The sequence below is a fragment of the Centruroides sculpturatus genome, unplaced genomic scaffold, assembly GCF_000671375.1.
Source record: "Centruroides sculpturatus isolate CEXI.00-Female unplaced genomic scaffold, Cexi_2.0 scaffold4, whole genome shotgun sequence".
NCBI classification, from domain to species: domain Eukaryota; kingdom Metazoa; phylum Arthropoda; class Arachnida; order Scorpiones; family Buthidae; genus Centruroides; species Centruroides sculpturatus.
Window position 1 is genome coordinate 1,838,021 of NW_019384444.1, and position 56,759 is coordinate 1,894,779.

Below are 56,759 nucleotides of genomic sequence, written 5' to 3' on the forward strand. Positions count from 1 at the left end.
ATTCCGTTTTATATGAATTCCATGTTGTACGAGTCACTTAGATTTTACAAATACGTGTGCCGGGCTGTGAATGGCTCGCGTATTTGTAAAATCTAAGTGACTCGTACAACATGGAATTCATATAAAACGGAATAATCAACAGTGTTATAGGGGGTATACTTGTATTTTGAAATATTTTAATGATTATTAATTATTGGTATAAAACGCAAAATTCTTCATTTAACCAAACATCCTAATTACATTTCATACAAAAGTCAAATTACGCGCTTATACATTATATAATACTGTATAAAGCTAAGAGAAGAAAAGATTTTGAGGTCTGCACACTCATAAATGTATCAATAATTAAGTCATACAGTATATCCCTAAAATCAAGATAAACATAAACTTACTATTTTATTATTATTAATTTGTTTATAAATGATAATAAAAATAAATTTTACAGAATATTGTAGTTTTACAGAATAATGTAGAGACAAGACAATCTGATATTATTTAAATATAGATTATAATATATTTTTAAAATTATGTTATGGTTTTATTTCGTACTTTCATTCAAACCTTCGTGTATCATTATCAATTTAATGAATCTATTTTTCTGTACCATTAAATTGATGAGATCCTTTCGCAGTTTTTTCTGTACTTTCTTCTTTTGCATTTTCTCATACAATAGAAAACTGGAAGCCTGACAATGTAGAGAAACTATATCGTTGACATGTAAAAAGTAAGTTTTTTACATAATTCTTGAACTGCTTTTTGCCAGCCGCTATTATTTTTAAATTTATAATTATTTTATATTGTTATCGGCCAATGGAGCGATGACGTCTATCCGTAAACATCTGTCAAAAAATAGAATGGAGGTCTACCCCCGTCTGTTCCACGTTTTCGCCGTCACAAACCGGCTGTTGCTAGGCAACAATGGAACCGTTTTGCTGGACGAAATCGTATAGTACTTTAATGATAATCTACCGTTCAAATTTCATGTCCGTATGCTATTGTATATTATATAAATTTTGCCCGGTTTATTTTAAAAAATTACTTATAATATAGTATTTAAAGTTTCCAAAAAATGCTGTTATCAAAATTAAATATTTCTAACTGAATTAAGAATCTAAAAAGATTTAATTAGAAATTTTCGACAATATTTAATTATTTTGCAAGAAGATAATCGCTTAATGATATTAAAGCATTGTATTTGTGACTAATCAGTATTTGGTTAGCCATTATAAAATTCAGGGCATTAAAAGTCTTGCGCTGATTATTTTAATAATTTACATTTAATAAAAAATAATTAGTTCTGTTTGATTAATAAATATATGTTATTATTATTGTACAGTACATAATTATTTATGAGTTATTGGAAACTGATGTTTAAACAGAAAGTTAGGCCTTTATTGGCCTGCAAACAAATTTCAACGGTTAATAAATTAACTTGGCAAGACAAACTTATCGTCTTAGTATGAAATATTTGAATTTTAAAATCTAAACATTACATCAATTAATTGCCTGTATTGAATGTTTGAATAGATTTTGTTTTTTTCAGTCACTTTTTACACTTGAATCTGTTTTTATAACTAATTACAGTAATATGTTAACAAATCAGGAAAACAATTATCATTAACAGAACGATTTAAAAAATATTCTAATAGCTTAAAAAAGTAGTTCCTTTTTTACCTTTTCTTGCAAGTTTGAAAAAGATGTCCGAATTACTCGTAATTAATGTATATTAATGAACATCAGCTATTTTAATATACATTAGAATCCAATTATCCGAGCCAGATTAACCGAGATTCTGCATCATCCGAGGCAAACCTACAAGTGAATACATTACTTTTCTTATATTGTAATTCATAAAAATGTTTAAAAGATAACAAGTATTACAAAATTATCTATTTCTGTTACTTTTTATCATTTAACTTCAATATGAGACAAACCATTCATGTTGAAATGCAACTACAATAATACTGTACATATTTTTATTATTTAAACTATTGTACAGTACAGTACATATCAGCTGTATAATAAATTATGTGAAAATTGTTGTTCTTATATATGATTGAATTCACTAAAGTAAATGAGACTTAAAAATGAAATACCATATAAATTACAAAATATAAATCTTTTATATTTTGTAATTTTTAATACAGTAGTTTTATCCTAGGTAGCATCGGCCCACAACCTCTGATAATCGGAATTCTATTGTACCGTACAGTACATAACAATTTCGCTGAAAATTTTACATATTTCTCTGGAAAAGAATAATCTATTCACAAGAATCAATGACTTAATTTGACATAATAATATCACATTCATTTAAATTAAGTCTACACGTCTATGCTTGCACAATTAAGTTAAATTAGCTAATTGCAACTTCACATATCCATTAGATATTTAATAGAACCACATAATTTCGAATCTATTTAAAATATTCAATAATAAATCACTACAATCTAATCATATAAATTATTTAGAATTTTAAAGGAATTATTGTGGTCTACAAACAAAATAGTATTTTGAAAAATTGAAATTGTTACAAGTAACAGGTAGGTCTGAATATCAGATAAACAGTATTAGATAACAAGTAGGCTAAATTGTACAATAATAAAAGATCAGTGGCATTATGATTTCAAAATATAAACAAAATGAACAATTTACATTAAGATAAGGAAAATATCACTGTAGATTAGTATGAAATAAGAGTATAATAATCTTACGAAACATTAAGTATATAGGTCTTAAGTTAGTTTGATTAATAAATAAATGTCTACGATTTATTTACAGAAATTTTTGCGAATACAAATATAAAATAAACACATAAAAGAGGAATAGTTTGCTGGCCATTGCATACTAAAAGCATAAATGAAATCATATATTAAATATAATATATTAATTTCAAATAGTTACAATAGTTATGCTGATGTAATTTACTGTGACAAGTATATTTTCTCTTGCTTTTCTATTTGTGCAGATACTCATTTATCTCTGTCTGTTTATCTATCTTCCCATCTTTTCTCTTATCGTTAAATATGAAATTCCTATGGACAATCTAAATCATTATTAGACTATCTATAACATGTATCAATGCAAATATTTTGAAAATTATTTTTATTAATATTTTAAAAACAGTTCATCTAACTCAAAATCATTTTTAATTTTCATGTTTATACTGTAATGTATAAAACTTAAAGTAATGAAAATAAATTGTCGAGAAAATGTTTATAAAAAGTTTTAATTATTTAATATAAATCTTAATTTTTTATATATGTTAATCAAATATAATTAAAAATTAGAGATTATAAAAATAATATACGTATTGATTAAATTGCAAGTCAATATACAGGCGAAAAATATTGAAATTTAAATAATAATCAAAACCAGAATTTTCGCTGATATGTGAGATTTTATTTAGTGTATAACATCCTATACAATAACAATATAATAACAATATCAACAACAATAAAATAATTTAATAAATTCTATCGATACCAATGACCAAATAATTGGCGAAAACAGTGTTTATATTTTCTTATGACTACAGTATTATAAGAAAGAGATTAGAATAAATATATCATTAGTTACATGTTTTTCTCATTTTCTTTCCTTGTTTCTCTCTATCTCTCTCTCTTTTTTTTCTTATTGTAGCGAATGAAAAAATGCAAATAAAATAAAAAATTTAACAGGAAGTATTTTTGTTTAAAAAAATTAATTTAAAATAAGCATTTATTTCCTGTTAAAATTATTTAAAAACGTTAAATATTTAAAAACGAAAAATAAAAGTACTAAGAGAACTTAAAAATAACAAAATTACTCACACAGATTAATTATGATTGATAATGTTCTCATTACTAAAGTTCTCTAATTTCAAAAAGTCATTTTAAGATTTATTAATTTAATTGTTTCTTATATTAATGCTGCAAGCCTTAAATATGGAACCTCTTACATGGCGTATAGTTTATGAAATTTATTAAAAACTTTATAGTTTTTAATAAATAAAACCTATAAATAGTATTAAAAAACACGTTATAACACAATATAATATTTAAAAAAAATAAATTCTTATCTATACCAATACCAAATAATTACTGAAAACTATACTTATTATTTTCTTACGATAGCCTATAAAAAAACGATTTGAATTTTTAATTAATATATTTATATTAATTAAAAAGTTCAAATTGCGAATGTCAAATTTTAATAATATATATAATTACATAAAATACTGTATTATTGACAGTAAACAAATTATACTCACACAAAATAAAAATAAATTCAATGTGATTTTTGACATTGCCTTCCTTTTATAATATTGTCAATATCTGCATTTATGGTACTAGTTTTAATTCTAGGAGTGTTAGTTAAATGGGAATCACTCAACCTATTTCTTTCAGCGGTTTTGATGTTTTTCATGCACGAAAAGAATTGTTCACAACAGTATGTTTTTCATGTGGGGTAGTACAGTTTTCTAGCATCAATTACATCATTACGAACGACATCAAAGTATATTCAGTAAAAGGAGATTAATTTTTACAACATTCTTTACCAAAATAAATTAAAATGTACCTAAAAATTTCAGGATGCAGTGGGCCTCATAAAAATATTAAGTGGGCCGCAAGTCGGACATCCCTGGTCTAAGCTTTGAACAAGAATGTCGCCAAAAAGCTTTAAATGCTCTTTGCTTTTTTAAAGTTCTATTTTCAAAATGCTACATCTATTTCCGTTTTATAAAAGTCCACTAATTAAAAAAAAATATCCGTAGAAAAGACTATCAGGAACTAATCATCAGGAACAATAGTTTTTCGTTGCAGAGACAACCTTTTATTAGAGGCGTAGCCTCCAACAAAAAGTCGTCTCTACAATGGTTTTGGTCTTTTCTACAGAGTTTTTTTTAATATGTAAATTCATCAGCCATTTAAAAAAACAAAATTATGTAATTTTTAATTGTTGGCTTGTCACATGTGAACTTTTTAGATTTTGTTTTGCATGTTTTTTGTAGAGGCGTAGTCTCTAATAAAAGGTCGTCTCTGCAATGGAAGATTGTTGTAGTGACAGACCGTCGGAGAAAGAGCCTATCAGTGCTAGTATCTCCATATAAACACTAGAAGAAGAAGGAAGATTGTTGTTCCTGGTGATTTGACATGACGAAAATGAAGACAATTTGGTCTTTTTATTAGAATTTTTTTTTATTGTGTAAATTCCTCAGCTTATTTTATTAAAAGCCACTAATTTCTACTTTTGTTTCAGCTTCTACTGTATACATTAATTCTTTACATTTTTAAAAATAAATTATAAAGTTTTGTTTATTAAAAGTCGTGTAATTTTTTGGCTTGAAATTTCATTGCATTTCGAAAATAGATTTATTGTATTTTATCTGTTTTAAAAGTAGTATTTTTTTGCGATTAGCTAATAATCATATTTATTTTTAAATTTACACTTTCCTTTTGTTGACTCTAAAACTGAATTTTTATTATTTTATTTTTAAATAAAATTTAACTGTAAACAATCAAAATATAAAATAAAAATTCCAAGTTAAATTGTAAATTTAAATCCACTCTTTTTCATACTTTTACGTATAACTAAAATTATTTTTTCTGTTAATGAAAAATGATTTTGCCCATTTAATTACTTATATAGAGAGAAAATAGTTAACTTTCTCCCGCCATCAGAACTGGTTTTACCCGAGTTTCAGACCATGACTCCATTTTGAAATCAGTTTTGTAGTTTTTGATTTTAGTTTACAACTATACTGATCACCTTTTATGTGTTAATTGTATGAACAATCATTTAAAATTAAATATACAAATTATAAATTCAACCTATAGAGCAGGGGTAGACTTTTACTGAAACAACTATGGACTCTGCTTAAAAATATCCAACATCTTCTCCGAGTTGTAAATTTTAGCTGAAGAGAATACAATTAGAGCAATACTAAATAAAAATGTAATAAAAAAACAAACACCATCAATTCTTTTAGTAATAATAAGTAATAAGAAAATGAAGCAAACATTTTATTTCTAAGACATCTATCTCTGCCATATGCTGACTTACAGGATTGCCAATTTAGCCGTAAATTGGATAAATCTAGCATTCTAGACCAAATGTTAATATTGTCCAAAAAATTTCGGTTGGTAGGTAAAAAAATTTTGCACTATAGATACTTAAAACGTTGTCTATCCTGCTATAAAAGATAATGAATTTAAGAATATGCTTTAATATTTGTAACATTTTTATAGCTATGCAAATTTTTAAATTATATTCCTGTCACTTAAATAATTGTTGCTATGGAAGGGGGAAAAATGATTAAAATAAAAAAAATGATTTAATTTATTTATATTGGATGTATCAGCTTAATTTTTCTTTTCGTCTTATCACATTAACATTTTAAAAAAAACTTTCAATTATAGATTCATTCGAAAAGCCTTATAATGGAAGTTTAACACGCAAAATAAATCCATTTTAAATATTACTATGATTAAATACTTCAAAATAATTTAAACAAAAATTATAGGGAGAAGGTGGTATTACGGAACCCTGCAGGTATTATGGAACCACTCCATTTCAAACTGATAATAAAGGCGAACTGTATCGGATTGTGGCTGAACTGCACTAGGCAGACATCCATAGCAAGGGGAAAACCCGTTTCACTTCAGTTAAACGATTGTCCGTAGTGAATTAGCATATTTGTGTTTTTTGAAATTCGAAAGTTTTGAATACTAAGTGAATTTAATTATTTCTAAAATATAAATCATGTAGTTGTAGGTTCACTGGCGCATGTATTCCGTTCCAGAGACTTAGGGGTACAGTACATATTAATCTGTGTGATGTTCACGTTTTTTAAAATTTGATCTTAACAGACATAAGTTAATTCAAGATGGCGATGCGTGAAATACGGACCCCATTGGTGCTTTTAATATGGAACCCGTCTAACTTTTGTAAAAGTATGTGGTAGAAGAATGAAANTGGTATAAAACGCAAAATTCTTCATTTAACCAAACATCCTAATTACATTTCATACAAAAGTCAAATTACGCGCTTATACATTATATAATACTGTATAAAGCTAAGAGAAGAAAAGATTTTGAGGTCTGCACACTCATAAATGTATCAATAATTAAGTCATACAGTATATCCCTAAAATCAAGATAAACATAAACTTACTATTTTATTATTATTAATTTGTTTATAAATGATAATAAAAATAAATTTTACAGAATATTGTAGTTTTACAGAATAATGTAGAGACAAGACAATCTGATATTATTTAAATATAGATTATAATATATTTTTAAAATTATGTTATGGTTTTATTTCGTACTTTCATTCAAACCTTCGTGTATCATTATCAATTTAATGAATCTATTTTTCTGTACCATTAAATTGATGATATCCTTTCGCAGTTTTTTCTGTACTTTCTTCTTTTGCATTTTCTCATACAATAGAAAACTGGAAGCCTGACAATGTAGAGAAACTATATCGTTGACATGTAAAAAGTAAGTTTTTTACATAATTCTTGAACTGCTTTTTGCCAGCCGCTATTATTTTTAAATTTATAATTATTTTATATTGTTATCGGCCAATGGAGCGATGACGTCTATCCGTAAACATCTGTCAAAAAATAGAATGGAGGTCTACCCCCGTCTGTTCCACGTTTTCGCCGTCACAAACCGGCTGTTGCTAGGCAACAATGGAACCGTTTTGCTGGACGAAATCGTATAGTACTTTAATGATAATCTACCGTTCAAATTTCATGTCCGTATGCTATTGTATATTATATAAATTTTGCCCGGTTTATTTTAAAAAATTACTTATAATATAGTATTTAAAGTTTCCAAAAAATGCTGTTATCAAAATTAAATATTTCTAACTGAATTAAGAATCTAAAAAGATTTAATTAGAAATTTTCGACAATATTTAATTATTTTGCAAGAAGATAATCGCTTAATGATATTAAAGCATTGTATTTGTGACTAATCAGTATTTGGTTAGCCATTATAAAATTCAGGGCATTAAAAGTCTTGCGCTGATTATTTTAATAATTTAATAATTTTCTGTTAAAATTAGTTAATCATTTAATTATTCTATCATTTTTCAGATGTTTTAAATTATTTCAAAGGTTTGCTTTTTGTGTTGATGTAATTGGTTATTCCATTATATCAACAAAAGAAAGTATTAGATTTTTTGTCTTTTAATCCTGTCCAGTAACGTGACTAGAATGAAATATAATAAAATGGTAATAGTTTTATTTTTATTATAACATTGTTTCAAAAATCAATGAAATTTGAATGAATACAACAGAAATCGTTACCATTTTGATAAATTATTTTTCAGCTCCGTATGTGTAAATAAATCTGAATGCAACAAAACTGTACTTTTATTTACGTATAAAAAATATAAAATCAGATTTTATATCATAGATAACTTCATATTTAAAATTAAGTATAACTTTTTAACGACTATCTTCAGAAGATATGTAATAAATAAGAAAGTTAATATGAAAATATAAACTTTGCTTAAAGGTTCTTTATATGTTTTATTAAACATATAAACATATAAAGATCATTTTATTTAACTATAACATTTAAAAATATGAGCATGAATCAAAATTCTGATATATTTTCACGTAAATGATGCTTACCCGATATATCAAATATTATGAGAAATAAATTATAACAAACGATAAAATCTTAAATGAAAATATACTGTTCAAAACAAGTAAGAGATATCGCAACATCAGTATGTTGCTATAATTTTTATTTTAAGTAATATTAAATCAGACAAATAATAAAGAAACTAAAAAACATTAAACATTAATTCTTAAAAACTTTGTAATGTGGTCTCATGACAAAATAATGTAATGGAGCATGCGACATCCTGTAACCATTAAAATTGTAATTTTATGTGGAAAAGTAATGTTTTCCGAAATTCTTTACAGATCATAGGAAGATCATTTAATACTAAAATTCGGATTTATAGTATCGATGCTATTATAGGTACGGTACTTGATCCAAACTCGAATTCAGATTCTTCCATTTTGAAAAGTTGACGTCTTTAGAGCTTTGGTCATCTGGTTAAAAAAACCCAATGATTTAAGATATTTGTTGAATATTAAATATTAATAGCACATAACTTTCGAATGTACAGTAACATTATAGTGTAACGAACATATCCCTTCTGATTAGTGAATACTCTAATTAATCTTTCAAATATTCAATAGAACTTGAAAAAAGACAATATCTTTCATGATTATCCTATTGATAGTTAATGTTTTATTGAATACAGATTTAATATTTTCTATGTTTAATCGTAAAAGTTATTTGTTGATAATTTATTAATCTTCTTATGGAAATGATTTCATGCCGTAAAAGAGACGATAATTTTTCTTCGAGTGAATTTCAACAGTAAAAAATATTTCTGTAGGCCTACTATATTTAATGTTCTTGTTTGTTATGTAATTTCCATTTTATAAAATTATACTCGCAGTCTTTTCAAGCAAAGTTTCCAATTTTACAGTAATCGGTGCAAGATGATACGGTAACCTATCGTTAGCAATTTTTGCGAGTAAATGGTCTTTTATTTATTTTTTTTATACAGCGCTTGTTTATAAAACTGTAAACAATTTCCGCATTGTATCTAATCTCGGTCAGGTGTATCTCTAAATGAAACTTTAGAAGTGCTAGACAATGAAACTTTTTTTTTTATTACAAGCATAGTTAATTTCAAGTTTTTTCAAAGTTTTAGGCTTTGAATCTTATTTTTTATTTTTTATATGTAATTTTTCTATTTTATAGTCTTTCTAATTTGAATATGTGATTTTTATTTTATATTTTTAAACAAATTTTTCCTTGCTTAAATCTGAAAAAAAATTCTTATTAAAGAGATGAGCCTGTTATTCTGTTAACTATCTATAGATAAGCAAAGTTAATTGTTCAATATGCATCTAGAAAATATACTTTTAATTAATACTAAATAATTTTTATTTTCTGAGTTTTTATTATATTAATTTACATTTTTTTATGGATTTTCTATATGAAAAGTCATACATGTAAGAAAAACATAATAGGCCTTTCATTTACATTGTTCAATATTCAATGTATTATGTAAAATAAATCGGAGTAATGTGGCAAATTAATTTATTTTCATATACCACAGGCTTTTATTTTAATTGATGGAAACGAAATTATGTTGAATATTTATTTTGCCAGTTTTAGAACTATAATCGTCATTTAAAATAATGCTTTGCATAGACATCAGAGAAAGTGCAAAAATAGATTACCTTATGTAATGTTATATTATCCCATATAGGGGTAATGTTATATTACCTATACAGGGTAATATGACATTATATATATTGCATGCCTATCAGATATTTTGAAAATTAAAAAACGCATGTTTCATGGGAAAAAGGTATGTTCAATCAAGATCTTAAGTATTCATAATTTTTAATAATTTTCTACAAATAAAATAAATTCTTTCTTAATGTACGAATATACTAACTAAAAACTAAAACCCCAGGAACGTGTTGAGTAACTTTCCTGGCTAAACTTTAAAATTGCTAATGGCGTCATCTATTATAAGATTTTAATTAAAATACCTTTTATATTGATAATTATTATAAATAACAAAAATCTTAATTTTCAGGTTAGATATGAATTTTATTTTTAAAAATTGTTTATGAGAAATTAACAATTTTTAATTCTAAATGTGAACGAGCAATTATTTATTGTGACTGTCATAATAAATAATTGCTCGTTCACATTTAGAATTACATTAATCATAAAAGTAAGTGTTTCATTTTTCACAATAATCATCAGAAGAGTTGGCTTTGTATCACTGCTGTCGTTAAATAGTAAAATTTCTTCACTTTAGAATGACCTGGAAGTATTTTTTTTCCTTCCTTTTGTTTCTCTAAGTCGATTTTCTCTCTATTCCTTTCTGATTTTATTTACTTCTTCTTCTGACAAGTGACTCGGTATGTTGCTTTTGCTCACGATTTCTTTTTGCATTTGGTCTTGTAATTGAAGAGATTAGAAAGATATCAGAGAAGGAGACGACAGCACTTTACCGCTGGAATCTTCTGAATATAATGATACTGAGTTAGATGAATTAGACTGTACCATTGGTTCTGATTATGACAATACTTAAGAAACTTCTGGTTGGGTACTAAGCTGTAGGAAAGGATGTTCCGGAATTCTTTCGAGTTCTCAAGGATAAGTTCCGCCCGCTTGAAATCAGGAGATGCCATTTTAAATGGCGGCAACTCTAGTCGCTGGTCAAGGAAGACTGAAGCAAGCTGAAAGCACATTGCTCTAAAGCATATTCCCCCACATATACTGCGGTTTATCATCCCATATCGATACTCAATTAAGAAATGTTTAATAACTGTGGTGAAACACAAACATGTCCGCAAGCAATGTCTTATAAACAAACCATCGTACCAAGTATTTCCGATTTAAATATGAACCAATTATTATTTTACGTTGTACACAACGACTAGATAATCTCAAAGCCTCTAAAAATTTGCAGCAGGAAACCAAAACCAAAAACTTACTTTTTATTATACTATTGAGCTAAAACGATCTTCTTTTCTATACATAAAACATTTAACGTACTCCTTCTTTCGACAGAATTAATAAATACACTAACAAATACCATAGTATTTTAAATTTGAAATATTGTAGATGTAAATTTGAATCATATTAAATCGACTCTTTAGAAATATTGTTTCTGTAAATGTGAATAGATAATTATATTAGTAAATATGATTATAAACTTTGAAATCGATCTTTAATTAAAAACTAAAAGTCCTAAGCATATACTTGCGTGTGATATAATCAAAATATTAAACAGAAATTTTAGATCTATAAGATATAAGATATAGCTTGCAGTTTAGAATGTGTATATGTTACAGTCAAAACCCGTTTTTAGTTAGAACGCGTTTTAACTAGTTGAAACTAGTTTATACTGAATGTCTTTGTTAAAACCCGTTTTGTCTAGTTAAAACTAGTTTTAACTCAAATTCATTTTTGACTAGCAGTAAATTCTAGTTTTAACTAGACAAAACCGGTTTTGTCTAGTTAATTTACTGCTGTACATGTTTTGACTTTAGATAAAACTAGTTTTAACTTTTAACATTAGTTAAAACTAATTTTAGCTACATAAATATGTTTGGGGGAAATAAAGTTATGTATAGTGATTCGGCGGAAGATGCCTAACATTTTGCTTATGAAGAAAATTACAGCGCTAATTTGAGTTTAGGAGCCCTCTAATGAAAATATCATATTCTGGAGTATGTCTTTCAAATAAAAGTTTGGAGTTTATTTTAAAAAATTCTATACTGTGTTTGCAATGACGACTTTTTCACTGTCTGGCATTTTAAGCATCTCACCCCAAGTATCTGGGTGAGATGCCAAATGCCATTAGGGTAAGATAACAAATATAATTGCTTAAAATTAATTTTTGAATTTCTTAACCAAATTTAATTTATTGCATATGTAGTACAAAGTACTTCATAGTAAGTATAACAGCACAGTATAAGTATTGTTAAGTTTCCGCCCGTTCTAACGTGTTCTATAGCTAGCTGAAAGCTTTTTTCAGTCCAAAAACTTTTTTGAGAAGTCCTTATATAATTTCTATGCATATCCTGCAATAAAACGAGAAAACAAAAGTTTATTAAAAATAGGCATATTGGAAATCAATTAACAAAAAATAGGCACGTTACCCCAAGAAAAATGTGGCATATTTTCCATTTGTTGGGGTAAGATGCCTAGTAGAGTCACGTGCTCCAGCATGTCCGATCGGGATCGGCGGTAGCTGACAATGGAAACTTTAGAACCTTAACTACATCACACATTAATTGTTTTTAGCAATTTTTAATAAATTCCATTTTAACTTTTAGTTTAAAATTATTCTAGAAACATTTCACAACAAAAACTTCGTTCTTATCTAGCTTTTATTCTTCTCGGATGTAGAAAATGAAGTAACGGTAGCCAACTACAGCTTTCCGCACTCAATATTGGCCCAACGATTCATCATACAAATACATGACAATATGTGACGTCACCGTTTGAAAATATCAAAAATTAGGCATCTTCCCCCGCTAACCATCTTACCCCGAATCACTCTATGCGTTGCAGTCAAACCAGTTTTTAGTTAGGATGCGTTTTAACTAGTAAAAACGAGTTTATACTGGATGTGTTTCTTAAAATTCGTTTTGTCTAGTTAAAACTAGAATTTACTGCTAGTCAAAAACGAATTTGAGTTAAAACTAGCTTTAACTAGACAAAACGGGTTTTAACAAAGACATTCAGTATAAACTAGTTTCAACTAGTTAAAACGCGTTCTAACTAAAAACGGGTTTTGACTGTAACATATATAAGTCTGGATCTAATAGTTCTGTGCAAACAATGTTATCAATATCATCTAAATTACAAATTTTATCAGAATATTTTAAAATCAATGGCGCACGGCCATAAATTAAACGCCTTGAAATTCTGTTATCAATATAGAGAATTTCTACAATTAATTAAAGGAATTTTCGCTACATTTTGTGTGTTATATTTAATAATTAGTTTAAATATTAGGTCACTTATAGAATATTCGTCCAATGTTGCAAGGAAAAAAGTATTATTTTATATAAAAAATAACCAAATTTTTAAATTAGTATACTGTATTTTATAATTGCTATTCTCTGCTTTGAATGCTTTTATTTTCTTTGAAAGCCAAAACAATGTTTTTATCTTTTAGTTAATTGTTAATACATGAAATTAATCGTTACTACAGGAATATCGGTAGAACGAATAGTTAATGGCAATTAGATATTTTATGCTAATAAATTACGCTAAAATATGTCGAAAATGCCATTCCAAATCGGATATTTTGTAGTTAAATACTTATTCACAACATTCTATTTAAACGGCATAATTCTGCATACAACGAAAATAATAGGACGAGCTACTATAATTACCAATATAGTTAGAAAACAATGTTTTTTAATAGTTGTTTTTAGGCCGGATTTACTAAGCTATCGGTGCTTCTAAAGTCCCACACCATACTACATTAGATTTTTAAAAATTTGTTGTAGCTGGTGCAGAGTGTAGTAGCGAGGTAAAGAAAAGAACTGCTTGGTTGAAATAGAGTTTAATGTACAGTAAACACAGTATAGGTACAAAAGGACGTGGGTCTACATAGGACAGGATCTTCTTACATATGGAAAGATTTTAGTCCCACCTGGAATGCTCCTAGAAGAATACCACGATACTCTAGCTAACAAAATTAATTTTGAATTGAAGTGAAAAATTTTTAATTAAAAAGTTGTTATTTTATTTTTATATTAAACAAATTTCAAATGCTCGTTTCATCCACTCCTTTCTTTTTTATTTTATTTCATCAATACACAATTTTAAGAATATACATTTATTGATGTTTAAAAAATTAAACATTTAAAAATAATTGTTACGTTTTGCTTTTAGATACAGAGTATTAAGTCAAAAAGTTATGCAGAGTTATACAGTAGAGCCTCGATTATCCGACCCTCGATTAACCGCCACCTCGGTTAACCGATCGTCCTAGTCGGCAAATTTCAAATGTCCGCTAGTGATGTGGCGCTACAATATTTGGCTATGTCTTGGCTACTTTAATATTATTTTTACGTGTTTTAGCTGACAACACTCATTCGACCATGAAAGGGAGCCAGTATTTAAACGAGGCTTAATTTTCTAATTTTTAACGATACAATAGCGACGATTATTATTTTAAAAAATTTTTGTTAGGCTTAACATCGATGAAAATTCAACGCGAAGTAGGTTAATAGCGATATACTAATATACTAATATACTAATTACATGGGATATAATAATATACTACACTAATAATGGATTTTTCATACTTTTCGGTTATCCGACTTTTCAATTATCCGACCAACCCCAGTCCCCAATTGGGTCGGATAATCGAGGCTCTACTGTAATGGATTTTTTCATACTTTTCGGTTATCCGACTTTTCAATTATCCGACCAACCCCAGTCCCCAATTGGGTCGGATAATCGAGGCTCTACTGTATTAGTTATTCTATTAGATTAAATAATGCAAGTTTCAATTATCGGCTGTGTATAAGCATACCAATGATTTTTGACTTGACATTTTTAGATCGGAAGCTGGGTCACACTTTGACTAAATACATTGTACTCAATCTGACAATATTGAATTACACTAAACAATAAGTTATACGAATTGCTCAAAAAAAACCAAAAAAAAAATTGCATCTCAGCCAATTGTAGCAATGGCAATGACATGCTGAGAATGAGGTGCTTTAAAAACATAAATTATTAACTGAATAACTGAATATTTCAAATACATTGAAAAAATAATTCAAGCTATAATAAAGCGACATGCAGCATTGTAAAGATTTTGTAAATTTCAATATACATGAAACCAGGGACGGAGGAGCACCAAAGCTTACTAGGCCTAGAAGCCTAGAACCCCTAAATTGGGGACTGAAATTACGGTTTTCGTTCTTGCCATTCACGTGGTGTTTTGTTTAAAATCTACTATCTTCTATCTATATAATTTATCAAATGAAATTTTGTATACTTTAGCCTGCTTTAGCAATCAAAACTTGACATCTTTGATTTCAGTCACATGGCGTTGTACAGTTAATGTGATGTGTAGGCTTCTGAGTTATGTGACTAAGCACATACACATTGCTACTTTGTACCTTAAGCTGAGCACAAATCATGCATGGAAAGTTCTCTAGGAAGACAGTCGTATAGTTGATAGCAACTCCATCTAGTAGTTTTCGTGTAGACAAGTCAGTAAGAAGAAGCACGTGGTTCAAAATGCCATTTATTATTGTAATCTCAACGAATTAAAGTAACATTCTAGTTTTTTTATACGACTCTGCATCTATAGTGTGAATTCAGATCATTATATATGCAACTGCAATTTGTTATTTAAAAAAGCAGTGTTTTTACCATAACGTTATCAACTTTCTACCAAATACAACTTTACATTTTTATGTAAAAATTATAATTTATTCTTTTTTTTAGTAAATTTATGTGTTTTATGTCATTGTGATAACTTTAAATTTAAGTGGATTTATTATGTTTATCAAATTTATGAAATTCCGGTACTATTTACAAACTGTATAGCTATGGACTTGAATCCCTTGTCAAGGGCTAGTTTACATAATAGCCGCAAGCGTTAGTTCACTATGCGACCTCGATTAACATAAGAGTTTCCACATTTAGCATGTATACGCTTTGATTTCAAACAAGGAGGATTTCACTTTCAAGGGCGGGTTTCAAGAAAGTAAAATTTACCGAAAGCCTAAAGCGGCAAAAATATCCTAGACAAATCAACATTAATGTATGACTTGTTCTCCTTTAAATATACAGTATAAGCATTTTGGTTTAACGAAGACAGTTCACTGCGATATAAAACGAAATTAAAGCCAAAAGCATGGCCAAAATACAATAAGCACTTTGTATTTATACCGTAATATCAGGAGAGAAGATTAATTAATGGCATTTAAATTACTGTTTCTACATTAATTTTACATAATTAAAAAAATATAAGTGAAGTTCCATGAGCATTGTAATGTGGATCTGATAAACTACATCCTCCAAATAACTATTTAATTGGCGGCTTCAATATTAAGGGCCATCCATCAATTACATGTATAATTTTTGAGTCAGTTTTGATCCTCTCCATCCCTGTTATGTACAACGATGTACTTTTGTCAAACTCCTCCCCTTTAATTATATTTAAAATAGTTCATGGATCCACCTGATATTTGAAAAATAGAAAATATTTGCATACATTTTTAGTTAACTGATAGTTTATTCAGTATATCTAACTAACAAGCTTGTAAGAGCAAATTTGTATATTTAATTTTCATAATGGAGAATATTTTGGTGGCTTCAATGTTCATATCGTTTGTAAGTAGTCTGTTAATTGTTTAAAAAAAGAGAGAAAGAGGAAAAAACCATCAATTTTAAGTGAGAAAAATTTACAAAAATTGACTGAAGTGTGGTTATAACTTATAACCTATTCAGTTTTATTTTGAATAAGTATATTTGGTGAAAGTTATTTTAACCACATGATACTAAATAACATTGCTTTACTGCTTTTTAAATAACAGTACTATTATACTTTCAATCAAACAATAATTTGTTGAGTTTATTTTGAAGTAGGATTTGTACAATGCAATTATATGTCCAAGACCACTATCATTTCAATTATTTTATAGTGATAAAACGAAAAAAATTCAACAAACTTATTCGAAGAAATGTGTTCGCAACATTTCCAATTTGCTAACGACTTGATGTCGCTCGTAAAAACCCTTTATTATTGGCACAACTGAAAAGCTGACCAGAAACAGTAAGGTTCAAATATTTTCAACTTTGTTGGCAGGTAAGATTCTATCGAACTGAAAGCGAACAAACCAGAAATTGAGTTATTTTCAGTTTCAAATTTTCCTTTTCGTTGTGGAGTCAAATTATTCTTTTATTCGTATTAAATGTGGACATTAACAAAAACGATAGAAGTGGCGGATTGAGACGTACCTAAAGAGGGAGGGTAATTCAAAATTTAAAAATATTTGAATAATTAAAATGTGCACTACGATTGCGTTGCGGATAGTCCGATAAACTAAAAACGTTAAAAACAAATAATTTTACTCGTTTTGAAGCCAACGGTGAGGACTTAAACCCCTGTGGCCATTTCCTTGTATCCGACTACGATAATCATAAATTCGAAATAAATGCATTTCTTGAGTGCTCAAAAAGTACATTAATTTTAATGTTACATTTCAAATCTAATTTTTTCGAGTTAAAAAAAATTAAAAAGTAATTGTTTTGGACATTATTTGATTAAGTAATATAATTTATGACATCTTATTCTTTAACTATAATTTTTATTTCATCTCTTTTTTTTCTATTTAATGATTCTGAAAAAGCTTTAACATCGTTCAAATTTAACAATATCTTGAATTGGATTATTCAGAATATAAAATAGTATAAGATAAATCTTTATTATGAATTTAATTATGAATGTTTTTATACTTTTTAATTGGCAAATTTAGATTCAAATTGTAAAATTAAAATTAAAAGCAATTTTATATTATTTTATATTTATATTATATATGCGTATTAAATGTATTTATTAATGAATATACTTAAAACACTAAATCAGAAAGAATAAAATATTTCGTAACAAATGTAAAAGCAGTTTCAAAACAAACAAATAAAAATATTCCATTAAGATTTTAACAATAATAAATTTAATGTTAATCATCAAATGATATACAGTAACTTTATACAGATATCTTTACATAGATTATACAAGGAAGAGTTCCTCTTAAATTAAAAAAGTAATAAAAACTTTCACATTCCTTTCGAAATAGTATTTTAATCTAAGTTTTATTGTAGATAATATAATTTATTTTTAGTAATATTATTAAAGTATTTAAAATAACTATTAAAGAATTTATGGGACAATGTGAAAAAAATGATTAGTTTCAGTAAATAAATCCGAATAAAAAAGTGCATAAAATTCGCAAAACTCTCAACAGAAATTCAAATCGTGTTGCCTGAAGTGTGAATAAAAAATATAAATTGAATAAAGATTAACTTAAAAGATATGAAAATATTTGAAAATAGAAGCTCATGAAGGTATGTAAGACAATGACTTCCAGATTCCACTTGCAAAATGATTTTAAAAAGTTTCAATAAAGAACATAAAACAGAAGTTATTTGAAATTCATTATAGCAACAGAGCAATTTCTCATTGTATAAAAATAAAAAGATGATAAAAATACAACACAATAAAATATAATTTATTAAATAATTATTATTTTCATACGTTAATAATAAAAATAGAAAAAACTTTAATACATTTTATTTTTCAGTTTTTTATATTGAACCAAACTAAATTTATTAAACGATAATGTTAAATGTCCATGAATTTTGACATTTTCAGCTTCCGTTTTAAGCTTTCAGTCTAAAAGAATTCTTATGCGCCTTAATTTAAATTTTCATTCGAATTGCTGCTTTTTGGGTTATTTAGACTGCGAAAAAATTTAAAACTTTCTTAAGAATCAAATTTGACTTTTATTTTTGTTTAATATTTTCGAATCTGCAAAATACACTTGTTTGGAAGTTTTTCACGTGAGAAATTTTCAGTTAAATCACCGAAATTTTAAAATTATTAAATATTTTGTGTTTGGAAATTCTTTAAGTTATAAATAATTAACGACCGACCGAACAAAGATGAGAAATTAAAACTAAATTAAATATTTTTTCTGATTATAAATTATCAATATTTGAAAATGTTAAACTCTGAAAATAGCAGTAGAAGTAATTACATACAAATTATGTAATTAAAGAAGAAAAATAGTATAAAATATTACAAAATAAAAAGTTTATAGAATTTATTTATTTATTTATTTATTATTAACATTTTTATTTTTAATTAAGAAATATTCCATTGTATTTTAAATTGATTTTCTTTCTTTTTACTTTTCCGGCTGTTATATATAACAGAGGGAAAGTATAGCGATCGGTCAAAAAATGACCCACCCAGGATTATTACATTTTTGGATCCATGACTCAAAATGTCGATAAATGCAAAAACATCGGGGGGTTTTTTCTGTGTGTTAATGTGCGTGGGGCACGATTTTGTTCACCCTCTTTGAAGCTTAATAACTCTTGTGCTTTTTCTCAAAAATTTTTGAAATTTTGTAGGGAGATTTGCTTATTAGGGAAATTAATGCTATTAAATTTTGGTAATTAAAGGTCGATGAGGTGGAGAGATAAAGGGGGTCGCGTGTGTCTCAAGTAGGGTCAGATTTAATGACGATTTTTTTCGTATCAGCATTTACAGTTTTTATAAAACCCTGAAAATTAAGCTTTTTGCCATTTTATAATACAGTAATTAAAAATATAAAAAGTTCTTTAAATAAAACATCATAACAGATGGCGCCACCAAAATTTTAAAAGTTGTCGGGAAAGTTAAGCAACTCATTACTGGCTTCTTTTACATTGCTGCAGACACACGTATACAATACACAAATACACGTAAGAATATAAATACAAACAGGCATATATAGGCTATACACATCATATACTGTACATAAAAATACTTTATATGCCTATATGTATATTGTACAATATATCCTATATGTCATATCGATACAGTAAACCGATACAGTTTAATGTGTTCGCTATTACCGAAAGTCCATTAAATCAAATGTGTTTTAAAAATTATACATTAATAACAAATTAAAATGCGCAGGATGTGTCAATGTAAATACGAATAAAGCATTATAATGTACAGTACATTTTGTAATTTATACTAATTGACTAATTCTAACCTTTTAACACGCTCTATTCGCAAATAAAAAAAAGGTTTTGAATTTATCCTAGGATAAATTTTTCGTCCGTTAAATAGGGGGTTTATTATATTAACCAAAAATCAAATTTATATTTTAAATTCAATTTTTTACTATTCAATTAAAACTTTAAAAATTTGATATAAACTTTGATGATTGTGTCAGAATAATTCGTCACCATCGCGTATCTTCGGTTCCAAGAAGAATCTGACGAGTCAGCTATTTTCTTTCCATTTATCACTGTCTCTCCAAATCTCATTCTCTTTCTCCACTTTCTTATTTCGAATCAAATTTGCCATATCTTTTCTCACTTGTTATGCATCTATTCTAGAGTCTTCTTCGTATATTTCTCCTCAATATTTTATTTTAGCCCATTTTTGATATGCCAATTCTTCTTACTTTTAAATCTAAAATTTTGTTTTTATATTAACTGTTCCATGTTTTACTCTGACAGACATGTTTTTTTAACCCTGCGTAAAGCGCGCCAAAGATTCACGCACAGTTGTGCGCGCGGGGTGCTATATAACCCTCGTGTTCAAAATTCAATTTTTCAAAACTCATAGTTTTTTTCGCGATTTTTTCATTTTGGATGTTTGTGGGCATGTGTTTTTGATGTATTAGTGAAAAAAACTACTTCAAATATATCGTTTTTANAACGTCAATAAATTATTATAATTATTGACTATTAAAGCATTATTTCCGGTTTCGAAATGCAGTCCTTTCGAATTTGAAGTTGAAAATTTATTGATATATAGAGGTTTATTACGGGATTTAATATTCATTACAGGAAATATATAATTTTATTCGAGTGATTAATTAAGATATAGCCCAATTATAAATGATTATATACATTTTATGAATATATTTACTTATTTATCTTTTAAATTTTTATTATAGACAGAAATCTGATATTTGATGACCGTATATTTAACTTGAAACTAAATACGAAGTGATTTTTTTTTTTTCAGATATTAACTCAAATTTAAATAATGTTCGAGTTTAAATTTAATTTAAATTTTAAATTTAACTAATTAGAGGTTGTCTTAATTTCCTTCTCGTCTAGACTGGTAAAAAATAACAATAATAAAACCTAGATCAATCCAGCTGTTCCCATGCACGCTATTTAAATAGACACATGTTGACTTGATTATAACGTAAGACGATCTTCTGGCAGGTGTTCTCTGAACTTAAGTTCTTTCGATGTAAGTAGGTAGAAAAGCAAATTTGATCCTGAAGATGTCAAAACATGAATTTCAGCTACTGGAATCAAGCTAATGATTAAAGTAGAGTTGTTTTGAAAAAGTTTGATAAAAGTTTGATGAGCTAAACCAAACATAATAAAAACTATTTAGTTATTTTTAGTTATAGTTATTGTTATAAATAATTTATTATGAATATATCTTTTTATTAATTTATCTAATTTATCTAATAATTTATTTAGATTTTTTTAAAATAAAGATTTAAAGTTCTAAATTAACTTATAAATATCATTTTTTACTCAAAATTTCATAAAGTATACAGTGTGTTTAGCTTATATAGGCCTATATACGTGTGTGTGTGTAGAAACAACGATTTTTTTTTATTAGTTAATTAATTTAAAACTTTAAATCTTTATTTAAAAATATGTAAATAGATTATTATCGATAAATTTAAAAATATCTCTTTATAATAAGTGATTATTTTTCAAAGATTATATATATACTCTGTACACATTCTCTCACTATTCGCCTCCTGTGAAATTACTTTCACAGCCTCTTTATTACTTTGAACTCATTCAAAAATTTTCAAGGTTAAGTTATGCTGTTTCTTTGCTATTGTTGACAACTTTATTAAAGATTACGCTGGCTTTTTATCTTTATATTTTCTAACTAAATTTTTTGTCATATATTATTTTTATTACATAAAAGAATTAAGCCAGATATCAGACGGTCATTTATTTTCTTCTATAAACTTGCTAATTCAACAGTATCTAATGAACTTCATTTGACCTACAATTTAGAAAAAACTACAAAGATAATTTATAGGCCACGTGCAGTTTATTAAATAGAATTGCATTCATTTTATAATCGATTCTGCAAATGTAAATCTGTTAAGAATTTTTATTGTAAATCAAGTTTTATTAACTTCCTTTAAATCCATTTCTAATGATACCCTCCTAATTATTTTAATATAAAATCTATTAACATGACTCAAGATTTTAGTCTAGCTGCCAGTTATAATATTTACTATTTACTGTATTGAAATTTATAAGGAAATTATTCTAATTTATAGTCTATTACATAATAAAAAAAATAATTGAGTTTATGTTTTAATGTAGTTTTAAAACTAACACTGCAAAAGAAATAACCATAAAATTTTTTCCGCTAAATATAAGATTAAAAATAGATTCAAATAGAAGTTTAAAACATTTTTTAATTTAAAAACTTATCATAACAATAATATACAATTCCGCTCAATAATTTTAATTGGCTTGGTTTAAAAATAGAACAGATAACATTTATTTATAGAACAAATTAAAACAATGTACAATGTTAAACTATACACATTGTTACAATTAAACCAATGTATGGAATAGGAATTATAATATTTTTAACTTTCAGAATTATAAAAATTAATAAATATAATTAACTATATTAATTATTAAAGATCAATAACTATAATAGTTTAATTTAGAAATTAGAAATAATTCAAAATATGTTTATGTAATAATATATTAACCTTAATTTAAAATAATATGTTTAAAATATATAAAGTACTTTTAAAAAATCTAGCAGTTAATTAAAGGAACTGCATCATCAAATTTAATTAAATGCGCGCTATACGAAAACTGTATCAAATACCCACTGTCCTATATTTCGCAAGCAAAAATGGACCCCACAAAAACGGCTGATTCAACAGAAATACAAACATGTGGGCAAACGAAAATATAATAATTATTTTATTTGATAGCACAGCCAAATAATGGTAAATTGATCGTCTAATTTTTAAAACGGCATCGTATTATAAAAACTTATATGTAATTATTAATAATTTTAAAACAGATATGTTAGCTTTTTAAAAGTATTATGTTTAGAGAATTGATGAAGAAGTAAGGAAGTCAATAGTAACAAACGCAATTATTGTGATTACTCGACCGCATTTTGATCAATATATTGGCCTTTATAAAAATCCAAAATAATTTTGATATTAGTTTTTTTCTTAAACAAAAATTTAATGAACACATGAAATAAATTAAACTTCAAATTAATAGGAAAAAATTCTGTAAATAGAAGAAAAAAAGATTTTGTGACTTAAAAAAATATAATTTTGTCTAAAACGTTGGCCATACTTAATTTTAGAAAATGGAATATTTCTTAAAATATTTTCCAAAATTACATTTTTAATGGAAGAAGTTTCCGAAAGATAATGCAAATATTGACTTTTCTTTTATATGTTAAAAATATTGACTTTTAATTAATAAATGTTTAAATTTGCTTTTAGTAAACGAAATTTATAAATAAAATCGCAATTAAACTGTTTATTCTGTATTGTTTTCTTTTATTTTATACATTCGTTAATAAAACCATTTACCATTATTATTGAATGCTTTAATTAAAATTTTATTTTATATTAAAACTTAAATATCAATTGGTAACCGGCGTATTTTAATTCAATTCGATTCTTTATAGATACGAAGATTAAATAAAAGGTTATAAAATAAAAATTCTATCGCTTTTTAGATATAAAGTGCATAATGCTTCTTACATTTAAAGGTAACGCATTAATTAATAAAATAACCATTTTAGTAGTTATTTGATGATGATATTAACCACCAAAAAATGCAGAAACATTAGCTTTTTTTATAATAAATTATAATATGATATAATATAATAAATTTCTTGTAGCAAGTGTTTGAAGATTTGTAATTTGTTGAGTTTCCAGTCCGAAACCTTTTTATTCAATGCTTATTTGAGATGAAACAAAATTCAGATGAATAAATACACATTTTATAAATTTGTGAGACGTTTTAAATACAGTATAAAAATTCTTCTTAAATATTATAAATGCTTTCCTTATTTTGTACGAAAGTTCTTTAACACGGTGAAACACGCTATTGGAATGATGAAGGATTGTAATTTCTGTAAATTTGGAATGATGTGGTTTCAAAGTCATTGCCATAAGGCAACATAATTTGTAAATCAATACTTAATCATAATCCTTTAAGCCAGGTAATCTAAAATGCTTTTAGAGTTCTAAATTTTATACATATGCCCCAATTTGCTGTCTTAAAATGAAAATGACTACCTTCTAGATGTCTTTAGAGATAAAATGTTTTAGGGCCTAGCTTTATGAAGGCAGAAAATCTATATGAGAATTTTTACTTGTTAATACTGTATATATTTTTTATTTTCTTTCGTCAAGATGTTTATCATTTTTTATTAGTTAATGAATTATTATTCATGTTTCCATTATATTCAATGGAATGAAATTATGTAACATAAAATTATTAAGAAAAATTATGAAGTATTAAAATTATAATTAATAAAATTATGAAGTATTTAACTATCACGTGAATAAATGTTTGGTACTGTACATACTTTTAATGATTTCAAGACAGTTGCAATCTTTCAATTTAATATATAATTAATTACGAAGATAGCAGCCAAAACAGAATACGTGTGTATTCTGTAGTCTGTATATTGTACTTATATTATATTTGGCTGTATTCTCTATTCTGTTGTGCATAAGAAGAGTATAGAACTAATTTTTTCGAAATTCTAAAAAATAGCTTAAGTAATGCAAATTATTTTTAAACCTTATTGCCCTATAGGCACTAAGAAATCTTTTTTGCATGATTACCATGGTTTTATCTGATACATAATGTTGAAGTCAGCCGCACAATAATAGATGGATCTGATATATTCGGGTCAACCTCCCCACGAAAATTTGAGTCTGCCCATCCTCTAATCTAGAATTCCAAAACAACAGGATGGTGTTTTTACCTCCTTGACCATCGAACCATCACTCAGATAATGATTTATTTACTTAAAAGTTATTAAATAATTATGCGATAAACAATTAAATTTAATTCCATTATTTTAATTGTATTAAATATTGTTTTTAATGTATTAAAAATGTTTTTCAATATTTTATTTTTTAATTATAGACTAATTTCTACATACCATTTATATGAATAATCATTTAAGTTGCATCGAACATAATTATTTTATTATCTTAATGAATTTAAATGAAAAATACGTGATTAAATCTATAATAAGTTTATGTACAGGTTTAGCTTAGAATTAGTACGAATGCACGAGCCGATCGAATGTTTAGAAACATCTTAAACAAAATATCGTAGATTCGATCACTTAAATTATATCAGCGTAGTTTAAATATTCAGACAAAGAAGGTTTATTAGACTTAAATATGTCCTTGAACTAATTATAAATGAAAATCGAGATTTATGTACTGGATTGCTGGGAATTAGTTTCTTCTATACTTTCTTCTCATGACATTTTGAAATTAATTTTTAATAATAAAAAAGAAATGCAGAAAGAAATTAATTTATTAATTTGAAAATAATTATTGCATTAAAATATTAAATATTTAATAATACTACTTTATTATTTAGAGACTTTACGGGAATTTAAGTTTTAATGCGTATATAAATATTCAATAGCGTGCTTCCTATGGAAAATCAGCCAACTTCTAATTCGTACTCTTGTAACTCCCGTTTTAAAAAGAATAATATAATTAAGTGTAAGGAAATGGGAAATAAAATATTTATCTTAAACTCCTAATTTTTTAAAGTGAAATATATATTACCTCATCTATATTCATCAGTTAAATTGAAATAAACTGTATGTCCTATAACTTAAATAGATAAGAGAAATAAGTGAATAAGGTACGAAAAAACTTTATTTATAGAAAATAGCCTGTAAAAATACCATTTTTTTAAAGTAAACATTTTATATTACGAACTTTTACTGTTTCTAATAATTAATTTATCATTTTATAAGTAAAATGATAAGATAAATTTATTTCCAAATTTATTTATCTTTATAAGTTATACTTTATATGTATATATTATTATAATGATATATACTAAATTTAGTTTATATATAATTTTCTTTTTTATAAATGATCTTTCTCCGACTGTTTTACTTTCAGAGTAAATGCACTTCCTCCCTTTTTAATAAATCAAATTAATTTCAGTCTGTTTAAAGTCAATATTTTATCTAAAAACAGTAAATAGTTAAGTCATTCTGTATAAGAAACGAAATTATTTATTTATTTTTTTCCTATCAAAATAAATTTTTATAAAATCTGAACATGATCATAGCAAATTTAATATAAACATAAAATTATTACTTTAACTTAATAAGTTTTCTCTAGTAGAAAAATATTAAAACATTCTTAAAGATTATTATGTTTTTAATGTTAAGAAGAAAAGAAAAAAATCATTTTAATACTAAACTTACAAGAAATAATTGCATTTTCTAGTGCAATCATTTTTATTTTTCTCTTCTTAGTAATGTCAAATAAAGAAAATAATCATTGAACATTATTCTGTTAAGCTATTATACGTTTATAAATATCATTACTTGTTAGCGTGATGTATCTAATTCTTATCATAAATAATAATCTTTAACATGTGGCGACCTAATATTTGCCAAGTCACAACATATGTAATTCATTGAGAAGTTAAAATTTAAATTTTTTTACAATATTTTTCGTGTCGCTAATGTTTAAACAGCTTCTGATAGTATGACGTTATGCATTAGTAAATATATGATTCCTCCTGTAGTTATTTTTTATATAAATAGTTGAAAAAGTTAGATAATTAAATAGACCTACTTATGATCAGATTGGGATATAATATTTCAGATAAATATATTGTTTACAATTTCTCTTACATGAAATATTTCTAAGAATAATTATAATATATTATAGTAGAATTTATCAATAATAAATAACCAAGATTTAAAAAAATATATTTTAATATGATATAATATAATAAATTTCTTGTAGCAAGTGTTTGAAGATTTGTAATTTGTTGAGTTTCCAGTCCGAAACCTTTTTATTCAATGCTTATTTGAGATGAAACAAAATTCAGATGAATAAATACACATTTTATAAATTTGTGAGACGTTTTAAATACAGTATAAAAATTCTTCTTAAATATTATAAATGCTTTCCTTATTTTGTACGAAAGTTCTTTAACACGGTGAAACACGCTATTGGAATGATGAAGGATTGTAATTTCTGTAAATTTGGAATGATGTGGTTTCAAAGTCATTGCCATAAGGCAACATAATTTGTAAATCAATACTTAATCATAATCCTTTAAGCCAGGTAATCTAAAATGCTTTTAGAGTTCTAAATTTTATACATATGCCCCAATTTGCTGTCTTAAAATGAAAATGACTACCTTCTAGATGTCTTTAGAGATAAAATGTTTTAGGGCCTAGCTTTATGAAGGCAGAAAATCTATATGAGAATTTTTACTTGTTAATACTGTATATATTTTTTATTTTCTTTCGTCAAGATGTTTATCATTTTTTATTAGTTAATGAATTATTATTCATGTTTCCATTATATTCAATGGAATGAAATTATGTAACATAAAATTATTAAGAAAAATTATGAAGTATTAAAATTATAATTAATAAAATTATGAAGTATTTAACTATCACGTGAATAAATGTTTGGTACTGTACATACTTTTAATGATTTCAAGACAGTTGCAATCTTTCAATTTAATATATAATTAATTACGAAGATAGCAGCCAAAACAGAATACGTGTGTATTCTGTAGTCTGTATATTGTACTTATATTATATTTGGCTGTATTCTCTATTCTGTTGTGCATAAGAAGAGTATAGAACTAATTTTTTCGAAATTCTAAAAAATAGCTTAAGTAATGCAAATTATTTTTAAACCTTATTGCCCTATAGGCACTAAGAAATCTTTTTTGCATGATTACCATGGTTTTATCTGATACATAATGTTGAAGTCAGCCGCACAATAATAGATGGATCTGATATATTCGGGTCAACCTCCCCACGAAAATTTGAGTCTGCCCATCCTCTAATCTAGAATTCCAAAACAACAGGATGGTGTTTTTACCTCCTTGACCATCGAACCATCACTCAGATAATGATTTATTTACTTAAAAGTTATTAAATAATTATGCGATAAACAATTAAATTTAATTCCATTATTTTAATTGTATTAAATATTGTTTTTAATGTATTAAAAATGTTTTTCAATATTTTATTTTTTAATTATAGACTAATTTCTACATACCATTTATATGAATAATCATTTAAGTTGCATCGAACATAATTATTTTATTATCTTAATGAATTTAAATGAAAAATACGTGATTAAATCTATAATAAGTTTATGTACAGGTTTAGCTTAGAATTAGTACGAATGCACGAGCCGATCGAATGTTTAGAAACATCTTAAACAAAATATCGTAGATTCGATCACTTAAATTATATCAGCGTAGTTTAAATATTCAGACAAAGAAGGTTTATTAGACTTAAATATGTCCTTGAACTAATTATAAATGAAAATCGAGATTTATGTACTGGATTGCTGGGAATTAGTTTCTTCTATACTTTCTTCTCATGACATTTTGAAATTAATTTTTAATAATAAAAAAGAAATGCAGAAAGAAATTAATTTATTAATTTGAAAATAATTATTGCATTAAAATATTAAATATTTAATAATACTACTTTATTATTTAGAGACTTTACGGGAATTTAAGTTTTAATGCGTATATAAATATTCAATAGCGTGCTTCCTATGGAAAATCAGCCAACTTCTAATTCGTACTCTTGTAACTCCCGTTTTAAAAAGAATAATATAATTAAGTGTAAGGAAATGGGAAATAAAATATTTATCTTAAACTCCTAATTTTTTAAAGTGAAATATATATTACCTCATCTATATTCATCAGTTAAATTGAAATAAACTGTATGTCCTATAACTTAAATAGATAAGAGAAATAAGTGAATAAGGTACGAAAAAACTTTATTTATAGAAAATAGCCTGTAAAAATACCATTTTTNATTGTTAACGCTTCAATTTTTTATTATTATTTTTTTAATAGTTAAATTTAAATCGCGGTTTAAAATAACATTCTTCTGATTGTCGTTTTATTTATTTATATATATTTTTTCCTTTGTGAACATTTTCCTTACAAATCTAGCATCGACGTCGGTCAATTGTGAAACAATATTTTCTTCTGTTGTGAAGTTATTTTTTCTTATTCGAATTAATGCGGTCGTCTTGTAAACACAGAAGAATTTCCACTTGTAAAAGATACATTTCGGTGATTTTCTCGTGGTTTTCTACAAAATTAGAACGTTGATCTTCGGAGAAACACGGGGATAGAATTCCCAGAAAAGACAAGTTGCATTTTCAAAACATATCGTCTGCGCATGCTGATATTATCTTCACATAAAGCGATAATAATTGATCGTTACTTTGAGGAAGGAATAATTAATTTTAGCATCAATTTATTAACAATTATTTTTCGCTTATATTTAAAAAAAATGTTAACTATGTATCAGCTGACTGCCATTTGTAACATTTATTGACGATATCAACACAGTTTCTCGTTGTCCTTCTCAGCTCCTCTGCAGCGGGAAGCGGTAATTGTGCTTTAATTGGACCTCTATTAAGTAACTGTGAGATCGTCATTGGATAGTAAAAGTTTGGTCGAGTTCTATGTGTGAACTCATCGCTATTTATGTGTAGGAATATCGACGATGTTCCATGAAACGTCAATAAATTATTATAATTATTGACTATTAAAGCATTATTTCCGGTTTCGAAATGCAGTCCTTTCGAATTTGAAGTTGAAAATTTATTGATATATAGAGGTTTATTACGGGATTTAATATTCATTACAGGAAATATATAATTTTATTCGAGTGATTAATTAAGATATAGCCCAATTATAAATGATTATATACATTTTATGAATATATTTACTTATTTATCTTTTAAATTTTTATTATAGACAGAAATCTGATATTTGATGACCGTATATTTAACTTGAAACTAAATACGAAGTGATTTTTTTTTTTCAGATATTAACTCAAATTTAAATAATGTTCGAGTTTAAATTTAATTTAAATTTTAAATTTAACTAATTAGAGGTTGTCTTAATTTCCTTCTCGTCTAGACTGGTAAAAAATAACAATAATAAAACCTAGATCAATCCAGCTGTTCCCATGCACGCTATTTAAATAGACACATGTTGACTTGATTATAACGTAAGACGATCTTCTGGCAGGTGTTCTCTGAACTTAAGTTCTTTCGATGTAAGTAGGTAGAAAAGCAAATTTGATCCTGAAGATGTCAAAACATGAATTTCAGCTACTGGAATCAAGCTAATGATTAAAGTAGAGTTGTTTTGAAAAAGTTTGATAAAAGTTTGATGAGCTAAACCAAACATAATAAAAACTATTTAGTTATTTTTAGTTATAGTTATTGTTATAAATAATTTATTATGAATATATCTTTTTATTAATTTATCGATTAATTTTACATTCAAAAGAAATCTCTTCAAATACTACATTTTTATAATTAATAATTAATTTACTTAAACATAAAAACTATTATAAACAGATTTCTTTAATTTATAATTGTTTGGAATCTAAATACAAATTTTTTCTGAATTATTTATAAATGAATTAATAAATCTTACAAACGAAATAATTGAGAAAGAAATAAAGCAAAGATAATATTTATTCAAATTATAAAAAGTTTTTAAATACGGAAATAAAGACATCAAGGTCGGAAGAGTTTTGATTCTCTCATCATATTTTAAGGGATATCCTTATTAAAACAGGTAGGAAATTCTGTAGAGGATATGATTGCGGATAACAAGGTCGCTCGTCCGATATATAATTTCGGTTTAAGCTACAAGGAATGTTATCAATGTACAAAATGAAAATTATATGTACAGTACATTAAATGAATAAATTTTATCTCATGATATTAATGCTTAAATTAACGATGAAATTACGATTTAAAAATTCCGCCGAAGCGTTTATTTAATCTCTAGATTAAATCCTAAAAATAAATTTTAAATAATATCTTCTAGTTTCCTTTTTTGAAGCGGGTCGAAGAAGGTGGCTTATAGATTTTTACCGAACGATTTGCTGATACATTTGTCTGATCATTAATCAATTCGTTAATTAAGCGAATAAAAATGGGTTATCGTGTCTGCAGTTCGAACAATTTTCAAAATGTAATGTTAAGATATTCGTCGGAGAAACAATTACTGCATTAGAGCGACAGTGACACCTCCGAATGGTTTCAACAATGACTTGTTGCCATGGGAACGCCGTGATCTAACATCAGTCTCGGGACAATTGAGGTGGGAGGGTGGAGTGAGCATTCCCGCCACACCCTTGCTTTACATAAGCCGAAGACGGACGACTAACTGTAGGAACGTTGACAGCTCTGTTGCACGAGAAAGACATATTGGAATAACTCGAATCTATCTTTCTCGAAACGAAAACGCGTCAATATCCATGAATCTTTCTAACAATGGATAACACTTAATTAATAAATTGCTAGAATGATTAAAGTTAAATAATGACTCGATTATAATATTTTTTAATAAGTTAAAAAATTTAAAATAAATTATTTAAGCATTTATATATCGTAAATGTTTGAGATTAAAATTTTCTTTCTAGTTATCAAAAGTGTGGTGACATCGCAGTCTGACGGATGATGATTGGTCAATGGAGGAGGATGTGACATCATAAGCGAAAAGGAGGCCAATGATTTCTTCAGCAGACGCTCGTTGATTGACAGAACTCAGTTGCTTGTGGTCATTTCTGAGGATTGCCAGGCTGATGTCGGAGCTTATTAAGATTTATAGGTGGGTAAAATTATATTATATTAATACTTATTCTACATCCTGCTTGATTAGTATATGCTCTGTTGTTTTACTTTAAATCTTTCATTTCATAGATAAATTTGATATGATTTTATTTCAGAAAATGCCATTTAAAGGTATACATTTTTATTAGTAAACAACAAAATAATAGAAGATTAAGTATATATAATTTACGATTAAGCTTTCACAAAATTAAAAAAAAAAGAAAAAAAAAATAGGCAGATGTTAATGTAAGCGATACGCTGAATGTCGAAATATATATAGTCCATCTTTCATAAAAACTACCGCATTCATTATCTAGTTGTGGATGTTTCAAGACAATTTCTGTGAATGAATAGCAATTGTTAACGCTTCAATTTTTTATTATTATTTTTTTAATAGTTAAATTTAAATCGCGGTTTAAAATAACATTCTTCTGATTGTCGTTTTATTTATTTATATATATTTTTTCCTTTGTGAACATTTTCCTTACAAATCTAGCATCGACGTCGGTCAATTGTGAAACAATATTTTCTTCTGTTGTGAAGTTATTTTTTCTTATTCGAATTAATGCGGTCGTCTTGTAAACACAGAAGAATTCCCACTTGTAAAAGATACATTTCGGTGATTTTCTCGTGGTTTTCTACAAAATTAGAACGTTGATCTTCGGAGAAACACGGGGATAGAATTCCCAGAAAAGACAAGTTGCATTTTCAAAACATATCGTCTGCGCATGCTGATATTATCTTCACATAAAGCGATAATAATTGATCGTTACTTTGAGGAAGGAATAATTAATTTTATCATCAATTTATTAACAATTATTTTTCGCTTATATTTAAAAAAAATGTTAACTATGTATCAGCTGACTGCCATTTGAAACATTTATTGACGATATCAACACAGTTTCTCGTTGTCCTTCTCAGCTCCTCTGCAGCGGGAAGCGGTAATTGTGCTTTAATTGGACCTCTATTAAGTAACTGTGAGATCGTCATTGGATAGTAAAAGTTTGGTCGAGTTCTATGTGTGAACTCATCGCTATTTATGTGTAGGAATATCGACGATGTTCCATGAAACGTCAATAAATTATTATAATTATTGACTATTAAAGCATTATTTCCGGTTTCGAAATGCAGTCCTTTCGAATTTGAAGTTGAAAATTTATTGATATATAGAGGTTTATTACGGGATTTAATATTCATTACAGGAAATATATAATTTTATTCGAGTGATTAATTAAGATATAGCCCAATTATAAATGATTATATACATTTTATGAATATATTTACTTATTTATCTTTTAAATTTTTATTATAGACAGAAATCTGATATTTGATGACCGTATATTTAACTTGAAACTAAATACGAAGTGATTTTTTTTTTTTCAGATATTAACTCAAATTTAAATAATGTTCGAGTTTAAATTTAATTTAAATTTTAAATTTAACTAATTAGAGGTTGTCTTAATTTCCTTCTCGTCTAGACTGGTAAAAAATAACAATAATAAAACCTAGATCAATCCAGCTGTTCCCATGCACGCTATTTAAATAGACACATGTTGACTTGATTATAACGTAAGACGATCTTCTGGCAGGTGTTCTCTGAACTTAAGTTCTTTCGATGTAAGTAGGTAGAAAAGCAAATTTGATCCTGAAGATGTCAAAACATGAATTTCAGCTACTGGAATCAAGCTAATGATTAAAGTAGAGTTGTTTTGAAAAAGTTTGATAAAAGTTTGATGAGCTAAACCAAACATAATAAAAACTATTTAGTTATTTTTAGTTATAGTTATTGTTATAAATAATTTATTATGAATATATCTTTTTATTAATTTATCTAATTTATCTAATAATTTATTTAGATTTTTTTAAAATAAAGATTTAAAGTTCTAAATTAACTTATAAATATCATTTTTTACTCAAAATTTCATAAAGTATACAGTGTGTTTAGCTTATATAGGCCTATATACGTGTGTGTGTGTAGAAACAACGATTTTTTTTTATTAGTTAATTAATTTAAAACTTTAAATCTTTATTTAAAAATATGTAAATAGATTATTATCGATAAATTTAAAAATATCTCTTTATAATAAGTGATTATTTTTCAAAGATTATATATATACTCTGTACACATTCTCTCACTATTCGCCTCCTGTGAAATTACTTTCACAGCCTCTTTATTACTTTGAACTCATTCAAAAATTTTCAAGGTTAAGTTATGCTGTTTCTTTGCTATTGTTGACAACTTTATTAAAGATTACGCTGGCTTTTTATCTTTATATTTTCTAACTAAATTTTTTGTCATATATTATTTTTATTACATAAAAGAATTAAGCCAGATATCAGACGGTCATTTATTTTCTTCTATAAACTTGCTAATTCAACAGTATCTAATGAACTTCATTTGACCTACAATTTAGAAAAAACTACAAAGATAATTTATAGGCCACGTGCAGTTTATTAAATAGAATTGCATTCATTTTATAATCGATTCTGCAAATGTAAATCTGTTAAGAATTTTTATTGTAAATCAAGTTTTATTAACTTCCTTTAAATCCATTTCTAATGATACCCTCCTAATTATTTTAATATAAAATCTATTAACATGACTCAAGATTTTAGTCTAGCTGCCAGTTATAATATTTACTATTTACTGTATTGAAATTTATAAGGAAATTATTCTAATTTATAGTCTATTACATAATAAAAAAAATAATTGAGTTTATGTTTTAATGTAGTTTTAAAACTAACACTGCAAAAGAAATAACCATAAAATTTTTTCCGCTAAATATAAGATTAAAAATAGATTCAAATAGAAGTTTAAAACATTTTTTAATTTAAAAACTTATCATAACAATAATATACAATTCCGCTCAATAATTTTAATTGGCTTGGTTTAAAAATAGAACAGATAACATTTATTTATAGAACAAATTAAAACAATGTACAATGTTAAACTATACACATTGTTACAATTAAACCAATGTATGGAATAGGAATTATAATATTTTTAACTTTCAGAATTATAAAAATTAATAAATATAATTAACTATATTAATTATTAAAGATCAATAACTATAATAGTTTAATTTAGAAATTAGAAATAATTCAAAATATGTTTATGTAATAATATATTAACCTTAATTTAAAATAATATGTTTAAAATATATAAAGTACTTTTAAAAAATCTAGCAGTTAATTAAAGGAACTGCATCATCAAATTTAATTAAATGCGCGCTATACGAAAACTGTATCAAATACCCACTGTCCTATATTTCGCAAGCAAAAATGGACCCCACAAAAACGGCTGATTCAACAGAAATACAAACATGTGGGCAAACGAAAATATAATAATTATTTTATTTGATAGCACAGCCAAATAATGGTAAATTGATCGTCTAATTTTTAAAACGGCATCGTATTATAAAAACTTATATGTAATTATTAATAATTTTAAAACAGATATGTTAGCTTTTTAAAAGTATTATGTTTAGAGAATTGATGAAGAAGTAAGGAAGTCAATAGTAACAAACGCAATTATTGTGATTACTCGACCGCATTTTGATCAATATATTGGCCTTTATAAAAATCCAAAATAATTTTGATATTAGTTTTTTTCTTAAACAAAAATTTAATGAACACATGAAATAAATTAAACTTCAAATTAATAGGAAAAAATTCTGTAAATAGAAGAAAAAAAGATTTTGTGACTTAAAAAAATATAATTTTGTCTAAAACGTTGGCCATACTTAATTTTAGAAAATGGAATATTTCTTAAAATATTTTCCAAAATTACATTTTTAATGGAAGAAGTTTCCGAAAGATAATGCAAATATTGACTTTTCTTTTATATGTTAAAAATATTGACTTTTAATTAATAAATGTTTAAATTTGCTTTTAGTAAACGAAATTTATAAATAAAATCGCAATTAAACTGTTTATTCTGTATTGTTTTCTTTTATTTTATACATTCGTTAATAAAACCATTTACCATTATTATTGAATGCTTTAATTAAAATTTTATTTTATATTAAAACTTAAATATCAATTGGTAACCGGCGTATTTTAATTCAATTCGATTCTTTATAGATACGAAGATTAAATAAAAGGTTATAAAATAAAAATTCTATCGCTTTTTAGATATAAAGTGCATAATGCTTCTTACATTTAAAGGTAACGCATTAATTAATAAAATAACCATTTTAGTAGTTATTTGATGATGATATTAACCACCAAAAAATGCAGAAACATTAGCTTTTTTTATAATAAATTATAATATGATATAATATAATAAATTTCTTGTAGCAAGTGTTTGAAGATTTGTAATTTGTTGAGTTTCCAGTCCGAAACCTTTTTATTCAATGCTTATTTGAGATGAAACAAAATTCAGATGAATAAATACACATTTTATAAATTTGTGAGACGTTTTAAATACAGTATAAAAATTCTTCTTAAATATTATAAATGCTTTCCTTATTTTGTACGAAAGTTCTTTAACACGGTGAAACACGCTATTGGAATGATGAAGGATTGTAATTTCTGTAAATTTGGAATGATGTGGTTTCAAAGTCATTGCCATAAGGCAACATAATTTGTAAATCAATACTTAATCATAATCCTTTAAGCCAGGTAATCTAAAATGCTTTTAGAGTTCTAAATTTTATACATATGCCCCAATTTGCTGTCTTAAAATGAAAATGACTACCTTCTAGATGTCTTTAGAGATAAAATGTTTTAGGGCCTAGCTTTATGAAGGCAGAAAATCTATATGAGAATTTTTACTTGTTAATACTGTATATATTTTTTATTTTCTTTCGTCAAGATGTTTATCATTTTTTATTAGTTAATGAATTATTATTCATGTTTCCATTATATTCAATGGAATGAAATTATGTAACATAAAATTATTAAGAAAAATTATGAAGTATTAAAATTATAATTAATAAAATTATGAAGTATTTAACTATCACGTGAATAAATGTTTGGTACTGTACATACTTTTAATGATTTCAAGACAGTTGCAATCTTTCAATTTAATATATAATTAATTACGAAGATAGCAGCCAAAACAGAATACGTGTGTATTCTGTAGTCTGTATATTGTACTTATATTATATTTGGCTGTATTCTCTATTCTGTTGTGCATAAGAAGAGTATAGAACTAATTTTTTCGAAATTCTAAAAAATAGCTTAAGTAATGCAAATTATTTTTAAACCTTATTGCCCTATAGGCACTAAGAAATCTTTTTTGCATGATTACCATGGTTTTATCTGATACATAATGTTGAAGTCAGCCGCACAATAATAGATGGATCTGATATATTCGGGTCAACCTCCCCACGAAAATTTGAGTCTGCCCATCCTCTAATCTAGAATTCCAAAACAACAGGATGGTGTTTTTACCTCCTTGACCATCGAACCATCACTCAGATAATGATTTATTTACTTAAAAGTTATTAAATAATTATGCGATAAACAATTAAATTTAATTCCATTATTTTAATTGTATTAAATATTGTTTTTAATGTATTAAAAATGTTTTTCAATATTTTATTTTTTAATTATAGACTAATTTCTACATACCATTTATATGAATAATCATTTAAGTTGCATCGAACATAATTATTTTATTATCTTAATGAATTTAAATGAAAAATACGTGATTAAATCTATAATAAGTTTATGTACAGGTTTAGCTTAGAATTAGTACGAATGCACGAGCCGATCGAATGTTTAGAAACATCTTAAACAAAATATCGTAGATTCGATCACTTAAATTATATCAGCGTAGTTTAAATATTCAGACAAAGAAGGTTTATTAGACTTAAATATGTCCTTGAACTAATTATAAATGAAAATCGAGATTTATGTACTGGATTGCTGGGAATTAGTTTCTTCTATACTTTCTTCTCATGACATTTTGAAATTAATTTTTAATAATAAAAAAGAAATGCAGAAAGAAATTAATTTATTAATTTGAAAATAATTATTGCATTAAAATATTAAATATTTAATAATACTACTTTATTATTTAGAGACTTTACGGGAATTTAAGTTTTAATGCGTATATAAATATTCAATAGCGTGCTTCCTATGGAAAATCAGCCAACTTCTAATTCGTACTCTTGTAACTCCCGTTTTAAAAAGAATAATATAATTAAGTGTAAGGAAATGGGAAATAAAATATTTATCTTAAACTCCTAATTTTTTAAAGTGAAATATATATTACCTCATCTATATTCATCAGTTAAATTGAAATAAACTGTATGTCCTATAACTTAAATAGATAAGAGAAATAAGTGAATAAGGTACGAAAAAACTTTATTTATAGAAAATAGCCTGTAAAAATACCATTTTTTTAAAGTAAACATTTTATATTACGAACTTTTACTGTTTCTAATAATTAATTTATCATTTTATAAGTAAAATGATAAGATAAATTTATTTCCAAATTTATTTATCTTTATAAGTTATACTTTATATGTATATATTATTATAATGATATATACTAAATTTAGTTTATATATAATTTTCTTTTTTATAAATGATCTTTCTCCGACTGTTTTACTTTCAGAGTAAATGCACTTCCTCCCTTTTTAATAAATCAAATTAATTTCAGTCTGTTTAAAGTCAATATTTTATCTAAAAACAGTAAATAGTTAAGTCATTCTGTATAAGAAACGAAATTATTTATTTATTTTTTTCCTATCAAAATAAATTTTTATAAAATCTGAACATGATCATAGCAAATTTAATATAAACATAAAATTATTACTTTAACTTAATAAGTTTTCTCTAGTAGAAAAATATTAAAACATTCTTAAAGATTATTATGTTTTTAATGTTAAGAAGAAAAGAAAAAAATCATTTTAATACTAAACTTACAAGAAATAATTGCATTTTCTAGTGCAATCATTTTTATTTTTCTCTTCTTAGTAATGTCAAATAAAGAAAATAATCATTGAACATTATTCTGTTAAGCTATTATACGTTTATAAATATCATTACTTGTTAGCGTGATGTATCTAATTCTTATCATAAATAATAATCTTTAACATGTGGCGACCTAATATTTGCCAAGTCACAACATATGTAATTCATTGAGAAGTTAAAATTTAAATTTTTTTACAATATTTTTCGTGTCGCTAATGTTTAAACAGCTTCTGATAGTATGACGTTATGCATTAGTAAATATATGATTCCTCCTGTAGTTATTTTTTATATAAATAGTTGAAAAAGTTAGATAATTAAATAGACCTACTTATGATCAGATTGGGATATAATATTTCAGATAAATATATTGTTTACAATTTCTCTTACATGAAATATTTCTAAGAATAATTATAATATATTATAGTAGAATTTATCAATAATAAATAACCAAGATTTAAAAAAATATATATATGTTGCGGAAACAGCAATTTCCTGTTACATTTTGAAAATTGATAAATAATATAATTTCTATAATATTGAGAAATGAAAAGTCTAGATTGAGCACAACTCTTATTCAGTGTAATTTCTTTATGACTAACAAACATGGTCAGTTGTAAATATATAATTAGTTATATTTTTAAAAATGAAAAGAATTTCTCTTTGGTTTATTCGTATCATTATAAACACAGAAAAATACAAGACATAAAAATAAATAAATTTAGATTAAAATAAAGGCGATTATCTGTTTTCTATGTCTATTTTTAGTGTTATTTTCACGTAATCTGTAAGTAAATAGCTTAAAAACAAGTGTCAATGCTTCGAATATAACATAGATTAAATAATTTTAAAAAGTCGATAAATATTTATTTAAACTTTATATAATTTTATTTATAAATTATAATGTTACGAATAAACTTAAATTTGTCTACATTTCAGAATACAGATTAATTTATTTTGCTTATTAATAATATAAACATGGGGAATAATATAAAATTAAAAGTTAATTAAATTTATAAATGTACTTTATTTTTATTACATAAATAAATAAATAGATTTAAAATAATATGTGATATAAAGCCATAAATTATTTTAAACGTATGATATTTATTTCGAGAGTTAAAATATAATATCTAATAGATTAGAATTAGCTTATCTAAAGGAATAATAAATAAATAAAATTTAGTAAGATGGCGCACGAAATGAGATAAATATCGTTTTACTTGTAGTATATACAAAATAACGTTGTAATAATGATCAGATTATGATTTATAACATATCCTATTTTATATTCATAAACTTTTCAAGCTGCTTTTAACACGTGAATGTCTCTTTGTTTAAATTAATAATCCATTTGCTAAAAAAAAGTCGTAGGAAATACTAAAATGTTTTCAGTAGATGAAGTGAAATGGACCAAAACCAATATCACCGGAGAATTACAGGCCAGACTAAAGTAAATGCGAATGCCATTAACTTTTTGGAGCAAAGTATAGATGATCATTCCGTGCACGAACCTAAAACACTTTAAATTTACTTAATATCTATACTAGAATATATTATAATTTGAATAAATGAACTTCATTTACGTATCTGAAATACAAATTTCTAATTATATAATCAAAACAATCGATTTTATAGGAGAAAAAATTGTGACGGGAGATAACGTATTATCGATAACGATAATAACGAAAGTAGCAGAAGTAAATCTCATAAACATCAGCCGGTGGTCTGCGCTTTTACGACTTTTCCACGCTCTTTTGCCCTCTTACGATCATATCTTTAGCTTGTTGATATATTCGTTAAAATCTTGTTTGTGGCCGTCGCTCACTCAACGAATTCTCGTAGTTTGAATTAACTAATTTGTCTCTCGCTGTTTTATTCCTTGGGCAGTATTAGAAACTTATTGACCCAGTTAATTCGACTGTAGTTTTAACGAAGTAAATCATAATTCTTTCCCCCTTAGATTTTAGTTTAGATAGAATCAAAGGTATGAAGCTATTGAATTATTAATCTTCTGAAAGATTGATCATTCGTCATTCTTTTCAAATATTTCCTTTAGGTAAAATTTACAGTTGTCATTGATTGAACGATCTAAAGCAATGCGCGACAGGTGAGCTTTTAAAGAAATGACTGCAGGAGTTTATGAAAGTTCTTACAGAGACATTAAACGAGTAGTTACGTTGACAGAATAAAATAAAGAGGATATCCTTATTCAAATCACTCCGAATATAATTTGAATGCTAAGAACTGTAGGAGTAATTTCAATCATCGTATTTAATGATGATAATTGGATTTTCTTTTTATTCAATTGCTTTCGATGATGAAACGGAACCAAATAATTATTAAACAGTTTAGGAATTTTATCTTTAATGCTATTAGACACTCTCTTCACATTAACTACAGTATGTTAGTTAAATTATACTTACAAATAATATATCTTTCGTTATCTAACCATAATTATTAGCGACGTTCTTTTCTATATTTTTCTCGGCCAATTTTGTAAATTTAAATTGATTGCTTTTACGTGGAAAACGGGGTTTTTACAGTTTATTTAATTTAGTTAACAGGTTGCGATTACCGATTACAAATGGACTCGATGAACAACGAAACGACTAATAACAATGTGAAATTGTTGGGGATCCATCACACACCGGAAATTATCACGCCGTCATTAGCGTCTTTGGATGAACTTCCTCCGACACCCCCTCCCATTGCAACATCTATGACTGGTTCTAAGAGTAGTCTACCACATCCCATCTCATCCATAGATAATTCAAGTTCCGACGAAGCTGCTGAACCAGAACGAAGCGCTTCTCAAAAATCGAACAGAAGCAAGAAAGAAAGGTCATATACATAATATTTTGTAATGTTTTAAATTCTTCCTTAATGTACTAAAAATAAACAGTGCAAAACCATTTTGTTTTATGTTTAGATCGAAGGAGAAGACCGGTACAATTCGTGTATTAAGCGGTTTATACGCTCGAATATTAATCGTAACAGCTGGAATCATAGTAATTACAGAGATTCTGGACAATCCTATTCCTCTTCTCTATTATAATGTAAGTTCCTGTAAAAAGTCTTGCAAAACATAAATTCCGTTATTCTTTTTACTTGATGAAGCGTAACTTGATGAATCTAATTTCCTTGAATCGCAATCTGTAAAAAGAATTTTTTTTATATACATTTACCATTTTTAATCTTTATAAACTTACAAATTCTAGGGATTTCTTTTTTCCTACCTTATCGGTGGAAGTGTAGTATGCTTTTTGACGACTTATATTTGTGTAGCATTTTCTAAATGTCCCACTCTGAATGATGATATCGAATCTGGAGATTTAAAGAAGAAATCTGGAGTATTATTAAAAGATATTAGTATTTATCTCCGAGTTGGAATATTAGGTGCTGTAATTGTAATTTAACTTAGTTTTAAAATATCTTTTAATTGTAATTTGTGTTTGAATTCATTAAAGCTTATTATTTATTTAATTTCAGTGCTGGGACTCGGAATGTTAACATGGATAGGATTAGAAATAGGAACTTATTTTACACCAGTAGAAGAGTTATGCTTGGACGAGCTAAATTTGGCACAGCCGATTTTATTAGGAATATTTACATTTCTACAAATGCATTTTCTTTTCATGAATATTCCGGTAAGCAAGAAACTTTATTTATTTTTTTTATAAATATGTATATTTTTTAAATGGTATAACATTTAATAATTTTTTTTAAATTATACTACTCTGAAATACATTGCTTGAAGACAAAAATTACTCATCTCCCGTTTTTCTTATTATTATGAGACTTTGTATTTCTTTCTAGAAGGAAATAACTAATTTAGAACTGCAAGATAGCCATATCAATTTACTTCCTCTATCGCGTAACATTTGCCCAGCATCTTCATTACTCTCTATTTCATAATTAGACGAGTCATTTCGCCGTCTAGGTCAATTAATGCGGTCTGGTTAAACTCCAATGTAATTCATGCCCCCAGTGTGAAATTCTAAGTTTTACTTGTTAATTATCATAGTTAATTTTTTATCTATTTTTTTAAAATTATTACTGATTTTTTAGAGAGTTCTCAAATCTCTTGGTTGGTTCCGAAATATCGGCCTAATGCATCTGCAAGCTGCTAATCTGGCTGTTTGGATTCGCTTATTTTTATGGGAAACGGCTAAAGAATGGTTAGAACACAGCCACGTGGTTCAAAATGCTACAAATCCAAAAATTCCTGAAGACTTCAATGCGACTATTCACGTTATGAATTCTAATATGCAACACAAAGTATATGGTAAAACAATTAAGCAATTATGAAAGGATTCATAAATATATAGTTGGTTAATTTAGATCTTGATATTTTACAGTGTCGAAGAAATGCTGGTGGGATCCTCAAGAAGACGAGAAAATCGAACAAGTCCTTTACTATAGATATTGTCTTCAGAGTTCTACAATTGGTTCCATATGGGAAAAAGCCATGCCTTACATTTTCCCATTTGTTCTTCAATTCAGTTTAGTTTGCAGTGCCGTTATGTTTCATCTCTGGCAATCGTCTACTTTTGTCGTTCATTATAACATTAACAGCACCCCTAGAAGTATAAGCCCAGATTCAGAAGTAGTCAACAAACAAAACTGCACTGGTCGAAAAGTAGATTGTAGAGGATCGAGTAAAGGATTATTTTTAGGACTTTTAGTGACCGTAGTTGGACTAATAGTTCTTATCCTATTTTTTGTTCTGACCAACAATCAGAAATTGCATCTAGATACGTTATTTGTTGTGTCTTCTGTTCATTGCGGAGTTATGGGCCTTTCCGTTTTAGCTGTATTCTTAGGATTATGCCAGATAAGAAGAATGTGTCCGCGTTCTATACCAGAACCGGATCTTCATTCGGCAATTCAATCATGGGGAACGACAGCTGTCTTTTTATTTGGAGCGTGTGGGATGATCGTGGGCAGTAATCATCTTCACAATACGAAATATTTAGTAGTATTTGTCGATGGAGCTGTTATGATATTTCATTGTTGCATTCAAGCTCTCTTTATGCATATCTTAAATAAGAAATGCTGCAGACCAGGTTGTCCTCACGAGAAATCGAAACCGGGACGACAGACCGTAACTTTCCTGATTTTCAGCAACTTGGTGCTGTGGCTGATGGAATCATTTACTGCTCAGAATCCAGTAGCTGGTCAGTTACAACTTGGTTTTTATGGAACAATACCATGGGGAATTATGTCACGTGGAATTCTTCCTATCGTTATGTGTTACAGGTTTATGTGTTCTGCGACTATGATGGACACATGGAGGAATTCTTACGCTTCTAGTAGATAAAGAAAGATGTACTGACGTCGGAGACTTCTCCACAATAAGCAGTCACATGATTTGGGAATATTTCTCGAACTGATCTTTGGAAAAAGGCAGCATTTTTATACGAATGATGTAACTGTGAACAACGCAGTTTTCCAAATCCATTATTTGGGATATCACGAAATGCTAAGAAAAACTAAAGGTTTTCTTAAGCGAAACCCACAAGACTTTAAGATGTTTATATTTTAGCTACATAAAAATATTTAGTATATGATACATATTTCAAAACACCAAGTTGATATCACTGCCTTTCNATCCAAAATAATTTTGATATTAGTTTTTTTCTTAAACAAAAATTTAATGAACACATGAAATAAATTAAACTTCAAATTAATAGGAAAAAATTCTGTAAATAGAAGAAAAAAAGATTTTGTGACTTAAAAAAATATAATTTTGTCTAAAACGTTGGCCATACTTAATTTTAGAAAATGGAATATTTCTTAAAATATTTTCCAAAATTACATTTTTAATGGAAGAAGTTTCCGAAAGATAATGCAAATATTGACTTTTCTTTTATATGTTAAAAATATTGACTTTTAATTAATAAATGTTTAAATTTGCTTTTAGTAAACGAAATTTATAAATAAAATCGCAATTAAACTGTTTATTCTGTATTGTTTTCTTTTATTTTATACATTCGTTAATAAAACCATTTACCATTATTATTGAATGCTTTAATTAAAATTTTATTTTATATTAAAACTTAAATATCAATTGGTAACCGGCGTATTTTAATTCAATTCGATTCTTTATAGATACGAAGATTAAATAAAAGGTTATAAAATAAAAATTCTATCGCTTTTTAGATATAAAGTGCATAATGCTTCTTACATTTAAAGGTAACGCATTAATTAATAAAATAACCATTTTAGTAGTTATTTGATGATGATATTAACCACCAAAAAATGCAGAAACATTAGCTTTTTTATAATAAATTATAATATGATATAATATAATAAATTTCTTGTAGCAAGTGTTTGAAGATTTGTAATTTGTTGAGTTTCCAGTCCGAAACCTTTTTATTCAATGCTTATTTGAGATGAAACANTCTTTTTATTAATTTATCTAATTTATCTAATAATTTATTTAGATTTTTTTAAAATAAAGATTTAAAGTTCTAAATTAACTTATAAATATCATTTTTTACTCAAAATTTCATAAAGTATACAGTGTGTTTAGCTTATATAGGCCTATATACGTGTGTGTGTGTAGAAACAACGATTTTTTTTTATTAGTTAATTAATTTAAAACTTTAAATCTTTATTTAAAAATATGTAAATAGATTATTATCGATAAATTTAAAAATATCTCTTTATAATAAGTGATTATTTTTCAAAGATTATATATATACTCTGTACACATTCTCTCACTATTCGCCTCCTGTGAAATTACTTTCACAGCCTCTTTATTACTTTGAACTCATTCAAAAATTTTCAAGGTTAAGTTATGCTGTTTCTTTGCTATTGTTGACAACTTTATTAAAGATTACGCTGGCTTTTTATCTTTATATTTTCTAACTAAATTTTTTGTCATATATTATTTTTATTACATAAAAGAATTAAGCCAGATATCAGACGGTCATTTATTTTCTTCTATAAACTTGCTAATTCAACAGTATCTAATGAACTTCNATTAAAGATTACGCTGGCTTTTTATCTTTATATTTTCTAACTAAATTTTTTGTCATATATTATTTTTATTACATAAAAGAATTAAGCCAGATATCAGACGGTCATTTATTTTCTTCTATAAACTTGCTAATTCAACAGTATCTAATGAACTTCATTTGACCTACAATTTAGAAAAAACTACAAAGATAATTTATAGGCCACGTGCAGTTTATTAAATAGAATTGCATTCATTTTATAATCGATTCTGCAAATGTAAATCTGTTAAGAATTTTTATTGTAAATCAAGTTTTATTAACTTCCTTTAAATCCATTTCTAATGATACCCTCCTAATTATTTTAATATAAAATCTATTAACATGACTCAAGATTTTAGTCTAGCTGCCAGTTATAATATTTACTATTTACTGTATTGAAATTTATAAGGAAATTATTCTAATTTATAGTCTATTACATAATAAAAAAAATAATTGAGTTTATGTTTTAATGTAGTTTTAAAACTAACACTGCAAAAGAAATAACCATAAAATTTTTTCCGCTAAATATAAGATTAAAAATAGATTCAAATAGAAGTTTAAAACATTTTTTAATTTAAAAACTTATCATAACAATAATATACAATTCCGCTCAATAATTTTAATTGGCTTGGTTTAAAAATAGAACAGATAACATTTATTTATAGAACAAATTAAAACAATGTACAATGTTAAACTATACACATTGTTACAATTAAACCAATGTATGGAATAGGAATTATAATATTTTTAACTTTCAGAATTATAAAAATTAATAAATATAATTAACTATATTAATTATTAAAGATCAATAACTATAATAGTTTAATTTAGAAATTAGAAATAATTCAAAATATGTTTATGTAATAATATATTAACCTTAATTTAAAATAATATGTTTAAAATATATAAAGTACTTTTAAAAAATCTAGCAGTTAATTAAAGGAACTGCATCATCAAATTTAATTAAATGCGCGCTATACGAAAACTGTATCAAATACCCACTGTCCTATATTTCGCAAGCAAAAATGGACCCCACAAAAACGGCTGATTCAACAGAAATACAAACATGTGGGCAAACGAAAATATAATAATTATTTTATTTGATAGCACAGCCAAATAATGGTAAANAGAATTAGCTTATCTAAAGGAATAATAAATAAATAAAATTTAGTAAGATGGCGCACGAAATGAGATAAATATCGTTTTACTTGTAGTATATACAAAATAACGTTGTAATAATGATCAGATTATGATTTATAACATATCCTATTTTATATTCATAAACTTTTCAAGCTGCTTTTAACACGTGAATGTCTCTTTGTTTAAATTAATAATCCATTTGCTAAAAAAAAGTCGTAGGAAATACTAAAATGTTTTCAGTAGATGAAGTGAAATGGACCAAAACCAATATCACCGGAGAATTACAGGCCAGACTAAAGTAAATGCGAATGCCATTAACTTTTTGGAGCAAAGTATAGATGATCATTCCGTGCACGAACCTAAAACACTTTAAATTTACTTAATATCTATACTAGAATATATTATAATTTGAATAAATGAACTTCATTTACGTATCTGAAATACAAATTTCTAATTATATAATCAAAACAATCGATTTTATAGGAGAAAAAATTGTGACGGGAGATAACGTATTATCGATAACGATAATAACGAAAGTAGCAGAAGTAAATCTCATAAACATCAGCCGGTGGTCTGCGCTTTTACGACTTTTCCACGCTCTTTTGCCCTCTTACGATCATATCTTTAGCTTGTTGATATATTCGTTAAAATCTTGTTTGTGGCCGTCGCTCACTCAACGAATTCTCGTAGTTTGAATTAACTAATTTGTCTCTCGCTGTTTTATTCCTTGGGCAGTATTAGAAACTTATTGACCCAGTTAATTCGACTGTAGTTTTAACGAAGTAAATCATAATTCTTTCCCCCTTAGATTTTAGTTTAGATAGAATCAAAGGTATGAAGCTATTGAATTATTAATCTTCTGAAAGATTGATCATTCGTCATTCTTTTCAAATATTTCCTTTAGGTAAAATTTACAGTTGTCATTGATTGAACGATCTAAAGCAATGCGCGACAGGTGAGCTTTTAAAGAAATGACTGCAGGAGTTTATGAAAGTTCTTACAGAGACATTAAACGAGTAGTTACGTTGACAGAATAAAATAAAGAGGATATCCTTATTCAAATCACTCCGAATATAATTTGAATGCTAAGAACTGTAGGAGTAATTTCAATCATCGTATTTAATGATGATAATTGGATTTTCTTTTTATTCAATTGCTTTCGATGATGAAACGGAACCAAATAATTATTAAACAGTTTAGGAATTTTATCTTTAATGCTATTAGACACTCTCTTCACATTAACTACAGTATGTTAGTTAAATTATACTTACAAATAATATATCTTTCGTTATCTAACCATAATTATTAGCGACGTTCTTTTCTATATTTTTCTCGGCCAATTTTGTAAATTTAAATTGATTGCTTTTACGTGGAAAACGGGGTTTTTACAGTTTATTTAATTTAGTTAACAGGTTGCGATTACCGATTACAAATGGACTCGATGAACAACGAAACGACTAATAACAATGTGAAATTGTTGGGGATCCATCACACACCGGAAATTATCACGCCGTCATTAGCGTCTTTGGATGAACTTCCTCCGACACCCCCTCCCATTGCAACATCTATGACTGGTTCTAAGAGTAGTCTACCACATCCCATCTCATCCATAGATAATTCAAGTTCCGACGAAGCTGCTGAACCAGAACGAAGCGCTTCTCAAAAATCGAACAGAAGCAAGAAAGAAAGGTCATATACATAATATTTTGTAATGTTTTAAATTCTTCCTTAATGTACTAAAAATAAACAGTGCAAAACCATTTTGTTTTATGTTTAGATCGAAGGAGAAGACCGGTACAATTCGTGTATTAAGCGGTTTATACGCTCGAATATTAATCGTAACAGCTGGAATCATAGTAATTACAGAGATTCTGGACAATCCTATTCCTCTTCTCTATTATAATGTAAGTTCCTGTAAAAAGTCTTGCAAAACATAAATTCCGTTATTCTTTTTACTTGATGAAGCGTAACTTGATGAATCTAATTTCCTTGAATCGCAATCTGTAAAAAGAATTTTTTTTATATACATTTACCATTTTTAATCTTTATAAACTTACAAATTCTAGGGATTTCTTTTTTCCTACCTTATCGGTGGAAGTGTAGTATGCTTTTTGACGACTTATATTTGTGTAGCATTTTCTAAATGTCCCACTCTGAATGATGATATCGAATCTGGAGATTTAAAGAAGAAATCTGGAGTATTATTAAAAGATATCAGTATTTATCTCCGAGTTGGAATATTAGGTGCTGTAATTGTAATTTAACTTAGTTTTAAAATATCTTTTAATTGTAATTTGTGTTTGAATTCATTAAAGCTTATTATTTATTTAATTTCAGTGCTGGGACTCGGAATGTTAACATGGATAGGATTAGAAATAGGAACTTATTTTACACCAGTAGAAGAGTTATGCTTGGACGAGCTAAATTTGGCACAGCCGATTTTATTAGGAATATTTACATTTCTACAAATGCATTTTCTTTTCATGAATATTCCGGTAAGCAAGAAACTTTATTTATTTTTTTTATAAATATGTATATTTTTTAAATGGTATAACATTTAATAATTTTTTTTAAATTATACTACTCTGAAATACATTGCTTGAAGACAAAAATTACTCATCTCCCGTTTTTCTTATTATTATGAGACTTTGTATTTCTTTCTAGAAGGAAATAACTAATTTAGAACTGCAAGATAGCCATATCAATTTACTTCCTCTATCGCGTAACATTTGCCCAGCATCTTCATTACTCTCTATTTCATAATTAGACGAGTCATTTCGCCGTCTAGGTCAATTAATGCGGTCTGGTTAAACTCCAATGTAATTCATGCCCCCAGTGTGAAATTCTAAGTTTTACTTGTTAATTATCATAGTTAATTTTTTATCTATTTTTTTAAAATTATTACTGATTTTTTAGAGAGTTCTCAAATCTCTTGGTTGGTTCCGAAATATCGGCCTAATGCATCTGCAAGCTGCTAATCTGGCTGTTTGGATTCGCTTATTTTTATGGGAAACGGCTAAAGAATGGTTAGAACACAGCCACGTGGTTCAAAATGCTACAAATCCAAAAATTCCTGAAGACTTCAATGCGACTATTCACGTTATGAATTCTAATATGCAACACAAAGTATATGGTAAAACAATTAAGCAATTATGAAAGGATTCATAAATATATAGTTGGTTAATTTAGATCTTGATATTTTACAGTGTCGAAGAAATGCTGGTGGGATCCTCAAGAAGACGAGAAAATCGAACAAGTCCTTTACTATAGATATTGTCTTCAGAGTTCTACAATTGGTTCCATATGGGAAAAAGCCATGCCTTACATTTTCCCATTTGTTCTTCAATTCAGTTTAGTTTGCAGTGCCGTTATGTTTCATCTCTGGCAATCGTCTACTTTTGTCGTTCATTATAACATTAACAGCACCCCTAGAAGTATAAGCCCAGATTCAGAAGTAGTCAACAAACAAAACTGCACTGGTCGAAAAGTAGATTGTAGAGGATCGAGTAAAGGATTATTTTTAGGACTTTTAGTGACCGTAGTTGGACTAATAGTTCTTATCCTATTTTTTGTTCTGACCAACAATCAGAAATTGCATCTAGATACGTTATTTGTTGTGTCTTCTGTTCATTGCGGAGTTATGGGCCTTTCCGTTTTAGCTGTATTCTTAGGATTATGCCAGATAAGAAGAATGTGTCCGCGTTCTATACCAGAACCGGATCTTCATTCGGCAATTCAATCATGGGGAACGACAGCTGTCTTTTTATTTGGAGCGTGTGGGATGATCGTGGGCAGTAATCATCTTCACAATACGAAATATTTAGTAGTATTTGTCGATGGAGCTGTTATGATATTTCATTGTTGCATTCAAGCTCTCTTTATGCATATCTTAAATAAGAAATGCTGCAGACCAGGTTGTCCTCACGAGAAATCGAAACCGGGACGACAGACCGTAACTTTCCTGATTTTCAGCAACTTGGTGCTGTGGCTGATGGAATCATTTACTGCTCAGAATCCAGTAGCTGGTCAGTTACAACTTGGTTTTTATGGAACAATACCATGGGGAATTATGTCACGTGGAATTCTTCCTATCGTTATGTGTTACAGGTTTATGTGTTCTGCGACTATGATGGACACATGGAGGAATTCTTACGCTTCTAGTAGATAAAGAAAGATGTACTGACGTCGGAGACTTCTCCACAATAAGCAGTCACATGATTTGGGAATATTTCTCGAACTGATCTTTGGAAAAAGGCAGCATTTTTATACGAATGATGTAACTGTGAACAACGCAGTTTTCCAAATCCATTATTTGGGATATCACGAAATGCTAAGAAAAACTAAAGGTTTTCTTAAGCGAAACCCACAAGACTTTAAGATGTTTATATTTTAGCTACATAAAAATATTTAGTATATGATACATATTTCAAAACACCAAGTTGATATCACTGCCTTTCATTTTTGACAAATTGATGTTTTAAGTGTTTTCTGTTTATAAATTAAAACTAATATAAATATAAATACTGTTCGCGAATTTCAATGATTAAAAACAAAAAACAAAAAAAAGTAGAAAAATGCTTTCAGAATGATTCTTTATCGGATCTAGATTTTGTACATAAATATTTTTATCCTTGCTATTGTATTGTAAAAATACAAGAGTTTGTTTGTGTTTGTGAAGTATATCATTATTTACTTATATACATATAAAATATATATACAAAAGTACAAAATTTAATAAATTAAATCAAATTTATTTTAGAAGTGTTTTCTATTTTTGCTAACAGATGGCAATAGTAATTTTCTGCACAATATGAAAAATCAAAGATCACAAAAGCGCCATCTGCTAGAGAAATATATAAACTTTTTCAATCCAATCCAAAACGTACAAAATTCATATTATTTAATAGTTTTAATAATCTGTATTTATATTATATGATTTACGATAAAAATGTCAGGACAACTTTTTTACAAAGCAACTGTTAAATTTTGCTTCAAATAATAAAAATTAAACTAGACTTTTATATAAATAAAAATTTTGAAGATACACCGTAATAATAAATGTTCAGTTTCTAATGTTAATTATTAAAATAAAATTCTGCATTTTTAGGCCCGTATATAATCTGCACACTTACAATAAATTTAAACCCCATTTACATTTTTTCTTTTTTTACATCAATTACAGAAAAGACAACAAGCTACCATAAAGTATACCCGGATATATCCCAACGCAACAAAACGAAGACTCAAATAAAAAAATTAAATAATAAAATGCACGAATGTATAATTAAATAATCAAAAAAATATACAAAAATTTAAATCCAAAGCATTTAAAGCTAAAAACAGAATGACAAAGTATCAAAAAGTACAAAGTATAAACTTGTACTTATTACAAAGTAGCATTTACCTATTGTTTTTCAATTATTTAATGCCTTTTTGATATTTTTTAGTGATTAGATATAGATTTGCCCTTACAATTTAAAATTTAGACTATTGCTCCTTCTCACTTAAAACCAAAAAACGTGAAATCTCATTGAAGAAATTTGCCGACTTCATTAAATGCATTAATTTTTTTGTATGTCATTTATATTATGATTTGAATTTCGTGCACTATTTTTATTATATATGCACTGGATAACCTTCAAAAATTTTCATAGAAACAACTGAAAATAATCATATAGCGTGGATTTCAATTTTCTTTGACAATTTTTAATCAAGAAAAAAATAGAAATTACTTTGTGATCGATGTAAGAAGGTGACTATAATTAAGTCAGAATATATGCTTTTAATATGAATTTTAACAGAGAAACAAAGATATTCGTTATCTGCCAAAATAATACATTTGGCACATTAGTATGCTAATGACACAGTGTTAGTTGGAATGGCACCAACTTCCTCTGCAAATGGAAGAGGTCCCAATTTTAACCAGATTTAAGGACAAATGAGAACAAGTGCAGTTCCGATAACTGATTTATTTATTATTATTATTTTTATTTTTTAGATAATTTTTAAAATTTATTACATTGACTAATGTTAACGTATTTCATTGTAAATGTTACAGGTTTTCAGGCTGATATCGTATTTCGAAACTTTAAGTGCTAAAAATGATTTTATAATTCTCGCTGAACAAACTACGTATGAACTTTATCGCTTGTTGATTTTGGCAGATTGCTTTCAAAAATCTTTTAATGTTTTAAAGTACACATAAAAAACAGGAATGCTCATAACGCTGCCAAATCAACTAAAAAATATTTTGAAGTGATATAATAAATTTTTTTTATAAATATAAATAAATAAATATATTCACTTCCTACTAACAACATTAACTCATAAGTATAATTATAATTTATAAAAATTACAATAGAAAAATGTTTTTTTTTTTGTTGATGACATTGCATTTTATTAATTTTACTAAATATAAATAAAATTTTCTCTTTATGATAATCATATTTCAAATATAAAATTTAAAATTGTAAAATATTATTAAATGTTTTCAATATTAAATATTAATAAATCAGGAATGAAATTTTAAAAATTAGCATAAACTTCATATTAAATTTGTAAATTTACAAAAGAATTTTCCACATTTTTAATATTATAATTATTGTTTTTTTAACTAAACTGACCTGCGGTGTATATATTTAAAGTATATATATTACATAGTGTAAAGCTAATTGAATTAAGTCGGAAAGTGTTAGTTCTTTCAGCAAACTGCCACACTTCGAACTGGCTTGTCTGTAGAAATGCCTGTCAAGGTGACAACACATCTGATTTCTGGCATCGCCTGCCAGTGCAATGTCTTTCTTATTCCCCTTATATGGCCGGGTATCGTATTGGATTCTGGGTTTATTTCGAGCATGCACTCCTTACAGATATGCTCGGTTTTTCTCTTCGCTAACCATGACGTAACGGAAATAAGAGGATCCATTCTTTACAACAGGGGTTAGGGAACAATTTTACGGCACTTATAGGATCATCCCATTTACTAAATATAAATTAGAAGGTAGCGGTAAATAGAAAATCCAAATATCCTTGTCGAAGCGAGAAGGGGTGATAAAGAGGGATGGAAACCATGGAACGACTAATGCCATCGATGTACTCTTGTCCCCTATATAGCTTCTGTAGAGAGTAAGGTGTATTTCGGAAACATATTCAGTACTTCTTTCTTTCCCCACGGTGGTATCCACAATGGCCTTCTTTGGGATCAAATCTTTGGATAGTCGCAGACTTATTATTATATTTCTATTTATTCTTCGATTTCATGGCCATTCAGCACAAGGTGAGTCGTATGGTCAAGGTCGAGTCAAAGTGAATGGTCCCAACCTTTAACATTAGACTCTTAATTTATTAATTTCCCTTTTTACATTTGATTAATCATACTAAATTAGATGAACAATTTAATCAGTAAGCAATTGTAGAAGTGATTCGTGCAAAGATAATCGAGAGATAATCGTTCAATTGAACATTGTTTCACAGGTGAAATTCATTGTTAGTTTTAACAATGGTTTGTCTTTTCTGAAGTCACGCAGACAAAGATTGATGATGGGTAATTGACAGAAAAACTGCAATTTTTCAACATTTAAGTTTTTTTTTCTTTTTACAGTTTAGATTTTGAAATATTTTCCACATTATATTATAGATATATGAATTAGCTTTGTAGGGAAGAATAGTTACAGTTCTATTGCCCTTCTTCCACTTTAGATTCTTAACTCATTAGAACATTTGCATGAATTTAAGTTAATTGTTGCAATTTGAAAACTGATCTCAATAAAACGTAATTTATTAAGCGATATTTTATATTGATGATTTCATTACCGATCACTGAACATTGTTAATACCAGACACAACATGTCACAAATTACGTCACAGTATTGAATTGTTTGGCGTATTTCCAAATGTTTCTTACATCCAGAGAGATGCTTTTAACCTATTAACACAAGGCTAGTTAAAATGGCAACATTTGATGCCAAATGCCCCTAAAGGTAGTAAATTCAAAAATTTTCTCTTCTAGATCAAGTTTAAATATTTCTACCATGAGTACGTTTATCCTTTTTTTAAATTAATGCCGTAATAAGCTATTTACGGTTTTGCAACCCCATTAAAGTCTATTAGCAACACAAAAAATGTACTTAAATTACTTAACTACAATATTACTTTGATGAATTTACAACTCAAACAATTACGATTTTGATTGCAAAAATTATGTAACTACGAATTGCATTATGAAATTTCTAAAAAAATTCATGAATAAATCATCAGTTATTCAAAAAAAATATTCAAATTAATTTTATTAGCATATAATAAGCAACGTTCTTTATGTACGGTACAAATACATAATGCAATTTTTAAATAAGTAAAATTTTAAATTAACCAATAGAAATATACTTAATTATTTAAAATATAATTAAGTATTTTTATTTATAATTTAATAAAATTATACACAATTAAAATACAAAGTTTCCGAAATATTTTAATCGTGTTATTTTCAAAGGTTGTGCTAACACGGCAACTGTTGAATCGTTGCTAAATTCGTCTCTCGTTTTATTTTTAACACTCCATGCATTATTAAATGACACGGTAACCGTCAGTCCTTGAAACTGCTAAGCAAAATGTCCCGCCGAAGGAACAAGCTTCCTCATCTCTCCTTCCTTCTGTTGATAAACTTTATATCCATGCGTCATCGTATTGACGTCGTAATGACGCATGAAAAGATCTAATGAATAATATCAACTCTAACAATAGTAATTAGGGGAGAGAAAAACGTTAAAGCTACGACCGATAATAATAATTTATTGCTTTAATTAAATTTAAATATAAGTTTTTAGACTTTTAGGTTATTGGATAGATTTATTAAAACTATATTTATGTTCTCGAAGATGATTCAAAGCAATATATTAAATGGAAGGTATCATTTTTATGAACGATAAAGTATGTAAAAAATCGAGAAAAACGGCTAAAAAAGAATAAAACACTTAATTTCAAGTAGACTTTAAGTGAATTTGTGAAGAAGCCACGAGTATTTGTTTTCTTTTCAAGAAAACTTCCGCAGGAATTGCCGTCGTAAGCATATTTACGTAATACTAAACTACGCTTCGACTTCGTCACATTTCTTAATAAAACGAAAGGTCGCCATTTTGAAAATTTTCATTGAAAATAAAAATCTTGTTAAATAAAATATACGAGTAAGCCAATTTGTATATTTTATTACAGTTCGTTTAATTTTATAACTTAAAAAAATAATAATAATAATATAATTCGTAAATTTTACTTAAATAGTTTTTGCATAAATTAAACTAATTTAATGAAAGTTTGTCAGTTTATTTGAACTTGTCTTTGCCAGAGATTTCTTTCTAGTTTATTTTGTTCCAAGTCATTTGGACTTCATACAAGTTTCCTGGTGTGGTGTGGTACGG

At 26.7% G+C, this 56,759-nt stretch overlaps 2 protein-coding genes across 2 annotated transcripts; both read left to right on the forward strand.

Moving 5' to 3' along the window:
* Positions 1 to 32,176: 32,176 nt before the first annotated feature.
* On the forward strand, positions 32,177 to 44,808 carry LOC111620313. Its single transcript, XM_023362230.1, has 7 exons — positions 32,177 to 32,279; positions 41,766 to 42,049; positions 42,138 to 42,264; positions 42,427 to 42,604; positions 42,698 to 42,855; positions 43,277 to 43,493; positions 43,567 to 44,808. The coding sequence occupies exons 2-7, from the start codon at positions 41,793 to 41,795 to the stop codon at positions 44,526 to 44,528; spliced, it is 1,899 nt and encodes a 632-aa protein (XP_023217998.1). The 5' UTR covers positions 32,177 to 32,279; positions 41,766 to 41,792; the 3' UTR covers positions 44,529 to 44,808.
* Positions 44,809 to 47,887: 3,079 nt separating this feature from the next.
* LOC111620314 lies at positions 47,888 to 52,059 on the forward strand. Its single transcript, XM_023362232.1, has 6 exons — positions 47,888 to 49,038; positions 49,127 to 49,253; positions 49,416 to 49,593; positions 49,687 to 49,844; positions 50,266 to 50,482; positions 50,556 to 52,059. The coding sequence occupies exons 1-6, from the start codon at positions 48,782 to 48,784 to the stop codon at positions 51,515 to 51,517; spliced, it is 1,899 nt and encodes a 632-aa protein (XP_023218000.1). The 5' UTR covers positions 47,888 to 48,781; the 3' UTR covers positions 51,518 to 52,059.
* The last annotated feature ends 4,700 nt before the right edge of the window (positions 52,060 to 56,759 follow it).

Bases quoted from the DNA above. Each gene is read 5' to 3' on its own strand.
- LOC111620313 (XM_023362230.1), top strand. From the start codon at position 41,793: ATGGACTCGATGAACAACGAAACGACTAATAACAATGTGAAATTGTTG. The intron at 42,050-42,137 runs GTCATATACATA...TTTTATGTTTAG, and splicing joins AACAGAAGCAAGAAAGAAAG to ATCGAAGGAGAAGACCGGTA. The intron at 42,265-42,426 runs GTAAGTTCCTGT...TACAAATTCTAG, and splicing joins TTCCTCTTCTCTATTATAAT to GGATTTCTTTTTTCCTACCT.
- LOC111620314 (XM_023362232.1), top strand. From the start codon at position 48,782: ATGGACTCGATGAACAACGAAACGACTAATAACAATGTGAAATTGTTG. The intron at 49,039-49,126 runs GTCATATACATA...TTTTATGTTTAG, and splicing joins AACAGAAGCAAGAAAGAAAG to ATCGAAGGAGAAGACCGGTA. The intron at 49,254-49,415 runs GTAAGTTCCTGT...TACAAATTCTAG, and splicing joins TTCCTCTTCTCTATTATAAT to GGATTTCTTTTTTCCTACCT.